Consider the following 55,380-nt stretch of genomic DNA (forward strand, 5'->3'; position numbering starts at 1 on the left):
AGGTTTGATCTCTGGCCCCAGTGAAGGGGAGAGGGGGGCGCATGTGGGAGCAACCAATAAATGAATGTGTCTCTTTCACATGGATGTTTCTCTCTCTCTCCCTCCCTTCCACCCCTCCACTCTCTCTAAAAATCAATGGAAAAAATATCCTTGGGTGAGGATTAATCAATAATAATAATAATCTTAAGAAAAGCAATTCTGACCTTAAGGAAGACAGCTTTTTACATTATTTTGCTGCTTAGCTCCAGATTTTTTCATATTTCTTTAACAGAGAATGAAAAAAGCCACAATTCATGAACACTTAAACCATGTGCTTGGCACCATTCTAAGATATATATATGTATGTGTGTGTGTGTGTGTGTGTGTGTATACTAGTCTATATGTAATTTTCACAATAATCTATGCAGGAGTCCTATTAATTTCCCCTTTTATAGAAAAGGCAACTAAGGCACAGAAAGGTCATAACTAGCTTGGTCACACAGCATGTAATGGCAGAAGAAAGAATCCAGGCAATTTGGCTACCCCAAAGTCTTTATTACTACCTCTTAATACAAAAACCTGCACAATCACAGATAGGTCATTAAAATGATTTTCCAAAAAAAATGGATTGATCTTCCTTCAAAGGTGTATTCACCTCCACCTTTAAAGCAGAGAGAATATCGGCAGCTCCTCCGCATCAGTCCCCATCTTCTGCCTCCAAACTTTCATCCCAGAGCGAGGCTCAGGGCACTCTGCCACAGCATGCTCCTCTACTCGGCTGGCCTGCTCTCCTTGCCAGGTGCTGGAACCCCATCCATTCTTCTGTAGAAGCCAGACCAAGCCCTTCCCAGGCCGAGTTCATAGTGGTCTCTTCCATCTCTGAATTCATGTAACAATCACTGTTCATAGACATACTCTTACAGATGACCTTCTCTACAAAGTTTATAGAAAGTGTCTATTTCCCCAAAGTAAATAGCACAGTGCCTTGCATGAAAGTGGTACTCAAAAATGACTGATTGACTAACTGATTGATAAAGAGAGGGTCCCCAGATTGTAGGGGGCCTGTGTGGCAGGCAAGCCAGACTGGCAGCAAGTAGGCATTTTAGTTCTTGATTTTATGTCTTTTATATGATTTTTTAAAAAAAATCTATGGATATTTTGAACATATCTGAAAAATACTCACTCAATAAATTATTAACGTGCCAAGCCATTGTGCTAGGTATTAAAAGCTAAATTCTCTTTCCTGACCTCTATACCCAGCTTGCCAGTTGCCTTCCAGGTATATCCACAAGTTCAAATCCAAGATTATCATCCTTATCCCTACAACATAGAAACAAATATTCCAAATTTGCCTCTCCTTAAAGTCTCAACATTTCTTGTCAATTACTTTTTCCATTAAAAAACATCTAAGTTAGATATTCATGTTATGAATGTAATGAGGAAACAGTACTAAGAGACCTGTTCTTTATTCTTTTGCCAACTTAATAATACCATCAGGGCAACTCTCTATGTTTCCATGCAGATCTTGTACTAACAGTGGGCAGCTGCAATTTTAATTATTATGTGCTAAGAGAGTTTACAATTACTTTCAGAACATTCTTTTTTAATTGAGGATTTTAAGTGGGACAAATGAAGCAAAGAACTGTTATATTTTTCACAGCCCTTGAGATATAAATCTTTATACAATGTAGAAGTATAATTAAATAAAATTCAAATTTAAAAAGCTAATAATTCATATTAATGATACATAGTAAAGATGTTTAAGTTTCTTCCACAATTTCAATCAGGAATTAATTAGCTCCTAAAATAAAATACATGGAAAATTAAGGACTCACTTGAATTCGAATGCAACAAATATTAACTAGAGTTTTAGTTCTTTGTAACTTCTATAAAAATTTCCCAAATGCATTGGTATAGACTATGTTAGGGATAGAGTCTATTTCCTATGTTAGCTTTTTAAAAGACAAATTTAAAGAAAAGCATGTTGGTTGCGCATTGTCCCATGCACAGAGAGGTTGCCAATTTGATTCCTGGTCAGGGCACATGCCCAGATTGCAGCTCAATCCCCAGTAGGGGATGTGCAGGAGGCAGCCACTGTTTCTATTTCCCCCTTTCCCTTTCTCTCTCCAAAATCAATATAAACATATTAAAAAAAAGGAAAGCATCTTGGCATTTGCTTCTGCTCTAAGTGGGTTCTTTACATTTTACTTTAATTACCTTGCAAAGTAATTGCTTATCTATAAATAAGTACTAAAATAAAAATTGGTAAATAAAAATGTAGTAAATATAGATTATCTGAAAGAATACTGCTAAGACATTTCTCCCACGCCATAACAGTGGTATAAAACATGAACATGACGTATGATAGGATCCACAATAAAGTAAGAAAATGTCTGTTCGTGACTTTTTCTTGAAGGGTAGCACACACCATCAGAATCCTGAAAAAGATAAACTTAAATTATTTAGTACACAACAGTATTCAAATAATAGTCAACATATTTAGCTAATACATTTTCTGTTAAAATGTCATGAAACATTAAATCTTTGACAATAAACTGGCAGTTAAGTACTTTTTAAGAAATATCGACAGTCTACTATGCTAACAATACATATGTTCATTACTACACAAACATGCATAATTTTTTACCTTAAGGAATTTGTAGTCTAAAAAGAAATCCCTCTTTTGAAAAAGTTCTTATAAAGTGCTAATATTGCTAAAATTTCCATTTTGCAATTTTCTTCTATCTTTGCTTTCTTTTAAAACATGGTCCATATGTACTAGGAGGGACTGTATTTCTTTTGTTTATCAATAAAAAGCACCTAGCCCAGCACAGTGAGTACTCAATAAACACTGAACTGATCGAATGAAGACACTTAGACGTGTCGGTAATATTTTGTATGCTACTAAAACTCAAGCATCCGATTCTGTGGCACAAAGACATTCACGGCATTCTTACTTATTTGACCTATAAGTCGTGGTTTGACAGAGAACTATGGTTTACTTCCCATGAGTCACAGATTTAGCTCTTACTAAGGACTATTATTAGACATGTACAACAGAAAGGAAGGTAGGGAGAAAAGTTCATACTGTTCTCCAAATAAAAGCACACCTTAAATTTAACAAAAAGCTAAATATCATCATCTTTTTTCATAGGCATAACATAGCCCTAACTGCTAACTCCAGTTGTAACAACCCTGTTAATAGCAAGTAATTAAATTCATTGGTAGTAAATTTCCTCTCCACTTACATATGCTGTAACTTTAAAGATGAAAGAGGTAATTTGTATTTCCTTGGTTTGAGGATGCTTTCGAACACTAAAATAAGGGAGAAAGATACATTTTAAATATAACGAGCATTGGCATAATGCATTTAGTATTCAGGTGTTCTTAATCATATGTAATATGGAAATATATAACATCCAACTAAAGTGATTTAAAGAGAGTGGCAGCTGCGGTTTCATTCAAGGGTGATACAAAGTCAACTGAGTTGGAATTGCAAAAATCTGAATTTAGAAGGTTGGGGCCAATCTGAGATTCAAACGACATGACTCCAAGGCCAGAGACAATTATTGGAAAAATGAGAATTGGTAAAAGATTGAAGCATAGAGAACTGGAAGGGTAGATAAATACACATTAACTACACAACTTAAACACAAATGCCAGTTCTGCCACTGATGTTATTTCACTTTGGTCAAGATTAATATTTCTTTTTTTTTTTTAAGATTAATATTTCTGAACCTTAATTTTCACATATGTAAATGAGGCATACTATGGTTCCTTTTAGGATTATAGGAGAATTAAGTAAGATAATGTATATGGAAGCTATTTGTTAAGTTATGTATTACTAAATTATGTAATATTAAAAGCAGCCCTGGCCAGTTTGGCTCAGTGGATGGAGCGTTGGCCTGTGGACTAAAGGGTCCTGAGTTCAGTTCTGGTCAAGGGCATATGCCTGGATTGTGGGCTCAATCCCCAGTGGGGGGCATGCTGGAGGCAGCTGATCCATGATTCTCTCTCATCATTGATGTTCCTCTCTCTCTCTCTCTCTCTCTCTCTCTCTCTCTCTCCCCCTCCCTCCCTCTCTCTTCCTCTCTGAAAACAATAAAAATATATAAAAAATAAATTTAAAAAAGCATTCCCTCTCAGTAACTGTCTTTCAGTTATACTCTCCACAAAACATTACCAATATATAGTCAGAAAGCAAATTGAGGATAGAGGAAATAAACTACAGATAGATATCTACATGTAAATATATATGGGTTATATTTATAATGCTTTATAATCTGCAAAATACCTTTATATAATTTACCTCATAAAGATCAGACAACTCAGTGAGGTAGGCATCACTTCATCAATTTTATAAACAACTAGAGGCCCTATGCATGAAATACGTGCAAGAGTAGGCCTTCCTTCCCCCTGCTGCCAGCACCAGCTTCCCTCTGGCACCTGGGGCCCAGGCTTCCCTCACGGTCCCAGCTTCGTCCGGAAGGTCATCTGGTCTAATTAGCATATTACTCTTTTATTATTATAGATAGTACTAGAAAAGTTAAATGATGTATTTAAGACATTCCAACTAAAAGTGGTATTTCTGGGAATAGAACCTAGTTGACACAGAGTCCAGTTCTCTTTTCCTACACCTCACCTGTTTATCCTGCCCTTACATACTCATCAAGGCTATTACTCAGATGTGATGGTAGGTTAAATTTAAAGGAGCTATCCCGCCTCTTCACTTTATCAGATGAAAGCACTGCTTCTCCTTTGCTACTTATGTAAAAGTAATGGGAGAAGAGAGAAAGGAGGAAGAGGGTGGACTTTGTGGGAGGGTGAGGGTGAGGATGTGTGTGTGTGTGTGTTTGAGCCTGTGCAGCTATTGGGAATGGCCAGACCTAAGACATTTCAGGGTTCAAGATTCTTAGGCTGTTTTCATTTCTAAAACATTTCATTCTGATTTAAACCCAGGATTCATGTAATTAAACTGATTTCCATATATTTATATGACATGGATTGAGGTAATTTTCTTTATTTACCTAATGCCCAAGATATACTTTTTAAAAGTTGAAGAGTACATTTAAAATTCTGGGCTATAACAATTACATATAAAACATGTGTATACACCTACACAACCAACCAGATCAAAATACAGAACCTATCTACAGTTACATCTAATTTTATTTTTAAAATTTTAAATATTGATCTGAAGGTGTTTATATGAATGTAAACATATATAAAAATTCACCAACCTGTATGTACATTGTGATTTGTTCACTTTAGTGTATGGAAATTACCCCTCGATTTAAAAAAATCTAAAAGAAACACCCTGTAAAAGTTTGTGCTTATCAAATAAACTTAGAGGAAAATTTAGTATTTGATACTTCATTTAACAACCACTTAACACATATTAACATGTACCATAAGTGTGTTTTTAAAAAGTCCACATTTCTTTTAAAAAAATAATTATTGATTTTAGAGAGGGGAAAGGAGAAGGGGGGGAGAGAGAGAGAAAAAAAACATCAATTTGTTGTTCCACTTATTTATGCACTCACTGGTTGATTCTTGTATGTGCCCTGACCAGGGATTGAACTCACAACCTTGGTGTATCAGGACAATGCTCTAACCAACTGAGCTACTTAGCCAGGACCTATAAGTGTATTATTTAAAAAAGAAACTATGATTTATACATTAAAAGTTGGTTCCTAACAGAAATAAATCAATTACTCCATTTTATTACCTCTAATCCTATATTGCTATTACTTTAAAATATCTCATAAGATAATTTTCTAATTTTATAGGTCAAGTACAGTAACATCCATCTGATGTCTCTTAAGAAAAAATAAAAGGGAATGTAAAGTGATATTAATTAGTGATTTCAGGTATGCCACTAATAATTGCATTGTATCAGGTGTTAGCAATCACTAACTCACTCTCCAGATAACAATGGTTTTGATGGATGCTGGGACATAATTTCCATATTGCTCTTTTCATTTTTTTAAATGGTGGGAGAGTTTTCTAAACATTCTTAATTAATTAATTTAATTTTATTATCTTTAAAATTTATCCTTATTGTTGGAAGTATTACAGATATCCCCCCCCCTTTTACTCCCACTGACCCCCTCCACCCTACTCCCTTCCCCTCCCCAGACTCCTCAGCATTATTGTCTGGCCATGGGCTATGCATATATGTATATAAGTTCAAGAGAGGAAGGGAGAGGGAGAGCGAGAAGAAGAGGGAGGAAGAGAGAAACCTCAATTTGTTGTTTCACTTAATTAAGCATTATATGTGCCCTGACCAGGGGTTGAACCTGCAAACTTGGCGTATTGGGATGATACTCTAATCAATTGAGCTACCAGGCCAGGACCCATATAGTTCTTTTAAAAAGTATGTAAGGGTCTAGAAGTAAAATAATAAATGAATGATTTCTTATTGATATCATTTGGGCTAATTTCTGAGGATCAGCCCTGTATTGGCTCTAATTGGGCTGGACTCCTTCCCCACCTCCCCCACCATGAGGACTTGTGTGCATCTCCCCTGCGCTGGGAATAGGCTGCCCTCCTCTTTGCTGGCTCTCATGGACTCCATTTGATTCAAGATTTCCCTGACTGCTGACACTGACAATTTCCTCTTTTGAATTTCTGGAGCATGTATAAAGTATAAAATGCTATGAACACTTGCCTATAATTAATTGAACATTTGATTATATAAAAATTTTACTTATAAAAGATTTTAAACAATTTACACTACTATTATTTAATGTTAGTTTGTTGTAATTTCCTTAAGGTCAAGGACTATCTGATGCTCCTTTTGTACTCTCTTTAGGTTCTAAAGACTCTGAAGCTTAGAGTTTGGCAGAGTTCTGTGCACAATATTAACACTTACTGGCTGCCTGATTAAGTGATTCCATGGACTCAATTTATATTTGTCTGTAAGATGTCATGAATTTTGGCTACTCATTTAATTAGTCTTTGAGGCATACTTTTTTTTAATTTAATTTTATTTTTTTAGCACCCAAAGAGTATAGAAGAGAATCGCAAATAAGAATCCAGGGAAGGGACTGTAGGAGAAAACAGAAGTTTCTTCAATGTTTAGGTTCTAAAGTTACTTCTATTTCAAATATTTCTAATAGAACTTTCTCCTCCACAGTGCATGGTAGTGAGGAATTCCACAGGTTCATGTGGCTGCTGAGAAACCACACACTGTGGTGGCAGTGGGGTGTGTGTATGTCGAGGTATAATGAGAAGTGTCCACAGGGAATGCTAGAAGTGGTCTTGCAAGTTTTCATGAGCTGCAAATGGTAAGAACAGAATGTTTGATGTAGGTATGTGTGTGCTTTTTCTGAAATTCTATTTCGAATATATCTCATCCAGCAACCTTTAATGACTTTTTCATAAAAATCAGAGATCACTTATAGAAATATTTTTGTTTTTAAAACCATGTCAGAAATTAACTAAAATAAAATAGCTAAATCGTGTAGTTTTTTGTATAGCTATATGACACATGAAGTAGATAAGAAAACTGAGGTGTTGAGTTTCAGTAAGTAACAATCAGGAGTTTGACAGAAGTAAATTCTGTTTTTTTTTCTGGTAAAGTAACTTTTATAGCTAAACTCTGGGGCCCTTTGTTTCACTTGTTCCTATCCCCTTTGCCTATAAAGATGATCCAATATCTTTATCAGTGAAAAACCCAACCAAAGAACTTTCATTTTATTTAAAATTAAAATATATATAGGTTAACGCCAGAGTTTGCTGCTTTGAACAACTACTTCAAAAGTGAAACCAAAAAACGGAAGGGACATCACCCAGAACCACAGGAACGCAGGCTGAGTGGAAGTCCTACAACTAGGAGGAAAGAGAAACGCATACGGACACTCAGAGGAGGCGCAGTGCTGAAGTCAAATTCTGAGGTGCGGGAGTGCGCGGAGCGGGCTGGCGGCGGAGGGCGCGGTTGTTGTTTTCAATCGGGAGGGAGTCGCAGACTCTGAGCACCAGATCCGGGCGAGTCTTTAGGGACCCAGACTCAAACGGGAGAAGCGGGACTGTCTGGCTTCGGTCAGAGCGAGTGCAGCTTTCTCTCCAAGCTTTGCAGCGGGTGCTGGGACTCAGAGAGGCAGAGCCCCTTGGGACAGGACTGAGAGCCGCCATAACTGCTCTCTCTGGCCCACCCTGTTGATCCTGTGCGACCCGCCCCGCCCAAGCCCTGCACAGAGGCATTTGCCGGATAGCCTCAGGCAAAGGCTAGATTAGCACCTCCCTAGAGGACAGAAGTTCTCTCACTGCTGACACAGCTGATTCTCATAGCCACTTGGCCTGGAGGTCAAACCCTCCCTGGAATTAGCTACAACAATCAAGATTTATCTATAAGACTGCGAACAAAGACCACTAGGGGGTGCACCAAGGAAGCATAACAAAATGCGGAGACAAAGAAACAGGACAAAATTGTCAATGGAAGAAATAGAGTTCAGAACCACACTTTTAAGGTCTCTCAAGAACTGTTTAGAAGCTGCCGATAAACTTAATGAGATCTACACGAAAACTAATAAGACCCTCGATCTTATATTGGGGAACCAACTAGAAATTAAGCACACACAGACTGAAATAACGAATATTATACAGACACCCGACAGCAGACCAGAGGAGTGCAAGAATCAAGTCAATGATTTGAAATGCGAGGAAGCAAAAAACATCCAACCGGAAAAGCAAAATGAAAAAAGAATCCAAAAATGCGAGGATAGTGTAAGGAGCCTCTGGGACAGCTTCAAGCGTACCAACATCAGAATTATAGGGGTGCCAGAAGATGAGAGAGACCAAGATATTGAAAACCTATTTGAAGAAATAATGACAGAAAACTTCCCCCACCTGGTGAAAGAAATGGACTTACAGGTCCAAGAAGCGCGGAGAACCCCAAACAAAAGGAATCCAAAGAGGACCACACCAAGACACATCATAATTAAAATGCCAAGAGCAAAAGATAAAGAGAGAATCTTAAAAACAGCAAGAGAAAGTAACTCAGTTACCTACAAGGGAATACCCATACGACTGTCAGCGGATTTCTCAACAGAAACTTTGCAGGCCAGAAGGGAGTGGCAAGAAATATTCAAAGTGATGAATACCAAGAACCTACAACCAAGATTACTTTATCCAACAAAGCTATCATTCAGAATTGAAGGTCAGATAAAGAGCTTCACAGATAAGGAAAAGCTAAAGGAGTTCATCACCACCAAACCAGGATTATATGAAATGCTGAAAGGTATCCTTTAAGAAGAGGAAGAGGAAGAAAAAGGTAAAGATACAAATTATGAACAACAAATATGCATCTATCAACAAGTGAATCTAAGAATCAAGTGAATAAATAATCTGATGAACAGAATAAACTGTTGATTATAATAGAATCAGGGACATAGAAAGGGAATGGACTGACTATTCTTGGGGGGGAAAGGGGTGTGGGAGATGTGGGAAGAGACTGGACAAAAATCGTGCACCTATGGATGAGGACAGTGGGTGGGGAGTGAGGGCGGAGGGTGGGGCGGGAATTGGGAGGAGGGGAGTTATGGGGGGGGAAAAAAAAGGAACAAATGTAATAATCTGAACAATAAAGATTTAATTAAAAAAAATAAAAAATAAAATTAAAATATAAATAAAAGATATAAAGTTTTTATCCGCATTTGATCTTCATAAAGAAAAACACACACCTAGAATACTTAAAACAAATTGGGATTTGGGATTAGTTTAAAAAGTAAAGATTACACTTCGATGAAAATTCTTCCAAAAATTACAAAGGTAAATTTTTAAACTATTAGTCAAGCAAATTCAAACATCCTGAGGGATCTTCTGTTCTCTTGAGATTTAATAGGAGGCCTGGGGTAAAGGAGGAGACCTGGAAGATGGCAGTTGCTAATGAGGAATGGAGCAGGTAACAGGTCTGAATGAGGAAACAAGAGGCAGGGGAAGAATGAGGGGACTGAGCACTAAAAGAGGGACAGGGAGCCCTAGCTAGTCTGTCTCAGTGGATAGAGCATCAGCCTGCAGACTCAAGGGTCCGGGGTTCAATTCCAGCTGAGGCAGCTGATCAATGATTCTCTCTCATCATTGGTGTTTCTCTCTCTCTCCCTCTTCCTTCCTCTTTGAAATCAATTAAAAAAATATATTTTTTTAAAAAGGGACAGAGAAATCAAGACATTTTCTAGCTTGGAAGAGGAGGAGGCTATGAGGAGGTTAGGGTGGTGCCATTTTTATTTACTTTGATTGCTAATAGGACCACAAACAGATGCTGGGTAATCCCACCATAGTTTAACAAATAATTTATTCTATTAACTAGAGGTTTACATATCGTAATCTAGCAACATTACCTTACTAGATCCTTATAGATAAGCTTTGTTGTTTCCAGATATGGATTAATCATATCCTCATATTGACAAAGGGCTCCACCAAGGCAAAGATGTTTGAAAAGACAAAACAGGAACTCTTCTCTATCTGGTTGGCTGAATATTTCATATTTTTCTGAGTCTTCCACTAGCAAAACCTATGTAAGATGAGAAATTCATCTTAATGTAACATAATTCAAGGTTCTAATTGTTATGTTTTTGCAAGTTTCAATTTATATCATCTTAGTCCTATTTTAATAACCAATCCTGAGGCAACTGGCGAGAGTGATCTGAGAGACTTGCGGCTGGTTTCCACCCCCATTTTATCCTTAGGTACTGACCTTCAATGAAAGAAATAAATCTAAATCTAAACCTTCTCTTCTACTTTATTTCTTTGTTCTAGTTTGTATCTTCAGTAATTGTTTTAGTGCTGTTGCAATTTAGTGTTGAGTCAAAGTAAATCTTATTTAGAAACAACTGGAGCACAAATAAAAGGAGAAGTTTCTCCATCGAATTAGGTCTATAGTCTTTGCTTCTATGGAGGCTAAACACAATGGTCATTTTCTATGTCCTCTCACCTTCCGGTGTTTGGGTCACTACTTTCCTTACCCCCACAGTTACTCCATTTTGAACTATTCAGGTAATTAGAGCCTCATAACCACCTCTCCCTTTCCTGCTCTCTTTCAGAAAATAGTTGGACTAGGTCTGATGTTGGGGATTTTTTTATACCATTGGGCATTACAGGCAACTGATTAATTTGTTGACTGTGGTGGACATGAACAAGGTGATGAATGTATGCTATAACATATATTTATTTTATTAAATTGTTTATATCCCAAATACTTTTTAAAGTACGGTAAATACCTAACAGTAAAATATAGATAAAATTAGATAAACATAATAAAAGATTTTAAAAATTCTTACCAAGAAATAAAATGGGAAGAGAAAACAAATACACATAAGAAACTCTAAATGGAGAAAAGCTATAAATATCATACATACTAGTACACTTACCACCACCATACAGATAAAAGAGGGGAACATAAGTTATACGACAATCACTGTCTAGTAGCAAGAAGTACACTTAATTAGGAAAACTGATTAAGCTTAACATTCTATTTAGCCCAATCTCAAATGAAAATTCATCACAATGTCATTATATGAGGCATTTTAAAAAATAATAAACTCTATGGTGCTGTCTATATAAAGTTTACTTATAATGACTTGATGAAAGCCAAAGTATATACAGTAAAAGATAGGTAAGGGGAAGTGGTCCGTAGTTCACTGCTCCCTGGGTGTGCCACTTGTACATCTCCCTTCTCTCCCTTCTTCCCCTTCTGTAAGGAATGATGTGCTACTAAAGCCCAAGGTTGTAGCTACTAAAACCCAAGGTTGATCTGGCTTAATACAAGGGTGACTAAAGCCTGTAAGAATGAACAGTTGAACTATATGGTGATGGAAGATGATTTGACTTTGGGTGGTAGGCACACAATGCAATCAATACACAGCTCATGTACCATAGAAAGGTACACTTGAAACCTATATAATCTTATTAACCAATGTCACCGATACATTTAATTTTTAAAAAGAATGAATTGTTAACACATTCCTTACAAGCACTCTCATATGTTGAGTTGACTAGGTTATGCAATTTAAAAATTACAATAATTAGAAATTTTTTTTGGAATGAATGTTAAACAATAACATTCCAGGGTTGATCTTCCTCTCCATTCACATGTAGATCTGTTTAGTGCTTTGGTATGCAACGGTTAAGGAGCCAACTTCCGAGCTGCAGTCAGAAAGGAGGTTATTATCATCAGTACTTATGTTACACAGTATTGCCAATAGAATCCTTATTGCTGTACAATGGAGGGCCCTTTCTATTTCGTGCTAAATCTGGAAGTTATTTATTTTTCAGCCAGAAAGCAACCAAATTAAAAGAACAGGGTGGCAAAGAACACAGGAGCAAAACATACAGGCAACTACCAGAAAAACACCGAGTCCCAGCACTTCCTGAATAAAGGTGCACTATTCATGGCATAACTAAGACAAGCCACAGCAGGCAGTTTTAAACAGAGGACTCTATTGGAAATCAAATCCTCTTTTTAAAAAAGTCCATTGCTGAGGTTCTCTGTAGAAGTGTTGGTAAAACTCTCCAAAATTAGGGGTAAGGGCCTTGAGACAAAAAAAGTTCAGTATGCGAACACAGATCAGTGACAGAGAGAAGAGCTGAGATTAATTGTACCCAAAAGGAGAGAAACCCAGACTAGACTAGACACTGTTTGAAAGATAATTTCCAATACATGGTAAAAAGGAGTAGAAATTATTATCAGATCCTCACTGCATAGTATTTATATTCTTATTATATACTAGTGGCTGGGTGCATGAAATTCATGCACGGGGGGTTGTCCCTCAGCCTGGCCTGCACCCTCTCCAATCTGGGACATCCCTCTTGCAATCCGGGACTGATGGCTCCTAACCGCTCACCTGCCTGCCTGCCTGCTTGATTGCCCCTAACCACTTTGCCCGCCAGCCTGCTCACCCAACAACTGCCCCCTCACCGGCCTTCTCACACCCAACTGCCCTGCCCTTGCTGGCCTGATCTCCCCCAGCTGCCCCCCTGCACCAGCCTGATTGCCCCCAACTGCCCCCCATGCCAGCCTGATTGCCCCCAAATAACCCCCCCGGCTGGCATGCTAACCCCCAACAGCCCCCCCCTCCCCCCGCCAGCCTGATCACCCCCAACTGCCCTCTCCTCCCGGCCTGATAGCCCCTAACTGCCTCTGCCTTGGTCCCGCCACCATGGCTTTGTCCAGAAGGAGGTCCGCAAGGTCTCTTGGTCTAATTAGCATATTAACATTTTATTAGTATAGAGGCCTGGTGCATGGGTGGGGCCAGCTGGTTTGCCCTGAAGGGGGTCCTAGATCAGGGTGAGGGTCCCCTTAGGGGCCTGACTGGCCTGGGCGAGGGGCTGGGGTGGTTTGCAGGCCTGCCACACCCCCATCGGGGTGGGGGTCCCTGCTAGGAGGTGTGGCTAGCCTAGTGAGGGGCCGATGGCCTATGGGGGCAAGGGTCCCTGCTGGGGGGGCATGGCCAGCCTGGGTGAGGAGCTGATGGCTGTTTTCAGGCTGGCCATACTCCCATCGGGGTGAGGGTCCCTGGGGGGGTGGGGGGCGTGGCCAGCCTGGGCGAGGGGCTGAGGGCCATTTGGGGGCAGTTTGCAGGCGGGCCAAGCCCCTGTCTTTGTCTGGAAGTTCTCCCAGTCTAATTAGCATATTACTCTTTTATTAGTATAGATAAATATACTTCACTTAAGACCAAACTATATGTAGTCTCATTCAATTGGATGAGTTTGCTTATTCTCAATTAGTTCATTTTATTTTCTTAAACTAAGAGCTCTCTTAAGTATTGTACTAGTAGAGCATGTACAGACCAGCTGGATGCCTCCTGGTCTCCTACAGACAGCAATAGATTGCTGTGTCTATTACGGTACATCAGTAGCTTCCCTAGTTCATTTCCATATGGACTTGCAACACATTACATTTGCACATTCTCATAATGTAGACTAAGAATAGTAATTATTAATTAATAATATCAAAAGCTTACTAAGTGCCAAGCATTGTGCTAAGCACTTTAAATGCATTATCTTTCATAATTCGTACATTATTCCCATTTTATAAAGAAACTGAGGCTTATAGACATTATCAATTATAAAGTGGCAGAGCCTGGATTTGAACCTGTCTATTTGATAACAAAGCCCTAATTTGTAACCACTTTGTAAATACTCTTTCTCAATAATTAAAATAGTATTTCAACCGCCTTTTATACTTTTTTAAAAGTGTATTTAAATGCTTTCTCCACTAATTTTTCTCAATGATTCCAGGAAGAAGGTAGAATGGACATTATAAAAAATTTATTGATTTTAGAGAGAGAGGAATGGAGAGGAGAGGGGAGAGAGAGAGAGGGAGGGAGGGAGGGAGGGGAGAGAGAAAGAGAGAGAGAGAGAGAGAGAGAGAGAGAGAGAGAGAGAGAGAGAGAGAGAGAGAGAGGTATTTGTTGTTCCCCTTATTTATGCATTCATTGGTTGATTCTTGTATGTGCCCTGACCCGAGCAACCTTAGCATATCAGGATGACACTCTAACAGAGCTACCTGCCCAAAGCCTAGAATGGACATTTTAATCTCTACAGGTAAGATCTTGAGGCCCAACATATTGAATGATTTACCTATGGTTATTATCTTGTACATAACTCAAAAATTAGGTAAAATCATCCATGTCTTCTAATTCCAGGTTCAATACCCCACACGAAAACAAAAATTAACTTAATCAAATGGCTTTTTAAAAAATCTCAGAGATGAGATAAAAATATTCTTTTACTCCAGCTATGTTTTTAAATACTCGTTTGGTATGTTAAGAGCCCCACATTGAAGAAAACCAACCATCTATTACATAGGTCAGGGTTTTGTTACCTTACACTACTGAACATAACTTTGTTGTGAGGGGCTGTCCTGTGTACTGTATGATGTTTCGCAGCATCCTTGGCCTCAGCCCATTAGATGCCAGAAGCAGCCAGTTGAGAACTACTGAAATACACAAGTAATTAAGTTGATGGTAAAAGTCTCATCCAAGAAACCTACCAATCATTATTCATTGCTAAGAGGCATTTTGTGGGTTTTGGACAGGCAAAAGTTTTTGACATGAAGCATTTTATGAAATAAAATTTTATTGTGAAATTAAACAGTTCTGTACTTACCTTTCGTAACTCATCAGAAATATGAAAGGGATCACAAAAAGAATCGAGACATTTAACAATATGTCCACTGTCTCGTACAATGTCTTCACTGTATAACCGTTTAAAAAATGACATTGAAAGCTGTGTGCAAGGAACATTTATGGCTTCAATTTTTTTCACCTCAGTTCCTGAAAAAAGGTATTTTAAAGACATATAAAAATTAGTTTAATATTTACAATTATTTCCAAAATAAGCATTACTATGCAGAGGTTCAAAGTAATGACATCAGGTATGTTTTGATACATTTAAAAGATACATTAGTTTAAGAATTTTATTATTTTACAGCTTTTCATTTTTATTAATCATTAATAGTTTATGCCCTAGCCGGATTGCTCAGTGGATAGCGCTTCAGCTTGCCAACTGAAGGGTCCTGGGTTCGATTCCGGTCAAGGGCACGTACCTTGGTTGCAGGCTCCTCCCCAGCCCGAGCCCTTGTCGGGGACATGTATAGGAAGCAACCAACCTATGTGTTTCTCTCACATCGATGTTTCTCTCTGTCTTTCCCTCTCTCTTCCACTTTAAAATCAATGGAAAAATATCCTCTGGTGAGGATTTAAAAAAATAAAATCATTTAAAGTTTGTAACAAAATCTCACCATTTCAGGCCTAGATGTAGGATATGTACATTAGAAAGTGCTTTAAAATAACTTTTTTTGTGTGTTGTAGGTTTTTAGATCAGTTTTAATGCACATATTATAATTGCCTATAAAAGCACAGGAATTACTTTATGACTTTGGATTTATATTATGCTTAATGCATATTACAAAATTTTAATTAATATAACTAATGGGTATTTCTAAAGTCATTGAGGATGTCTCAAAAATGTCCCTTTCCATTTAAAATTTTCTTCATTATGATCTCATTTACAGTGTTTATTGCAAAAAACAATTTTCCTTTATAAGGCATATAAACCAGGCCCCAGTCATCACAAGTTTGGGATTAGAGAAATGTGAAATCATGGTGCTTTGTCTTTTTCTCTTGTAGTTCTAGCTCTCCCCCGTCCCCTCTTATTTCCTGAATATGTCTTTCAGGGATGGATTTTCTGTTATTAGAAGTTCTATTGAATTACAGAAGTACATAAAGGTTAAAGTGAGTATTTTTATTATTTCCTTAATGAATTGTTCAATTCCCCTCTTTTATGCATCCACATGTACACATGCTCTCACTCAGATATAGAGGGGTGTTGGTCTTCTTTCTTCAAAGTTCTATGGAGATTGTAGACGGCGGCATGGTGGTTTTTGGTGTGTCCTCTCCTCATACATTTGCCAGATCTTTTTTTTCTTTTTAAATATATTTTATTGATTTTTTACAGAGAGGAAGGGAGAGAGAGAGTTAGAAACATCAATGAGAGAGAAACATCGATCAGCCGCCTCCTGCACATCTCCCACTGGGGATGTGCCCGCAACCCAGGCACATGCCCTTGACCGGAATCGAACCAGGGACCCTTCAGTCCGCAAGCCGACGCTCTATCCACTGAGCCAAACCGGCTCCGGCCATTTGCCAGATCTTTAACCCAAGAAGTCACTTGAGATTCAGAGGAGTAATAGTGGCAATTATTTGCACTTCCTCCCTATGGCTGTCCACCTAGAATCCTGCTAGGACCTGAGCTGGGCTAGTGTAAAGGCAAGAAGGATGCCCAGAGCCAATAACTAGATACTCAGTAATTTCTAAGGCAATGCTGCTAAGAAAAGCTCCTTTTGTTTTAGAGGCAAAGCCTTTGGGGGAATAAAGGGAAAAGCCCACAGAAAATGATAGAGTAGGTCATAGCAATATTAAAAGGTCAAAGGACAAGAGCAGTGGAGAACAAGACAGTCTTCAAAAATGGGTTGTTGGCCACAGAATGAGAGACAAACATTGGGCAACCTGCCATTTTAACAAATGTACCCGAGCTCTGGTCTGAGGAGTAACGGGTTTGGATGATGGGAGAAGGTAATTAAATATAAACTACTTAATCTGAGGCATAGAAATAGCATTTGTTAGGGACTGAATTGTGTCCCTCTAAAATTAATATGTTGAAACCCCAACCCCCAATGTAACAGTATTTGGACATTAGACCCTTGGAAAGTAATTAGGGTTAGATGAGGCGATGGGTAAGGTTAGGACTTCAACATATGGATTTTGAAGGGACATAATTCAGTCCATAGCATTCTGTCTCTGGACCCCAACATTCATGTCCTTCTCATATGCAAAATACATGTATTTTATTCCAACCGCACTAAAAGTTTTAATCATTCCAGCATGAACTCTAAAAGTCCAAAGTCTTATCTAAATATCATCTAAATCGGGTATGGGTGAAACTAGAGGTATGATTTATCCTGAGGCAAAATTCCTCTCCAGCTATGAACCTGTGAAACCAGACAAGTTATGCGCTTCTAAAAATACAATGGTGATACAGGCATAGGGATAGACATTTCCATTTTAAAAGTGAGAAATAGGAAAGAAGGGGGGAATGATGGTTCCAAGCAAGCCTAAAATTTATCAAGGCAAATTCCATTAGATTTTAAGCCCCAAGACTAATCCTTTTGGTTCAATGCACTGCCTTCCAGATCCACAGGGCAGTGGCTCCACCTTTGTGATTCCTCAAGGTGAAGTGTGTTGTTGAAACTGAGGGGGTGGCTCTGATGATCTCTGAATTGCATTCTCAGTTTTCTTTTATTGAGAAACTAGAGGCCCGATGCACGAAATTCATGCAAGAGTAGGCCTTCCTTCCCCTGGCTGCCGGCACCGGCTTCCCTCTGACACCTGGGACCCGGGCTTCCCTCAAAGCCCTGGCTTCGTCCAGAAGGTCGTCTGGTCTAATTAGCATATTACACTTTTATTATTATAGATAGAGCATGTTTGCAGCGAATGGCTCTATGGTATATTCCTGTAGGATCTAAGATGTTTGACAATCTTTATTTTGTCTTTTTTTTTTTTTCTGTTTCCTTTTGTTCAAACTGGCAGTATCTTTGCTAGTACAATCCCCATCTCATTTTCTGGCTTCTGTTGAAATGGCCAGTTAAGTCCATAAATTGAACCCGTGATCTCTTTATCAAATGGTAGCTCAGTCACACTCTTAGTGTTCTCTTTAGAACAGGCTTTCTCATTTTTTGCAATATGAATATGCTGAGAATTTTCCAAAACTTCAGGTCTGGTTCCTTTTTGCTTAACAATTACTTGTTCAATTCATTGCTCTCCTTTCATATCCTATATAATAAAAGGCTAATGTGCAAATAGACCAAACGGTGGAACAACCAAACAACTGGTTGCTATGATGTGCGCTGACCATCAGGGGGCATGTGCGGAACATGGCGGGCATTGGCTGTGGCGGGATGGTGGAGCAGGTGAGCGGGGGCACCAGGCCAAGGCACTGGTCACTGTCATCGGGGCAAGCCTCTGGTGGTTACTGAAAATTCTTTGCTCTTGCGCATCGCGGTCCTGCCCGGCACTCGCACCTACTGCCTGTGCTGGCCCTGCTTGTACCTGCTGCCAGTGCCAGAGCCACCGCTCACACCCACTGCCAGCACCGGCCCTGCTCACACCCGCAGCTGGTGCTGGAGCTGCCACTCACACCTGCTCCGGTGCCCTGCCCGGTGCTGGTCCTGATCACTCGGCACCATCAGCAGGTGTGAGCAGAGGCTGCCGGCCCTGATTGCCCCTGAGGGCCTCTCCACTTCCCCTTGCTCCTGAGGGGCGATCAAGGCAGCAGCCGCCACTCGCCCCGGCTGATGGTGCTGGCCCCAATCATTTCACGCTGTCAGCGGGTGTGAGCAGGGCCGGCGCCATCAGTGCGTGAGAACGGTGGCAGTGGGAGCGGGGCTGCCGGCAGACAAGGGACAGGGGCGGGGGGGGGGGGTGTAGCGGGAGGGTCCAGGGGCCACGGAGGATGGGCTGAGACCTGCCCCTGTGCCTCGTGGCCCACAGTTCCTTTCAAGGTGCACGAATTCGTGCACTGGGTCCCTAGTTTTACTATAAGCATTCTAGAGGAACTAAGTTGACACTTTGCTTAGAAGTTTCCTCAGTTAAATTTCAGTTTTATCACTTGTAAGTTCTACTATCCACAAAATACTAAAAAAGTTCAGCCAGCCGAAATCGGTTTGGCTCAGTGGATAGAGCGTCGGCCTGTGGACTGAAAGGTCCCAGGTTCGATTCTGGTCAAGGGCATGTACCTGGGTTGCGGGCACATCCCCAGTGGGAGATATGCAGGAGGCAGCTGATCGATGTTTCTCTCTCATCGATGTTTCTAACTCTCTCTATCTCTCTCCCTTCCTCTCTGTAAAAAAATCAATAAAATATAAAAAAAAAAAAAAAAGAAAAGAAAAGTTAAAAAAAAAAAAAAAAGTTCAGCCAAGTTCTCTGCCATTTCATGACAAGGATTGCTTTTCCACCAGTTTCCAACAACATGTTCCTCATTTCCATCTGAAACCTAAACAGAATCAACTCTAACATCTGTATTTCCAGCATGCACCTCAAAACTTGTCCAGCTTTTACCCATTTCCATTACACAGTTTCAAAGCCACTTCCACTTTTTTAGGTATTTGCTATAGCAGCACTCCACTTCCAAAGTCTGTATGAGTTAGATCAGGCTGCTATCACAAAATACCATAGACTGGGTGGTATAACAACAGACATTTATTTCTCACAGCTTGGAGGCTGAGTTGCCCAAGATCAAGGTGCTGGCTGATTTGATTCCAGATCCATAGGGCAGTGGCTCCACCTCTGTGATTCTCTCTTCTTGGTTTGCAGATGATTTTGTCCACACATTGCAGAGAGCTCTGTTATTTCCTCCTCCTTTTATAAGGGCACTAATTCCATTATGAGGATCCTTTCAGACCTCATATAAACCTAATTATATCCTAATGGCCTCATCTCCAAATACCACCACATTAAAGATTAAGGCTTCAGTATAAAAATTTTGGAGGGACACAATTCAGTCCATTGCACATGCTATCTGTTATGTAGGGATGTGGTTACACTATGTCTCTAGCATTTATAAGATATACTAGAGGCCTGGTGCATGAAATTCGTGCACTGGAGGGGTGGCCCTCAGCCCAGCCTGCACCCTCTCCAATCTGGGACCCCTCAGGGGATGATCCCTGTGGGACCGGGCCTAAACAGGCAGTCATACATCCCTCTCACGATCCAGGACTGCTGGTTCCCACCGCTCACCTGCCTGCCTGCCTGACTGCCCCTAACCGCTTCTGCCTGCCAGCCTGATCACCCCCTAACCACACCCCTGCCAGCCTGATCGACACCTAACTGTTCGCCTGCCAGCCCAATTGCCCCCAACTGCCCTCCCTTGCCAGCCCGATCGCCCCCACTGCCCTCGCCTGCTGGCCCGATCGCCCCCACTGCCCTCGCCTGCTGGCCCAATCACCCCCAACTGCCCTCCCCTGCTGGCCTGGTCACCCCTAACTGCCCTCCCCTGCAGGCCTGGTTGCCCCCAACTGCCCTCCCCTGCAGGCCTAGTATCCCCCAACGGCCCTCCCCTGCTGGTCTGGTTGCCTCCAACTGCCCTCCCCTGCTGGCCTGATTGCCCACAACTGCCCTCCCCTGCTGGCCTGATTGCCCACAACTGCCCTCCCCTGCTGGCCTGATTGCCCACAACTGCCCTCCCCTGCCAGCCATCTTGGACTACATGGGGGAGACCATCTTATGTGAGGGCGTGATGGTCAATTTGCATATCACATCTTTATTATATAGGATAATGCATCATTATGATCCTACAGAAAGTTAAAAATGTACTATTTTCCACCTGGCATTATAATACACTGTGTGTCTTGTATTTGTGTCCAAGTTGGCGCTTTTCTGGCAAACTGATTAATGTGGAAGCGGCAGAGATAGGAGAATGCAGTGGTCAAGGTTTTGGATTCTAGAGCCTGGATTTGAATCTCAACTCTATGCAGTCAGCTAGGAAAAACTGCGAACTACTTAGCTCATGCCTCTGATTCCTTATTTGTGAAATAAAAACATATAATAATAATACCTCTCTCGGAGTTGTTTTGAGAATGAATAATGTATATGATGCTCTTAGCTGAGCACATAGAAAGCATCCATTACATGTAAGTCAAAAAAGGGCAAACTGTGTCTAAATGAAGGGGCAATGGCAGCTGGCTGAGAGGATGAAACAGCACTCAATGGCAATCAAGCAGTGCAGCCAGCAGTGAAGGAGGTTCCATCTCACTTTCTTTAACATTGGTTCACTTCCTAGAAGAATGTTCTCTTTCACTTTAAAAAGCCGTTTCTTCGTTTATCAAGGCCCCCCGAGGAAAATCAGAGAGAAGACCGTATTTCAGAAGAAGAAAAGTAAGTAGGGGGAGATAAAAACAAGCTAATGGAAGAATACTAGCAATCCACTAGAAACGTCTGCTTCTGAAATGAGGGCTACCTCCTCTGCCCTGTTTTTCAGAGTACTTCTAATTGATTCTGTCAGGAGCATGTGGGTTTTAGAACCTCTTCTTTTGCAATGCCTTTTTTAAAATTTAGAAAAAAGTGAGTGTTTTGTGAAGTATGTACCCAACACGGGGGAAGGTTGAACATTTTTCGCAACGAACCTTATTTTTGTAAATGGATTGACTGGTTACTGTAAACATGCTTTATAAACACAGTGATACATGGCTCTAATTATTTCCTTTTGAAGATTTTGAATTGGTAAATACATTTGGTCAGATACTGTTTAACTTTGTAAGTAATCTGAAGATCATGCTGTACCAGCTTTTTACTCTATAAATTTTGCAGTAGTCCTTTAGCCAAAAGCAATAAAATGTGACCCACTAAGTCTAACATCATGAACTGTTTGTAATCTTGTTTTTGACTAATACCAAGAAAAGTTATTTTTGTGCAAGGCTAATAGAATTCCATAAAAATGCAATATAAGAATTCACTGAAACAACCCCATCCAATTTAAAATCAACTTGCTTGTTCTTGAGCACAAATTCACATTATCAACCAGATTTTCCTTCTAAATGGATTGTTAAGAGGCCTCAATCTAAAATTTAAAATATAGTGTTCATGTACAAACTGATGGTTGCCCAGATGAGAGGGGTTTAGGGGATAGGTGAAAAAGGAGAAGGGATTAAAAAGTACAGATTGCCAGTCATAAAAACAGTCATGGGGCTGTAAAGTACAGTATTAGGAATAGTCAATAATGCTGTAATAACTATATTTGGTGTCACATGGGTACTAGACTTATCAGGAGGATCACTTCATAAGTTATATAAATGTCTAATCACCTAAAACTAAAATAATATTGTATGTCAACTTTAATTTTAGAATTAAAAATAAAATAGATATTTTAAAAAATATATATTTCTCATGTTTTTGTTTTCAAAATAGTCTTCTATTAACACTCTTAGTCCCTGACCTGAGAGTTATTTAGAGGTTTGAATGTTGCTAAGTGTCTTGGTAATTTTCTTTAAAGATTTCTAGCTGTATTTCAATGTACCATGAAAACATTAGCTATATAAAGTTCTTTTGAGGATTTAAGACTTTTCCAAGATTTAACATATTATTGTTTTTAAATTAAGTTTATTATCGCTACAGAATTATATTTTATTTTTAAAATATATTTTTATCATTGATTTCCAGAGGAAGGGAGAAGGAGAGACAGAAATTGCAATGATGAGAATCATTAATTGGCTGCATCTTGCATGCACCCCACTGGGGATCGAGCCCACAACCCGGGCATGTGCCCTGACCAGTAATAGAACCACTGAGCCATGTCGGCCAGGCTGGTATTATTATTTTTCAACAAATGATCCATAGCCCGGCCGGTGTGGCTCAGGGGTTGAGCGTTGACCTATGAACCAGGAGGTCACGATTTGATTCCTGGTCAGGGGACATGCCTGGGTTGCGGGCTCGATCCCCTTTGTGGGGCATGCAGGAGGCAAAAGATCAATGATTCTCTTTCATCATTGATGTTTCTATCTTTCTCTCCCTCTCCCTTCCACTCTGGAAAAAAAGAATGATCTTATATATAAAAGAATTGATCCAGAGTGGCTAGTTCCCACCAGAAATCCATTACCCTGCCCCAAATGAGATTTTGCCTAAGCATCCTCAAACCAGTGGCATCTTACCTGACCCTTTCTTCCTGTGTACAATTGACCATTTCCCTCCTTTTGCTCCCAATGCTTTGGTAGCCCCAGTGATAGATTATTGCACATATTTTTCCACGTCAAATTTTTGAGTACAGGTTTTCTTTTGTTCATCTTAATGTTCCCTGTATCTGGCAGAGTCCATGGAAAGTGCAAAATAAATACTTTCCAAATTAATGAAAAGAGAAAAACTGCTCTTATGTGCCAAGCCAGGAAAAAATGCACGTCAGGCCTGGCACAGCTTTCATACTTGACTTGATGTTACCAAACAATGACCATTCACAATATGTATTTTAATAAAAATTCCTGGGACAAAATTTTGTTATGACAGTAAAATAGTCATCTGAAAATATAAAAACAAATTTTATTTACCTAATGTAATCCACTGTCCAGAATCTGAAAGTAACTTCAAATTGGGAATAACATTTGGGTCTTTGAAAAAAGCCTAAAATACAAATTTGAGGAAACAAGTTAGATACTTTACTATAAACAATAATAAGAATTAACTTCTAAAATAACTACAGTAAAATCTCACTTAATTCAATTGGGGAAAGACAATTTTAAATCAATAAAATGTCTAAGTAATAAATGCTTTATAAAGAAGTGAAGTTTTGTTACCTTCAAGTTGGAACAGTTTGAACAACACTATGTCAAAGTATAGACATCTTTGACACTTAATTTAATAAATAGAAAAAAATGATTTACAGTGAAAAGGAGGAGGCTATATAATGTTTGAAATTTGGTTTTCCTTCTATCTTGCTTTCCCAATTAATTGTCTTGGTAATCACCACCACCCCTCCCCAACTAGATCTAAATCTAAAAGTGATTGTCAATTTAAATCTATGCATGGAGCACCATAAGTAAGTCATAGATTTGACGTCCTAAAAAAGAAAGTTTTCCATATGACAAAGGAAAATAAAGTAGTTGAATTTTAATTTCAAGCACCAGCAGCTGACTCTGGCTAAAAGTTCAGAAGAGAAACTTCATCAGGCAGTCCACATAATTTTCAGGGTGTGGAGAGAATCAGCTAGAGGCTGGGCCCTGGGAACAACCCATCGCCCTCTGTAGAACTGCCTGATGAAGAAACAGTCATCCTTGTTGCAACCCCATCAAGCACTAAAGGAAGCTTTCACCATCCCTTCTCCTCACTAAGGCCGCTCCTGCCAGGACTGCCCTGCCTGAGACCTGGACGCCTCTGCCACCACTGTTGCCAGTGAAATGGATTCTCTGTGCACCTCTTTCCTTAAGTTGCTCACTTTGAAATCTCAGGTCTTCACTGATAAGTCTGATTGGTAAACCTGGACCCCAGGTTTGTGCTTGGAATGCAAAGGAGGCAAATGTTTTGGGTTCCGTTCCACTTTGTACTTCCTAAAAGTAAAATGACCTCCAAATCACATGTATGTTCAGAAGGTACTGGACAGTCAGTAAAAATAATGTTATCTGTGATACGCAATAAAAGAAAAACAATAGATTGGGAGAAAAATATTTGCAACAAATATGATTTTTAAAAAAAATCTTTGGCTGACATCCCCAATGGTTAAGATTTTCTTAAAAGGAGATGATTGCCTGGCCAGCATGGCTCAGTGGTTGAGCACTGACCTATGAACCAGGAGGTCACAATTTGATTCCCTGTCAGGGCACATGCCCAGGTTGCAGGCTCAATCCCCAGTGTGGGGAGCGCAGGAGGCAGCCAATCAATGATTCTCTCATCACTAATGTTTCTAATTCGCTCTCCCTCTCCCTTCCTGTCTGAAATCAATAAAAATATATTAAAAAAATAATAAATTAAAAAAAAAGGGGGGGGCTTTTTAAACCTGCCCAAAGGGCCTTGGCCTGTGTAGCTCAGTTGGTTGGAGCTTCACCCTGTAGACCAAAAGGTTATGGGATCCCTGGTCCGGGTGTGTGCAGGAGGCAACTGGTCAACGTTTCTCTCTCTCATCGCTGTTTCTCTGTTCCTCTCTGTCTCTCTCAAAACAGTAAGTATATAAAAATTAAAGCTTTAGCCAGTTTGGCTCAGTGGATAGAGCATCGGCCTGCGGAAGGCAGGGTCCCTGGTTTGATTCCAGTCAAGGGCACATACCTTGGTTGCAGGCTCATCCCTGGCTCTGGCCCTTATCGGGGCTCATGCAGGCAGCAACCAATTGATGTTTCTCTCACATCGATGTTTCTCTCTCTCTTTCCTTCTCCCACTCTCCCTAAAAATCAATGGAAATAAATATCCTTGGGTGAGGATTAAAAACAAAATTAAAATATCCCTGGCTGGTGTGGCTCAATTGGTTGGGCTTCCTCCTGAGCACCAAAAGGTCAGGGCACATGTCCAGTTTTGGGCTTGATCCCCGGTAGGGGGTGTGCAGGAGGCAGCCAATTGATGTTTTGCTATCACATCAATGTTTCTCTCTCTCTCTCTCTCTCTCTCTAAAAAACAAAAACAAAAAACTATAAAAAACTAAACATGGACAAAGGCTATAAAAGTCATATAAACATACAAATAGCCAATAAATTTACAAAAATATGCTCAACTTAAAGAATAGAGAAATGAAAATAAAAACTAAGAGACATCACTTTTACCCATTACACTGGCAAGATTTAAAGACTGGTAACTGTGGCAGAAGTACCAGGAACTATGTACTCGCACACACTGCTGGTGGAAGTATGAATTTTTATAACCTTTTGAGAAGGAACTGGATATTAATCTTGAACATTAAAAACATGCATATCTTATGATCCAACAAATTCCACTTTGGGGTATGTGTCCTGCATAAATAAAATCACCGATAGATTAAGATTTATGTATAAAATTTTTTATAGTATTGTTTGTAGTGTCAAAACCTAGAAACAGGTTCAATGTCCATCAATATAAGGAAGGTGGAATAACATACAGTACAGTTACACTAGGCGGCATGCAGTTACTGGAGAGCGAGCTCATGTTAGAATGGAAGCTCCAGAGGAGTAGGAGCCTTGTCTTTCTTACTAACTGCTATATTCCCAGGGTCTAAAGTGGGGCCTGGCAAAGAGCAGTCACTCGATAAACATCTGCTGCATTGACTCTGAAGGAAAACCATGAGCGTTTTGAGTAGAAAAAGAATAGTTTAAGAATATGTATGATAAAAAACAAAAAACAAACAAAAAAACAAGATAAAGTCTCTATTTATATGAAAATAAAGAAAAGTATGGAAGAACATATACCAAAACATTAATAGTCACCTCAGAAGTGGTGGTTGTAGTGTTGTGCGGGAGCGGGGGCGGGGGGGGGGTAGTGCAGAGAAGGTAGGGGATAGAGATTGTTGACTCTATGAATTGTTCTTAGAGCTTAGATTGCTGCAATAAATATTTCTCTTATTTCAACATTCCTTTCAAGCCATCACACTTTTCCTAAATAGCTTCTTGTTTCCCTTCTCTACCAGTTATTCTTCTGTATCTGGCTGCTGCTCCACTACTCAACTAATGGACTCAACTTGACTTCCCAATTCCAAAATCAAATGGACACAGTCGCTGCCATGAGTATTATGAAGTGCGGGGTGTTATAAAAGTACATAATAGGCAGACTAATCTAATAATGTTGGGAAGAAAGGTTAATACAGAAAGAACATTTAGGTTTAGATGAGAAAGGTGAGTAGCAGGTTAGTTGCTAAATGTTTAACAACTGATATCCCTTCCTCTGCCAAAACCCTGATTTGTAGCATCTGCTGATTTCCATGGTGGATTCCATGACCCAATAGTTTAGCAATCAGCAAAGATTATTTAAAATTTAGCAGTCAAGCTGTCCTGATATGGTTCTAGCAAGACACTGGAGATTATATATATATAATTTAAGGTGGAAAAAATGGCAAGTTTAAACTCCATAATGTGAGAAAGGAGGGAGCATCACATTCAAGGAAATGAGGTTCAGTGTGACCAGAGTCCAAGGGGCAATGGCCAGATGAGGCCGGGGACTTACACTAGGCCAAGCGCATCAAGCCCACAACAAATATTTTTGCGGCCCAGCCAATGTAACAGTATGAAAGGGACATTTTAATAAAAATTTCGTAACTTAATTTTTACAATATCCTGTTATACATAATTATTAATAACCAACTACGTTGGCTAATGACTGATTACTATAATCGTGTTGCATTAATTTCCCTTACGTGCCTTACGCTAAGGCGCACCATTTCTCTCCACTAATACTAGCAGAGAATATTTTAGCAGCGGATCGCCACGTCATTAGTCTTGGACTGACTTGGTGTGTGAAACAGGAAATATTTTGCTTTCAGAGAACAAGAAAAATTGGTTCATTTGCGTTACACTTATTAATTTGTGCAGTTATTCAGTGTCTGGTAAGTTAATGTTCAAGAAAAATATTAATTTTTATTTAAATGTTCTATTATTTTATGTTAACGATTACTCATTTATTTCAGCCCTTTGTATTCAGCATGTCTCTATCAAAATAAACCTACGTTTCTATGAAAATCGAAGCTTTTGCTTTTTTTGCGGCCCACATACACTTAAACCTTGTTTATTTGGTCTGTGTTAGCCTTTGAATTTGACATGCTTGCACTAGACCTTGTAGATAAGGTTAAAATTTTTTTTAAAAACAGTATTTTCTTTCTTTTTTAAAAAATTCTCACCTGAGGATATTTTTCCATTGATTTTTAGAGAGTGGAAGACAGAGGGAAAGACAGAAATATTGATGTGAGAGAAACACATTGACTGGTTGCCTCCTGCACGAGCCTGGGTGAGGGAGGAGCCTGCAACCATGCCCTTACCGGAATCTGGAATCGAACCTGGGACCCTTCGGTCTGCAGGCCGATGCTCTCTCCACTGAGCCAAACTGTTTAGGGCCAGGTCAAAAATTTTGATGTTGATCTAAGATCTAGGTTGACCAGTATTTTGAGTTAAGGTCAGGAGGAAGACACTGAAGGATTTAAGCAGAGGAAAGGTGATTAGAGTCATTAAGAGTTAATTTTGGGTGTAGTATAGAGAATAAATTGAAGGGCTATGGAGACTAGTTGGGAGAGAGGATTATGCTGTAACTCAGAATATCTAATATTCACATCAGTCAAGCCCATAGCAAGTAGGGAGGTAGAGAAGTGAATGGATTCAAAGCATATTGAGGAGGAACAAAGGGAGCCAGAGGAATCAAAGGTGACTCCTGGGAATTTTGTATGAAAACACCAGGCAGGATGCCTGTCATTTAATGAGAAAGGGACCAGGTGTGAAGATGAATAGTCAACAAGTGTTTGTGAATGTCTGTCTACATTATGACAAGCAAAACAAAGTCCCTGTCCCCGTGGAGTTTACATTAGGTGGTGGAGGATAAAGGCAAACATGTTACAGGTATCATACATGCCCAGTTACAGAATAAGTTTTCCCCAAAGTTATTCCTCAGAAAAAAAGGAAGTTTTGCCTTATCAAGTTTCAAAGTAGTGTTTGCACATCTATTTTAGTATATATGACGTACATGTTTGAAAAGAAACGGGCTACACCCTGGCCAGTGTGGTTCAGTTGGTTGGGGGTGTACGGGAGGCAGCTTACCGATGTTGCCATCCTGGGCACCAGGTGGTTGGCCTTTCAATTCCCAGTCAGGGGCACATGCCGGGTTACAGGCTTGGTCCCCGGTGGGGTGTGTACAGGAGGCAGCTTATAGGTGCTGCACCATTGATGTTTCTCTCTCTAAAAATCAATGGACAAGTCCTTTTTTTGTGTTAATTCTCACCCGAGGACATTTTTTTTCCATTGATTTTTAGAGAGAGTGGAAGGGAGAGAGGGAGGGGCAGAGAGAGAGAGAGACATCAATGTGAGAGACACACATCAATTAGTTGCCTCCTGCACGTGCCCCCACTGGGCCTGGGATGGAACCTGCAACCCAGGTACATGCTCGTGACTGGGAATTGAACCCATGACCCTTTAGTGCACAGGCTGATTCTCTAACCACTAAGCCCACTGGCCAGCGTATGAATTCATTAAAAAAAAAAAAAAAGTAACAAGCTGGAATGAATCTCAATCAATACTGGTTTTGAATGCTTTTTAGACATCTTCTGAACAAATCTCTAAAGCAGGGAATTTAATTAAGATTTAGTCATTTTTCGGGAGGGGTACTAACTTCCAAATTACATTTAAGTTTTTATAAATGGAAGTAGGCTAAATGGCCTGCAATGAATTGATGTGGAGCTAATGGAAGCAAGTCTTCATAAAGGCTCCTTAAAGAAAGCAATATGATAGTTGTCATCGGGATTAAAATTACACACCTAACGAATAAAAAAACCCAAAACATACCTTAATGTATGCAAATATATTTCGGGTTTGTTAGAGAATTTCCAGTGAGGCATTAGAAGGGATTCTCTGTATCTCAAATAACTTTAGGAAAGCTGATGAGTTTTGGAAAATTATTAGATGACTCATAAACTAATTAGAGTGATAACAAAGATACCGATGATAAAATGCATGTGAAGATTTGAATAAACTTGTGTCATAGAATGTGAGTTTGAAAAATACTTCTAAAATTAATATATTATTTCCTATATAATTCCTTTAAAAAAATATATTTGATTTTTACAGAGAGGAAGGGAGATAGAGGTAGAAACATCAATTAGAGAGAAACATCGATCAGCTGTCTCCTGCACACTCCCTACTGGAGATCAAGCCCGAAACCAAGGTACATGCCCTTGACCAGAAGCAAACCCAGGACCCTTCAGTCCACAGGCTGACGCTCTACCCACTGAACCAAACCAGTTAGGGCTCTATATAATTCTTAATGTATGTCTACTGTATGCCACACATGTGAAATATAACATTTCATATTTTTATCTATATGACACTGCTGGTTTCTAATCCAATGTCAATTCTCTCCTCTCCCTTAAGAAATCACAATTTGTTTAGTCATGTAGGTGCTCAGCTAAAAGTCTGCACTTCTAGTCTCTGTGGCTGTAACCATGAGATGTATGCAGTCTGGTCATGAAATGTAAGCAGACATGTTGTGCATGTCTTCGGGAGAGCCCTGTAAATTAAGGAGCGTCCTTGCAGTTTCTGTGAAAGATTCCCCTCCCATTATCCCCAGCCCCATGATGAGGATGCCAACACTGTATACTGAGCCCGGTGCTCTCTTAAGACTCAAAGTGAGACCTTATATCCACCCATCTAGGATATGGCCACTTTGATACACCTCAAACTTAGCACGCCTAAAACTGAATTCATTTTGTTTGTTTGCATCATCTGACACTCCAGTCAACCAAATGGGAAACTTAGTGCCTTACTCTGAATATTTTATCAGTCCTTGTGTATTGCCTTTTTCATAAACATCTCTTCAAGCCATGATGGTGTTTTGTTGTTGTTTTTAACTTGGTGCTATTGTCTTAATTGAGAACATCATCATAATTGAGAAGCACTTTCCAATTTGGTCTCATTGCTTCCAGACTCAGTCCTAACAATGTACCCTCCACATTCTACCACACTGACCTCAGTATTTTACATTTTATTGTCTTGCTAAAAACCTTTCAGTTACTCCTCATTAGCTAGCTAAAGCTCAAACTCCTTTGCATGGCTCAAGAGGTCTTCTAAAATATTGCCCCACCCATCTGTCTAACACTGTTTCCTCACTTTGTCCACGTGACAAACTTCTCCACTTCTTTCAAGTGACTTCTGTAAACCCTCCTCTGACCACTGCAGTCAGAAAGTCACTTTCTCGTTTGTGCCACCACAGTACCTGTGCACACGCTTTGTTTGCTATCACTGTTCACTCTGCAATGAGATCTTTGGTGTTCCCCTTGCCTTAACTATCTTGTTCATCAGCACAGACCTAGGAACTAAAAGAATGTTTGCTGGATGAATGTTCCCTTCCTTCTTTCCACCCATTTACTACCTCACAAATGAACTTTGGAACAGAATTCATTTTTAAACTGAAAAGAAAAATCCAGGATCTGGAATTCTAGTTTAACAATACCCTTTGTTCAGCTATGAGGTTTTGTAGTAGAAATGACATGGATGTTTAAGTCTGAAGGCCTGGATTCTGCCATTTGCTGGGCATTGTTGCACAAATTATCTAACTATTCTGAGCTTTAGTTTCCTAAGCTATAAAATGGGGATCAAAACACCAAATTTACCAGATTGTTGAAAAGGTTAGTGACAAATGTGTAAAAAGTGATGAAAGCTAATCTGGCAAACAGTAGTCACTATTGCTATAGAAAAACACTTTGGCCCTAGCCCAGTGATGGCGAACCTTTTGAGCTCGGCGTGTCAGCATTTTGAAAAACGCTAACTTAACTCTGGTGCTATGTCACATATAGAAATTTTTTGATATTTGCAACCATAGTAAAACAAAGACTTATATTTTTGATATTTATTTTATATTAGAGGCTCAGTGCACGAATTCATGCACATTGAAAGGAAATTAATTAGAAGGTGGCCGGCAGGGCAGGACTGGGCTAAATGGGCCAGACACGCCCTGGAGCCAACCTCCCTAGGTCCCTCCCTAGCCGGCAGCACCTGGGGTGACCGGGGCTCGAAGGGCATCTGCGGAGTGAGCGGGGTCCCTCCATCAGGTGGGGTCCCTCGGCCTGGCCTGTGGGGGTCGGGACAAAACTGGCAGTCTGACATTCCCCGAGGGGTCCCAGAATGAGAGAGGGCACTCTACAAAGTTGCTGTCGCTCGGCAGCTCCTATGTTGAGCATCTGTCCCCTGGTGGTCAGTGTGCGTCATAGCTAACGGTCAGATGGTTGCTTAGGCCTTTATATATAGAGATATTTAAATGCCATTTAACAAAGAAAAATCAACCAAAAAAATGAGTTCGCGTGTCACCTCTGACACGCATCATAGGTTCGCCATCACTGCCCTAGCCGGTTTGTCTCAGTGGATAGACCAGCAAACCAAAGGGTCCCGGGTTCGATTCCTCAGGCCGGGCCCCAGGGCCCATGCAGGAGCCAACCAATTGAAGTGCTTCTCACACATAGATATATCTTTCTGTCTTCCCCTCTTTCTAAAAATCAATGGAAAAATATCCTTAGGTAAGGATTAACAAAAAAAAAAGAAAAAAACACTTTGTAAAGTAGTATACAAATATTAACAATACGAGCCAGGCATTTATGAAATATTTTTCTATATTATTTTCTTTAATCTTCATAACAATTCTATCAGCAACTCAACATTATTTTAATACTAGGGGCCCGGTGCACGAAATTTGTGCACTGGGTGTGTGTGTGTGTGGGGGGGGGGAGTGTCCCTCAGCCTAGCTGCCCCCTCTCACATACTGGGAAGCCCTCAGGCGTTGACCCCCATCACCCTCCAATCGCAGGATCGGCCCCTTGCCCAGGCCTGACGCCTCTGGCCTAGGCATCCCGCCCGGGCAGCGGGGACCTGCAGTGGCAGCGGGGGGGGTGCCACGATCGTGCGGGCTCTGCCCCTGCCCCTGCAGGAAGCCTCTGGCTGAGCGGCCCCGCGATCGTGGGCTTCACTTTAGGCCCAGGCAAGGGACCCCTAGCTCCTGGGACTGCCAGCTTCGACCGTGCCCAGCTCCCATCGCTGGCTCCACCCCTACTTCCTGCTATCACTGGCCAGGGCAGAAAAGGCACCTGATTCTCCAATCATGGCTGGGGGGCAGGGCAAAGGCGGCCCCAGGGCCGCCTTTGCCCTGCCCCCCAGCTCTTAGCTCCCCCCTGGGTTTCCGATCACTGTCAGTGGCAGGGGGCTTCTTCCTGCTTTCCCTTTCACCTCCCTGCATTGTGCCTACATATGCAAATTAACCGCCATCTTGTTGGCAGTTAACTGCCAATCTTAGTTGGCAGTTAATTTGCATATAGCCCTGATTAGCCAATGAAAAGGGTATCGTCGTACGCCAATTACCATTTTTCTCTTTTATTAGTATAGATTAAAAAAATACTTTCAAGCATATGATCATTTTGCAGAAAAATGGAGGCTGAGGAAGGTTAAGTAACTTGCCCTATGTTGTATAGCTTATTAAGTGGCAGTCAGAATCTGACTAGAGGACAAATCGAAAGAATCTAGATTTATAGGGCTTAAGTTATACAATTTTAGGGGCTTTAAGAATACAAAAACACCTATTTTTGAAAAATTTCAAAAGCATATGACCATGTGACCATATTTGTAGTCTCTTGGAGTTCCTTGGAAAGGGTTTCTGCAACTGAGGAGCTTGAGCCAGTGAGGGGCCCTGAAGATTCAAATCCCCTCCTGGGTCATGCTCTTAGCCACAATGCTTTATTTCCTCCAAGTTAGTTACACAAGTAACAATGATGATTGTATGAGTACATCTCTTTTAATTGGAATCTCTATATATCATTGGTTCTCAACCTTCTGGCCCTTTAAATACAGTTCCTCATGTTGTGACCCAACCATAAAATTATTGTCGTTGCTACTTCATAACTGTAATGTTGCTACTGTTATGAATCATAATGTAAATATCTGATATGCAGGATGGTCTTAGGCGACCCCTGTGAAAGGGTCATTCGACTGCCAAAGGGGTCGCGACCCACAGGTTGAGAACTGCTGCTATATATAAAAGCCTAAGCGACTGTTATCACAGGACGACTGGCTGGTAGCTATGATGCACACTGACCACCAGGGGGCAGACATTCAATGCCAGAGCTGCCCCCTGGTGGTCAGTGCGCTCCCACAGCCAACCTCAGGTGGCTGGCCAAGCTCCTGCGGTCCCTCCCCCCGGCTGGCCAGCCCCCGATAGGCCCAGATAGGACTGGGCAAGATGGCCCCCATCGGCCTCGGTTGCTGGCCAGGCTGAGGGACCCCACCTGTGCACAAATTCGTGTACTGGGCCTCTAGTATGGAAATAATAGCGTCTACCTCATAGGAAAAATAAATTAGGGTTAACAAACATGAAGAAAAAAAATCGCCTGGTTTTAAGAAAATTGGCTGTGCTTTATGAATGAGTCTTGAATCTATTGAGGAATTGTGTCTAATATACAACCCATATGAATGCTACACTCTCCTCCATGAAATTTTTCCCAACACAAATGCCCTTCCCCATGGAGTGGTCTTTTTTCCTTGCCTAAGATACCTGATATATCCTCCATTATAGCAATTATTTTATTGCATTGTAGAGAGTATTTTACATTTCTAGCTTCCAAACTGTATATGTTTTGCAAGCTGGGATCAAATCTTTTTAACACCCCTGAGCAGGGACATAGTAAGTATTCAATAAATACTTACTGAATAAGTGACTTACATTAAAAATTTTGTGCCCTAGCTGGTTTGGCTCAGTGGATAGAGCGTCAGCCTGTGGATTGAAGGGTCCCAGGTTTGATTCCGGTCATGGGCACATGCCTGGATTGCAGGCTCAATCCCCAGTAAGGGGTGTGTAGGAGGCAGCCAATCAATGATTCTCTCTCATCATTGATGTTTTTCTCCCTCTCCCTTCCTCTCTGAAGTCAATAAAAATATATTTAAAATTTTTTTTATAACACTCTCAAATTCAGTGAATTAAATTCTGATTTTTTTTTTAAATTATTGAGAGCCAGTACTGGTATAAATGAAAAATATAAAACTATTAAAATCTAACCATGAATATTTGAGACACAGCATTCATGTCATCATCAGTAGCCTTATATTAGCATATTATGTTAACATTATAACACTATTTTAGGGAAAGAGAAATAGACATTTAACCCACTTACCCTCTGTTAAGGGTTGAATTTGTGTGCCCACCAAAACTCATGTCCTTCCTAGAACCTCAGAAAGCGATCTTAGTTGGAAACAGGGTTGTTGCAGATGTAATTAGTGTAGGGTGTTCTTATAAAAAGAGACACAGACACAGACACATGAAGACAGACGGCTAAGGGATGCTGACGTGGGTAGAGATGAAAGCTGTGCAGTGGCAAGCCAAGGCGTGCCAAGGATGGCTGGCCACCACTGGAAGCGAGGAAGAGGGAAGGAAGCATTCTTCTCTACAGATTTCAGAGGGAGCATCACTCTGCCGACACCTTGATTTTGGACTTTGGCTCCTAAAACTGCGAGATAATATATTTCTGTTGTATTGAGCCACTTATTTTGTGAGACTTTGGTGCAACAGTCCTGGGAACCTAACATACCCTCACAGTCAATACACCGATGTACTCAGTAGGCTACTATTTCCTTCGCTCTCTCTGGGAGGATCGGATTTTTGTTTACTGACAGTCTTGCCACAGGCCCGTGGAATCCCTGAAAGCCAGGCTCCTGTCGGTCTTGTTGGGTCTTGTATCCCCAGCACCTGACAACATTTCTAGCACATGGTGGGCCCTCAGGAAGTGCTGGTGGATGACTGAATAAATCAGTGCCCGAAGGACAAGAACAGCAAAGATCGTATCACAGACCATGACCGTTTTTTTCCATTTGACTGAGGAAAAAACCCAAGAATTAAAAATAATGTGACTTAATTTTAACGGACACACCAGAACTTGTTTCAAGTGAGCTTTGGCCTTTTCAAACCACTTATTTCTAGTAGCTAACAACTTTTATTTTATTATTATTATTTTTTTGCTTCCTCATTTGGGACTGCTCTTCGAGCCTGTTTTCTCAAAGACAGATTGGGTTTGCCCAAACAAAAGTAATTTGAAGCTAAGCCTAGTGATGAAAGCTGGGGATAAAGCTGGGTTAATAAATACTCAAAACTGAGATGTGCCTATTAAAAACAGAGGCCGACTTTCCAAAATTGAGCTAATAATGTATGGTGATGGGAAAAGTAGAAGTTCCTTTAAAAACTTATCACTTGCTATTCTCCAACTCCAAGAAACAACGTCCCTGCGCGGTGGAGCGTTCATACAATCTACGCCCAAGTGGGGGACTGAACTCCGGCAGGGACCCCGGAAGCTCTCCAGCCCCCATACCAACCATGACGAAGTCGTCCTTCCGGTAGGCCCGGAACACCTGGTCAAACCCGAACGCCTGGGCCGCGACTCTGCCCAGCATGGACCTGGAGCACAGGAGGGGAAAGTCAGCTTGGGGCCGGCACCTCCGAAGGCACAGCGGCCAGTCCCACCCCCGGAGTCCGCCCCTGCGCGTGTCACCGGCCCTCGGGGTCCCGTTCAAGATGGGGCCGCCCCGCCCCGTCCGCCCCGACACCCCGACGCCGGCCCGCGTCTCCACAGCCGCGAAGGCCCAGGGGCGCTCCTCCTCACCCCCCGGCCCCTCACCACTGGCGGAGCCGGCTGGGGGTCTCCTGCGTGCTCAGAGACGCGAAGGTTTTCTGGGGCAGAAATCTGAAGCAGTAGCCGCCCAAATCGCCCGGCTCCCCGGCCGCCATCGTGGTCCCCGCGGCGCCGAAGTGGGCGCCGTTTCCATAGAGACGCGGAGGCCGACGCCGTGGGGGCGGGGCGGGGGCGGGGCCACGCGTCTTCCCCGGCCGGGCCCTCGGTCCCAGCTCCGGGCGGGCAGGGCCCCAGCACTCACACTCCTCCACCCACCGGCCTAGCGGCTGTGATCACTAGAAAAACTGCCAATGCATTCTTGTAGGAATGAGCTCCTGATAATAAAAACTGTGCGTGGGTTGCATTCCTAGTCTCAAAGGTGGTGGTAATCTTGGATTTATAGTTATCTAAGTGTGATGACTCAAACATTTCTGGAGAAAAATTATTCTGAGTTAATTAGGTTTATCTATTTTGGAAGACAAATGCCTATGACGGCGTGACCACCTACCGGGGAAACTATGGCTTTACCATCTGGCTTTTTGTAAAGGGACATCGGAAGGCTAAAGCAATGTTGACATACACACCACAGTGCAATAGGCTCTTTAATAGACACACAATTCTTATTTTGTGTTGAAAAATGACCTTTTGTATCTATCATTCTTGTTCTGTCTAGTTGCGGTGGATCTGGCTTCGGAATGTGGGGATCGTTTTTTCCCACCTCTTTGCTAATCCGCTTTCCTTTCCCCCTAGTCTTCAAGGACTGATCTTGATTATCCCTGTCCACAGCAGCAGGAGAGAGAAACACACACACTGAGAATATATATATATATATATATTTCACGTTGATTAGTACTCCATTGTATTACTAAACCAGTTTATCCTTTTGGGTTGTTTACACTCTGAGGGTATTCTAGAAGCAGTCACACACATTGGGTGCTTGCCTTTTTTTTTTTTTACATCTTCATCTGAGGATATGTTTTGAGAGAGGGAGGAAGGTAGAGAGAGAGGGAGGGAGAACGAGAGAGGAGAGAAACATCGATGGGTTGCCTCCAGTACGCACCCCAACTGGGAATCAAACCCGAAACCTAGGTGTATGTATGCCCTGACGGGGACTAGAACCCACAACCTTTTGGGAAGAGGCTCCAACCAACTAAGCGGTGGGGCCAGAGCAGGGCGCATGTCTTTTGCTGGGATGATGCACTCATTCCCCTTGGGAATATATCCGCGCTTGGAAGTGCTTAGCCATAGGGCACACTGGCTTTACTGGATACTGCCAGAAGTTTTCTAACGTAGATCAACTTACACGCCAACGAGCAATGTGAGATTTCCAGTTGTTCTGCATTTTTGCAAACAGCCCATGCTGGTGAGGTTGTATTAATTTCTCATTGTGATGTTTAAGTTTGCGTTTCCTTGATAGTTACTGTTGTCTGTTGTCTAGCACTTTTTTATATGCATAGTGATGGGTTGGGTATCTTCTTCAGGGAAGTGCTTAGTCAAGTGTTTTGCCCATGAAAGGTTGTCAGTCTTTTCTTATTTAAGGGAAGTTTATAATTTAAGTCCAGTGTGTCCCTCCAAACATTCATACACACTATAAAGGCAGTGTTTGTTAAAATACATTTAATTTTCAAAATGTAATAGAATCTACAGCCATCAGCTGCTAAAGGTGTATACATTTTTTTTGGGGGGGGGGGACACCCTATATGTGTTGCAAATATTTTCCTTTTTGTCTGTAGCTTGTTCGTAGCTTTGATGATCAGAAATTCTTAATTTTAATGAAGCACAATTAAGTTTATTTTATGTGCCATGTTTGCTTTTTTGCCGACATAGACTCATGGAAATAGTCTCACATTTATTAGTATGTCCATGATTCAGCTCAAAAATAATTTTTTAAGCTCATTTTAATTTTTTCTACATGGTTTCCCATTTAACCTAGCTCTGTAAGCAGACTGAAGATTTCTAATCCATTGAATTGAAATGGCCCTTAAAAAAAAATCTGGTGACTATTTCTGCTTAATACTTTATAAAAGCATTTTCCACAGGACCTAACCACATAGTAATTTTTTTCCAGGTTTTTCCAACTTTATTGAGATATAATTGATATACTGCACATACTTAAAATGTACAATGTGATGAAGTTTGATATATGTGCTCTTTGTGTTTTATTTTAAATCCCAAAATAAAAATATAGTTATTTTCATTTTGGGTTTAAGATACTAATTTAAGTTTAGGAACTTCTTTGCTTATTTTTTTCCATTATTCAAAAGTAAATCATTTTATTGTGTTGATGAAATTCATCATCTTTTTTTCAACCTTATAATCAGTGATTATATTTTGAGTGCATAGTCTTAAAGTTCAGTGTTTACTTGGAAATTGATAGTTTTCTAATTGTTAGTTGTCACTTAAATATACATGAATGGTATATATTCTGTCTATACAACCTTTATTAATTCAAGCTTGACAATGTTTTTTTTTTTTTTTTTTAGTATCTCCCAATGATCTCTAAATTTAAAAAAAATCACAGAAACAACACGTTTAATAGAGAAAAAAACAACAAAGAAGCAAAAAGAGTACAAATACCCATAATTACAGAGATTAATTTTTTTCTAGTTTTCAGAGAAATAAAGAATATTTTTCACAGGGAGATTTACCAGATAAAGATGTCTTCAGTCTAAATTTCACTTTAACAAACTTTGGCCAGACAAGTATATATGGGGAGAAAACAACCTTTCATATTTACAAAGCAGTTCTCATATTGTGTTTAATTTCACATAAGTTTGTGGTTTCTTTTATCTTTATTGATTTTTATGATCAGTTTTGGTATTTTCATAATATACCTATGTTTAATAGCACGGAAATGAAGTCAGATCAGAAACCCAATTCTAGCTCTACTGGGTTGCCTCATCTGTAAATTGAAGATAAAATTTTTTTTACCTCCTGAGGTTATCATGAAGATTAAATTAGTTACTTGGTATGAAGTGATTACCACAATGAATGACACTAAAACTTGCAATGTATGGCAGTCATTAATATTAATGGCTATTTTCATATGGGCTTCTAATAGCAGAATCTCAATATATAGTTTGTGTTTATAGGAAATAAGGTTTGAGTTGACATATCTCAATTTATGGTTATTCTCTAGAGCAGCGATTTTCAACTGGGGTGCTGCAAGAATTTTTAAGACATGTCATACCTGACTATTTAGTAAGGGGCACTGACCTATTTCCCCTTAGATTGTCAAATTAAAAAATGACAACAGCCAACAAAACAATAGCCATCTGGTGTGAATGAATCAAAATTTTACCTACTTTTTTTTGTCAGATTGGCAAAAAATTTATTTTTTGGTGTGCCACAGAAATTTAGTAATTAGTTTATGTGTGCCATGAGATGGAAAAGGTTGAAAATCGCTGCTCTAGAGACATTGAGTTAGAAACAATTGTTCTAATAATGAATTCTCAGAAAGAGAAACTAAACAAACAATACCGCTTACCATTGCAACAAAAAAATTAAGATACTTAGGAATAAACTTAACCAAGGAGGCAAAAGATCTGTCCTCGGAAAATTACAGGACATTGAAAACAGAGATAGAGGAAGATATAAACAAGTGGAAGAATATACCATGTTCATGGATTGATAGAATCAACATCATTAAAATGTCCATACTACCCAAAGCAATCTACAGATTCAATGCAATCTCTATTAAAATACCAATGGCATATTTCACAGAGCTAGAACAAATACTACAAAAATTTACATGGAATCAAAAAAGACCCCCAAATAGCTGCAGTAATTTTGAGAAAGAAAAACAAAGGAGGAATCACAATACCAGATTACAAAGCCAACGTAATCAAAACAGCCTGGTACTGGCACAAGAACAGGCATATAGACCAATGGAACAGGTCAGAGAACCCAGAAATCAACCCAAGCCCAAGCCATTATGCTCAATTATTATTTGACAAAGGAGGTAAGAGCATACAATGGAGTCAAAAGAGTCTCTTCAATAAAGGGTTTGGGAAAATTGGACAGATACATGCAAAAAAAAAAAAAAAAAAAGAAACTAGACCACCAACTTACACCATACACAAGAATAAACTCAAAATGGATAAAAGATCTAAATGTAAGTCATGAAACCATAAAAATCCTAAGAGAAACCATAGGCAGCAAAATCTCAGACATCTCTCGTAGTAATATATTTACAGATACATCTCCTAAGGCAGAGGAAACAAAGGAGAAAATAAACAATGGGATTACATCAAAACAAAAAGCTTCTACACAGCAAAGAAGCCATCAACAACATGAAGAGAACCCACTGTACAGGAGAACATATTTGGCAATGATACATCCGATAAAGGGTCAATATCCAAAATATATAAGGAACTCATACAACTTAACAAAAGGAAGACAATTAAAAAATGGGCAAAGGATCTAAATAGACACTTCTCCAAAGAGGGCATACAGATGGCCAAGAGACATATGAAAAGATGCTCAGTGTCACTGATCATCAAAAAGATGCCAATTAAAATGACAATGAGGTATCACCTCACACCTGTCAGAATGGCTATCATCAACAAATCAACAAATGACAAGTGCTGGCCAGGATGTGGAGAAAAGGGAACTCTTGCACACTGCTGGTGGGAATGCAGACTGGTGCAGCCGTTATGGAAAACAGTATGAAGTTTCCTCAGAAAAATTAACGATGGAACTACGATTTGACCCAGTGATCCCACTTTTAGGAATATATCCTAAGAAACCTGAAGCACCAATCAGAAAGAACATATGCACCCCTATGTTCATAGCAGCTCAAATTTACCATAGCTAAGATCTGGAAACAGCCCAAACGCCCATCAGTAGATGAGTAGATAAAAAAGCTGTGGTACATTTATACCATGGAATACTAGGCAGCAGTAAAAAGAAGAATCTCTTACCCTTTGAGACAGCATGGAGGGACCTGGAGAGTATCATGCTAAGTGAAATAAGTCAGTCAGAGAAAGACAAATATCCCATGATTGCACTCATATGTGAAATCTAAGTAACAAAATAAACTGATGAACGGAGTGGATCCAGAGGCATAGAAGCATGGAACAGAGTGTGGAATCTCAGAGGGAAGGCGGGGGAGGGTGGGAGGTAATCAACCGAAGATCTTGTATGCTATATGCATAACCCATGGCACAGATATGGGTGCTGAAGGCCTGCAGTGGGCTGGAGGGGGTCAGTTGGGGGAAAATGTAATATTTTAACAATAAAAAATTATAAAAAAAGATTGTTTTCTCTACGAACCTCAGTTTAGCATCTTTAAAACACACACACGACTGACTGCCTCATTAGATTGTAAATTGGCACAAGATAAATGTATTAATTATTCGTGTTGGCTCCTCTTCATTTCATTTAACTGTAAAATTTTACCAAGTGAAACATCTTTTTGTCATTAGCTGTTATTATTCCTTCAGGTTTTACATTCCATTCTTCTGGCCAATGAGCATATACCCTACATACTAGGCATTATGGGAATTACAAAATGTATAAAATATTGATTCTGCCTACAAAGCCCTTACAAATCAGTTGGAATTTATTGAACAATTTTTGTCACCTTCTTATTTCATGTATTTAAACTTTGCTTGCTCCTTTTCATCTATCTAAAATTTAATACTACTGTTCTCACTGACCATGTACTTGCTCTCTAGTCACTGTTCAAAGTTGCCAAGCTACTAGCTTTTATCTGATTAATTTAGAATACACACATATTTGACCTAAAGTAAATCTGATAAAAACATTCAATAAAATGAAGAGGGAGCTAATTGTAATATCAAATTATATCCATGTTCCAAAGCAGCCCTTTCTGTGGTTCTACTTGGTGTAAATTTTCTATGGTTTTAGTGATTTGGAAAAGATTTACCAAACAGACTTAGAAACCAAGAACAATATTGGGTTGATTCTGGTGGTTGTATGTTCCTGATAAATAATGATAGATTTTTTTTTTCCAATTAGAAATCATCGCACCTCGGATAAACCTCATTGGCTATGATACTGTCATTGCGCAAAGCTGATAATGATAGATTTTTGACTTTTATAGAAGAATGAAACAGTGACTATGATCATAGCTATTTGAAACTTGAAAAATGTCATTCATCAATAAGTTGTTTTATTTAGATCAGTATTCAAAGTCAGCTCCTAATAAAAATTTCACTTCATCTGTGGCTAAATGAAAAATAAGAGTGATGTACTTTTTTTAAAATTAAAACTTTATTAAAGAACTTTATTTTAAAATTATTCTCACCTTTTGGTAATTAAAATAGCCTTTCTTTAGGAAATAACAATAATTAAATACAAAAAGAGGGTTTTTTTTTGTTTTTTGTTTTGTTTTTTATGTGGCAAAAAGTTTACAAACCTGTGTGTTGCTAGAGTAGAACCTTGCTACTCAAAATGCGGTTGATGAACCAACAGCATTATCACTTGGGAACTTAGAGAAATGCAGTGTCTCTGGTCTCACCCCAGGCCTACTGAATCAGAAACTGCACGGTAACAAGATTCCTCAGACGATTCACATACACATTAATGAGAAGTGGGTCTATACAATAGTCATTGATTGTACCTACTAGTCCCACCCTCCTTTCAAGCTGCACTCTGCCTCCATCGGCCTATTGCTCAATTTAGAAACCTGGAACTTATCTTTGATCCCATCCACTTCCTAGCCCAGTGATGGCGAACCTATGACACGCGTGTCAGAGGTGACACGCGAACTCATTTTTTTGGTTGATTTTTCTTTGTTAAATGGCATTTAAATATATAAAATAAATATTAAAAATGTAAGTCTTTGTTTTACTATGGTTGCAAATATCAAAAAATTTCTATATGTGACACGGCACCAGAGTTAAGTTAGGGTTTTTCAAAATGCTGACACGCCGAGCTCAAAAGGTTCGCCATCACTGTCCTAGCCTCTCCTATATCAAATTCATCATTAAATGTTATAACCTTCTACATATGTATACAATCTGTCCACCCCTCTCCAGGTTCCCCCGCTGCCACTTGCGTCCAAGCCACTATCTTTTGGCTTGGATAACTGTAAGTAAAACTTCCTAACTGGTCCCTCTCTTCCACTCTTGTACTCCTGACATCCATTCTGCATACAGCAGCCAGATTGAGCTTTTAAAAACGATAAATCAGATTCTGAAACTACACTGTTGAGAATTCTTTAATGAGTTTTCATTGCACGAAGGTCAAATCCAAACTCCTGATACTCTACATTCTCCCTTTCCAGCCTCATTTCCTATCTCCCGCCCATGTTCCTTGTTCAGGGATCACTGGTCTGGAAAGAGCCAAACTCTTTTCTTGCTCAGAGCCTTGGTAGAAAGTATGTTGTCTGCCTGGAAGACCTTCCTCCCCTCCACATTTAGCCCAGCTACTTTTTGTGCAACCTGTAGGTTTCAGATTAGAGATCTTCCTGACTACCCAATCAATAATGGCTTTCCTGGTTATTCTCTCATAACACATACTTGTCCCTCAGAGCAGTACAACAATGCGCAATTATTTAAATATTTGTGTTTTTCTGTAGTTAATGTTTATCTCCACTAGCCCGTAAAATTCAAGAGATCGGAGATTGATAATTCTATTTAACATTGCATTCTTAGTGATTGTTTACATAGGAGGAAATTTTAAAAAAATTTATTGAGTAAATAAATCAATGATTCTGATTTTACTGATCTATGTTATGTATTATGTGTGAAAAAGACAATTTGATGAGGTTAACTAGTTATATTTTTGTTGTAAGCATTAAGTTTAGCCAGAGGCACACTTGCTTGTCTGGGTATATTTAATTTCAAACCATTTGAGCTATTAAGGATTGAGAAGCGTATTTACCCATAACATTTTATAGATTTAATTTGTAGGTAGTGTGGCACTGTGGCTAAAGCATAGATTTTAAGGTGAATCAAGCCAATCTGCTCGTCACTCTGTCATTTGCTAATTGTGTGAAGGTAACTTGGCAAGCTACCTTCTCTAAGCCTCAGTTTTCTCAACTGGGTTGTTGCAAGAATTTATTGAGGAAATATACGTATGTGCTTATCACAGTTCCTGGTATGTGCTGATTAAAGAATATTATTATTATTTGCTTATTGACCTTGACTACGTTCAGTAGAGCAGCAGCCTGTCCATCATCATGTCACATTTCTGCTGGCAGTTAAAAGGCCTTGTGGTAAAGGAAAGGGTTAAATCTGACCGCCTCCTTTTTCTGGAAGTTGTCTCTCAAGGGGATGGTGTGGAGGGGGGCTGGGTGGGGTGGAGTTATGGCCCCAGGAAGATATAAACAAGTAGGAGCTGGAACACGTCTCTGTTCTGTGACAGAGCTGCTGTCTCTGACATGAACTTCAAGCTTTTTATGGCTGTTGGGAAAGCAGTCCCTTTGCCTTCCTTGTCCTGTTTGATTTCTACACAAATGTTTTTTATTGCAAAATCCTGGTTACACTTGTTTAAATGAAGTTTATGAAATGGTATCAAGCAAGGGACCCCAGTTTCCAATTCAGATCAGTCCACCCTGCCTTCAGCACTGAGTGGGAGATAAGGCTGGCGGGGGAGGGGGGCGGGGGCTATGACCTATCGCCTTCCAGGGAGAAGCTGGAGACAAGCTGGCGTTGAATCTTAGGGAAATTGGTGCACAGAAATAAGGCTCTAAGCTCAAGTGGGGGAGGGTGTGGCTCTTGATGATTATTTATACGTTTTTCTTTATGGGTAACCCCATACCTGAACCTATACTTAGTCCAAGAACTGACTGTGTTGGATTGCTTGCAGGAAAGGACCTCTAATGCTGTTTTGTATTAAAATGGAATTCTGGTCGAAGATCCTCCATATTGAGAGGATTAACTTGAAACGCAGGCAGATAGGGCAGGGGTCCAGTGGGAAGCAAAGGCAGGTGGAACACAGGCAGGGCCAGACACAGCAGTTTGAGCTGGCCTAATCACAGAAACCAACCAAGCAGAAATAATAAAATATTTCTGGACTCAAAGCGGGAGGCATGGGAAACCAAGGGAGGGCCTGCAGTCACAAGGTGTAAAAATGCATAGAAACAGAGAAAGTTCAGCATAGGAACAGAGAAAGAACACATAGAAACAGGGAAGTTCAGGTCAGTTGCTAGGCAAAAAAACAATTGAGGGAATCAATCCGGCGACGACAGGGATGAATACAGAAGTAGGCTTGTAGCAAGTATATGCCCCTGGACACAAGGCTTTCATGGGCAGCCCATGACTGAGTCCCCCTCCCCTTGTGGGGAGTCTGAATCTGCTTGTAATACATTTTCCACACTTTTGCTTAAATCTTCTGTTCCTCAGAGCTCACTCATCACCCGGGAAAACACCTCAGCTCACCGTCCCAGTTATCAATATTAACTGGGAGTGGGACGCCCTTCGCCCAGCAGCCACGTCTTTACACCTTCACTGCTTTTCCTCATCTTCTCAGATGCTCTGGCTCACTGTGCTTCTGGTTTGGAAATAGGACTACACTCGGGAGGCTCAGTCTGTGACTGCTTCTTGGTGCCCCTTCATAAGTGTAATATCTAACTTCTCAGGCGGTTAGACTCTTTCCAGGCCACAGGGGAGTCCTTCCATTGTGTGTTGCAATGTCGGGGCGTGTTGGGAGGAGGGGGAGGGGTCTCCAGTCAGGCAGGTCTCTTTATAGATCCCAGGTGACACATTCTGGAGATTTTAAAAAATGTATATATTTTTTTGAGAGGGATAGACTATTGTTGATGTGTCATGGGATTGTTATGCTTGTAATAAATGGCTCCTCAGAAAGCACAGTCATTTTGATAAACCAGCTCATCAGGTCCTATAGACATACGCTTCAATAATTATTAAAACAGATGATATGGTGAGGGTTTCAAAGATGTGCAAATGTGTATATAGTCTTTCTTGACTATAGGATCAAGCCATTTTCATGTCCATGTATTTAAAAAAATATTTTCTTTTATTTTTTACTAAGGGCCTGGTGCACAAAATTCATGCAGGGGGGGGGGGCATTCCCTCAGCCTGGCCTGCACCCTCTCCAATCTGGGATCGCTGGCCCCTAACCACTCACCTGCCCGCCTGCCTAATTGCCCCTAACCACTCTGCCTGCCGGCCTTCTCATCCCCAACTGCCTCCTGCCCCCGCTGGCCTGATGGCCCCCAACTGCCCTCCCCGGCCAGCCTCATGGTCCCCAACTGCCCTCCCCTGCCAGCCTCATAGCCCCCAACTGCCCTCCCTGACTGGTCTCCTGGAAAATCTCCCAGTTTAATTAGCATATTACCCTTTTATTAGTATAGATTTTTTAAAATATGTTTTATTGATTTCAGAGAGAGAAAGAGAGAGGGAGAAAGGGATAGACGCATCAATGATGAGAGAGAATCATCCATGGGCTGCCTCCTTCACACCTGCTGGGGATCGAGGCTGAAACCTAGGCATGTGCCCTGACAGGGATTTGAACCGTAACCCCCTGGTTCAAGGATCAATGCTTAATCACTGAGCCACACCAGCCAAGCATGTCCATGTATTTTTTTTTAATCTTTGTAGTTCCCTGTGAATATTTTAAAATGATTTCATTTGAATAAGGTCTGAATAAGAAAGCATATGGAGCTGAACGTATGGCATTTTGATTTTTTCCCCCTGCTCCTTCCCTCTCCCTCTATCATGCACAGAGAGTCACTCTGTATAGCAGTGGTTCTCAACCTTCCTGATGCCGCGACCCTTTAATACAGTTCCTCATGTTGTGGTGACCCCCAACCATAAAATTATTTTCGTTGCTACTTCATAACTGTAATTTTGCTACTGTTATGAATCATAATGCAAATATCTGATATGCAGGATGTGTTTTTATTGTTACAAATTGAACATAATTAAAGCATAGTGATTCATCACAAAAACAATATGTAATTATATATATGTTTTCCGATGGTCTTAGGCGACCCCTGTGAAAGGGTCATTCGACCCCCAAAGGGGTCGCGACCCACAGGTTGAGAACCGCTGCTGTAGAGTCTCAGGTGTGTCCATGTCCCAATGCTTCAAATGAATAAGCATACCTCCTCCCATTCAGCCAGTCAACTGAGGTGGTGGGCTGTGAGGATTAGTGAACATGTTTAGACCAGTCTCCTGCACATAGAAAACAATCAAGTGTTAGCCATTGTTATTATTTATTGGGTGCCCATTATTTAAAAAAGGGTCTCTATGCTTATTAGCTACAGAGTAATATTCTAAAAGTTTACAATATAGTAGGGGGGGACAGGACATGTATATTATAGTCAGAGTGATTATTGAAAAAGCAATATGAGTACAGCATAGGGAATACAGTCAATAATATTGCAATAACAGTGTATGGTGCCAGGTGGGCACTGGAAATATCAGGGGGGAACACTTTGTAAAGTATGTGATTGTCTAACTACTATGTTGTACACCTGAAACCAATACAAAATAATATTGAAAGTAAACCGTAACTGAAAAAAGTGCAATCTGATCGGATCCTGTGATATTAACATCTTCAAATTCATAACAAGCCACTAGTAGTGATCTGCTTCTGCCTACCTTTATAGGCCCAGCTTGTCCCATCTTGAACCCCTTTTTCCTTTGTCCTCTAAACACTAGCTATATTGGATTCTTTCATTTTCTAGAAAGAATGTAAGCTAAATGGAGGGGGTGGAGGGAAAAAATTTTTTTGTTTTGCTTAGTGATGGAACTCTACCCAGACCTGAGATGATGTCCAGCACACAGGAAGAGATCAATATATTTATATTTGCTGCATAAATGTCAACGTTAGCATTTGCAGCTTTCTTTTACTTAAATGCAACCCACTCCTTATGCTACCACTTCCTTTCGCTGAGCTATTCTATTTTTTATTTTGCATTTGCTATCACTTCTTTAGAGTCAGTCCCTGATGCCTTTGTTTTAATTAAATTCTGTTCTACATGCTCTTTTACTACTGTAAACTCTTTAACTTCCAATTATATAGTATGAAGAGGATTATAGCTGTTTTATTCATTCTGTATCCCCAGGTCCTAGTTGATTACCTGTATCCCAGGAAAGGTCTCAATTTACTAAAAATAAGAAATAGTTCTAATGGAAGGTAAATGAAAATAAATGCCATCGTACCATAAGAGGAATATAGTTAGAGGGCTTGAAATTTAGAGGAGAAAAATATTATTTACAATGACAAGAATCAGGCAATATTTAATAGAGGATATAGTATTTCAGCTAGGATTAACGAATGGGTAGGATTTGGAGGTGGTGACAAATGTTATCCTTGATAAAAATAGCCTGAGTCAGTGCATAGAAGTGCATTTGCTATGTGTGCCATCCGGAACCCCTTGCAGAAATGAGGTACTCATTTCCCTACCGGATGGAATTGTGGTCTGTAGATGGTTTACATCTCTTGAGTCTCTCTCCAGGGAATGCTCACAACCAAAAAAAGCTCTTTATCCAAGTTTACACTTATTGTCAGGGCAGCCACAATCCAATGATCAGACAATGCTGCCCCCCTGACCTCAATTTGGGACATCTCACCCAAGCTTCAGTTCCTTCTAACTGACTGGACTCTGTGTAACTGCCTCCTAGTTCCAACACCTCTGCTTAGTCCTACTTCCTTTACTGCTTTATAGGGTACATGACTCAATAAATCTCTTATAGATAAATGTCTGCCTCAAAGTCTGTTTTCTATGGAACTTGATTTATGATAAGCAGACATGGCGAGACTTGCATAAAAGAATTAATTGATCTAGAAAAGAGATATATTTTTTTCTTATAAAGCATTTGAATCTTCAATAAAATTATTATCTGGAAGCATCAACATGTAAATCAGGTGAAAGGGAAGTTTCTGTGCTTGTAGTGAGAGTGAGTGCTGAGGTCCTTACCTGTTTGGCTCCCTTGTTCTGTGCCAAAATGGTTCTCAGAGGGTTTCACACATGTCCTAGGTCTCATCCGAGTACAGTTTGAACCAGTAGGAAAATCAGAATCCATGAAATAGGGCAGGAAATAAATAGGGTCAGGCCATTGAGTGCATTGAATGCCAGGACAGGAAATCTGGACATATTTTGGAGTTAAGGTTAGGAGAGTAGGGGCAGTACTGATAGTATTTAATTAAAGGCCTAACATCATCAGGGCTGCATTGAGGTAAATGACTAAATACCTAGAAAAAAATCAAATCTACTCACACCATAGAACAATTTCCAGGTGAATTAAAGACACACACATAATAAAATCCTAAACTTACTATAAAAATATGTAAATATTTATAGAAATTTGGGGTTGTCCCTCAAAGCATGACACCATAGGAGTTATCTGGAGACATTTTTTTTTAGACATGACATTCAAGAGAGAAAAAAATTGACAGATTCAGATGAAAATAAAAACATCTGCACATGTAAAACACCATAACCAAACAAAGAAGCCAAATGACAATTGGAAAATGTACTTTGAAATGAATAAAATAGATTAAGGATTGCTATTGTGAATACAGGAAAGGCTCATAAAAATCAATTTAAAAATAGAAAGTTGGGTAAAGTACATGAACATCCAATTCACAAAAGAAAAAACATTAAAAAATCAACCAAATGAAAAACACCCTCACCCCACCAGTATTTCTAATTATCAAAAAAATAAGTGCAAATTAAAATAATGATGTTCTTTTTCTTCACTTAGCAACTTGGCAAAGTATGGCAGATACTGTTGGTTGCCTACCCAGGCTTCTTCTTTAGTAAGAGAGTTATGAATTTTCAGATTAGATAGAGGTCAATATTCTCAATGAAGGCAGTTCTAGTCCCTGGATGAGGGGTACATCTGAAGTTCATGTAGGCTGGAGAAATAGAAGGCAAGTCAGCTGGAAGCCTTTTATTTTTATTTTTATTTTTTTTAAATATGTTTTATTGATTTTCTACAGAGAGGAAGGGAGAGGGACAGAGAGTTAGAAACATCGATCAGCCGCCTCCTGCACGCCCCCCACTGGGGATGTGCCCGCAACTAAGGCACATGCCCTTGACCGGAATCGAACCCGTGACCCTTGAGTCCGCAGGCCAACGCTCTGTCCACTGAGCCAAACCGGTTCTGGCATGGAAGCCTTTTAGAGAAGACTTTTCTCCCTGGACTGTCATATGAAATTTCTCTAGTGTGTTCACTTTTCCACTTTCAAAAACAACTATACCATCCCTTCTCCTCTAACCTCTAAATTATACATTCCCATTCCCATCTTAGCTGGTGACCTTGCCTCATATTTGGATGTGAAAAATAGAAGCAATTAGAGCCAATCCCTTCATTTTCACACCATCGACTTTGCCAGACATCAAACCTTTCACCTAGATTCCCCCTCCTCTACTTCTTCAAGAACTTACCTTCTGCATTTATTTTCCTTTCACCTGCATTAGATCATTTTTTTATTCTCTGTAAGAAACGTATTTTATTTTGTTTTTTTCCAAAGAATTTTTTTATTGTTTAAAGTATTACAAATAGTAGCACATATGTCTCCTTTTTTCCCCCCAATTGACCTGCCCCCAGCCTCCCCTACCCCGCCACATGTCCTCACCACCGCCCCCCCCCCCAGTGTCTTTTGTTCATTGGTTATGCTTATATGCATTCATACAAGTCCTTCAGTTGATCTCTTACCACCCCCCCTCCCCCGCCCCTGCATCTTTCTACTTGATTCTCTACTTAATTTTCGTTACGTGATCATTCACACAAACACATCCATGGTTACCTCCCATCCTAAAAACAAAACAAAGAATAACAAATCCATAAAAACTTCTTTGGGCTCCATATCACCTTCTGTTTATCCCATTTATTATTCCCCTTCACAGCAAAACATCGTGAAGACTTGTTTAGTCACCATCTGATTTCACATGTTCTCCTCCTTCTGCTCCAGTAAAACTTCTCTCTGCATCAATCCACTAAGACCGCTCTTGTCAAGGTCAAAAGCAAGCGCCCATGTTTCTAAATCTTATTGTTTCTTCTTTATTTTCCTTTGACTTGACCTTTTAGGAGTTTTGTACTGGTGCCTCTCCCACTCCTTATAAGGATACCAGTTCTTCTGGACTAGAGCTCCACCTTTATGACCTCATTTATCCTTAATTACTTCCTTAAGGGCTCTATCTCCACATACAATCACATGGGGGGGGGGGGGATGGGGGGGGGAGGACACACAATTTCATACCTAACAAGTTTTTTTAGTTTTAAATACCATCTACTTGCCATGTTTTTTTGTTTTTAAATCCCTGGCTCTAACCTCTTTCTGAAACTCCGGACTTGTATCTCCAAATGTCTCCTTAACATCGGGCATGGATATGGAACAGGCACCTCCATGTAACACCGCCCAAAGAGGCCGCCTCCCACTCCTGCTTCTTCCACCACTTTCTAGTCTTTCCCCTCCTAGTAAGCAGCCTTTCCATCTTCTTTGCAGTTTAAGTCTCAAATATGAGAATTACCCAAGATTTTGCATCTTTCCCTTATCTCCCACGGCTAATCTACCAGCAGCTGCCATCAGCTCTACTTCTAAAACCTATTTCAAACCCATCCATTTTTCTTAGTCTCTCCCACTCCCACTCCCACTCCATTTTTTCACTTGGACTACAGGTAGTCTCCTAACTGATCTTTCTGATTCTACTTTCGCTTCATTATAATCCATTCTTATAGCAACTGATCTTGTTAAATGACCTGATAGCTGCATGATCTTGTTAAAAGATCTTTTCATTCCTCTGCTTAAAACCTTTCAAAGGATCATAGAACTAAATATATATAAAAAAATAGAGAAATGACTTGACTAGACACTTCACTAAAGGCATTAAACGATGACAAATAAGAACATGAAACATGCTCAGCATCACTAGATATTAGGAAAATGCCAATTAAAACAGCAATGAGATCTCATCAGTCCTCTGCTTAAACCCCCGCAGTAAATGTTAGACCTAAATATAAAATAACAACAACAATAACCAACAAAAAGGCAAATAGTTTGAATGAACACCTCGCCAAAGATGTAAATGGATGGCAAATAAACAAATGAAACATGCTCAGTATCACTGGTTATTAGGAAAATGCCAGCTAAAACCACAATGACATCTTGTCATTGCTTTGCTGAAAACCAGTTCAAGCTGTCATCATTTCTCACCTGCACTAGAAATAGTCTTCTAACTGATCTCCCTGCTTCCACCTTTGTTTCATTGTAATCCATTCTCCTCATAGCACCTGCATAATCTTGGCAAAAGATCTTGTCACTCCTCTGTTTAAAGCCCTTTAATGGATCATAGATCTAAATGTAAGTGCATAGGCAGTTCATGGGAAAAGATGGCCTTTTCAACAAATTTAGCTAGGACAATTAAATATCCGTATACCGCCCCGCCCCCCCCCCCCCCCCCCCCCCGCAAATCCACCCCACTTTGAATCATGCTTTCCCCCCCAAATATAAAACTAATTCAAAATGAAGCATACTAAATATGACAGCTAAAATTATGAAACTCTTGAAAGAAAACGTAGAAGAAAATATTTAACTTTGGGTTAGGTAAAGATTTCTTAGGACACAAAAAGTGGGAACCATAAAAGAAAAAAATTGATCAATTGGACTACATCAAAATTAAAAATTTTTTCTTCAAAAGACATCACACACAGCCTGGCTGGCATGGCTCAATAGTTGAGCTTCGACCTATGAACTGGGAGGTCACGTTTCGAGTCTAGTCAGGGCACATGCCCAGGTTGCAGGCTTGATCCCCAGTAGGAGGCATGCAGGAGGCAGCTGATCAATGCTTCTCTTTCATCATTGATTTTCTCTTTCACTCTCCCTCTTCCTTCCTCTCTGAAATCAATACTAAAAAATATCTGTGTGTGTGTGTGTGTGTGTGTGTGTATATATATATATATATATATATATATATATATATATATATATATATATATATATATATAAAAGAGACATCACACAGACTTGTATTTGAATGTTCACAGCAGTTTATTCATAACAGGTCCAAACTGAAAACAACACAAATTGGTAGATAAATAAATTGTGACACATCCATCCAATAGAATACTACTCAGTAATAAAAGAGGACAAACTACAGAAACATGCAACATGAACAAATCTCCATGCTAAGTGAAAGAAGCCAGACATAAAAACTGCATATTGAATGTAGGTCTGGCTTCATGGTTGTGCAATATGTGCAGTCACACAGGGACTTGTGGTTGATTTGTGCTCTGTTTTTGCTGCTGTGAAATTCTTAATCATTTTTAAAGAAGGAGATCCACATTTTTTTGTTTTTCTCTGGGCCCTGCATATTGTGTAGCTGTCTTGACTGTATGATTCCACTGAAAAGACATTCTAGAGAAGTTAAACTTCTCGTGGCAGTTCAGTGGTTGTTAGGGGAGAGGAGATTGATTACAAAAAGGCAGGAAGAAACTTTCATTACTTATTTAATTTTTAAGCCTCATCTAAGGATATGTTGTTGTTTTTTTAAGAGAGAGAGAGAAACATTAATCGGTTACCTCCCATATGTGCCCCAACTAGGGATCAAACCTACAACGTAAGTATGTGCCCTGCCTGGGAATCAAACCCAAGACCCTTTGGTGCACAGAACAATACTCCAGTCAACTGAACCTCCTGGCCAGGGCAGAAGGAAACTTTTTAAAGTACTTAAAATGTTTTACATCATAGATCGTGGCATTGATTACACAACCATATACACTTACTACAATTAATGAAATTATAGACTTAAAATTGGGGAAATTTTATTGTATATAAATTATACCTTACTAAAACTGATCCACACACATATACATTTATAGGCGATAATCTCCAATGGCTTCCCTTCACATTTGGAACAGAACTCCACACGCTTCTCTTCTCTAGTAGAGACCCAGGCCTTCCTAATCTCTGCAACCTCATCTCCCTTCCCCACTATATCTTCTCACTGTTTCTCACATGGGCTGAGCTTGTTTCTGCTTTAGGACTTTGCCCTAGCTTTCTATTTTTCTGGAATTCTCTCACCCTAATCTTTCTATAGATGGCTGTTGTCATAAGATCTCAATAAGACCTCCTCAGTGAAGCCTTCTCTGACTATCCAATGGAAAGTAGTCTCAGATACAATCACATCACCTTGTTTCTATCCTTTACATAGCACTTGTCAGCCCTGGCATTTTCATTTTCTCTTTATTATTTACTTACTAGAGGCCCAGTGCACAAAAATTTGTGCACTCGGGGGGGATAGAGGGTCCCTCAGCCCGGCCTGTGCCCTCTCGCAGTCTGGGACCCCTCAGGGGATGACCACCTGCTGGCTTAGGCCCGCTCTCCAGGGGATTGGGCCTAAGATGGCAATCAGACATCCCGCTGGCAGCCCGGCAGCCCTCAGGGGATGTCCACTTGCCAGCGGGGAGCAGGCCTAAACTGCAGTCGGACATCCTTAGCACTGCTGAGGAGGCAGGGAGGCTCCCACCACCATCGCTGTACTGGCAGCCATCAGCCTGGCTTGTGGCTGAGCAGAGCTCCTCCCATGTGAGAGCACCCTCATCACCAGAGGGCAGCTCCTGCATTGAGCGTCTGCCCCCTGGTGGTCAGTGTGTGTCATAGTGATCAGTCATTTCCAGTCCTTCTGCTGTTAGGGTCAGTTTCCATATTACCCATTTACTATATAGGATAGAGGCCTGGTGCATGGGTAGGGGCCGACTGGTTTGCCCTGAAGGGTGTCCCGGATCAGAGTGGGGGTCCTGCTTGGGTTCCTGGCCAGCCTGGATGAGGGGATGATGGCTGTTTGCAGCTGGTCACACCCCCTTCAGGGTGGGGGTCCCACTTGGGTGTCTGGCCAGCCTGGATGAGGGGATGATGGCTGTTTGCAGCTGGTCACACCCCCTTCAGGGTGGGGGTCCCCACTGGGGTGCCTGGCCAGTCTGGATGAGGGGCTGAGGGCTGTTTTCAGGCTGGTGGGTGACTGAAGCTCCCAGCCTCTCCTTTTTTCTTTTTCTTTTATTCTGGGATTAATTTAGCTTCTATAGCTGTCACTGGAGCTGAGAGCAGGCTCCAGCTCTGAGGCCGTTGCCGGTTGAAAGCAGGTACCTGGGTTTGTTTAGATTCTATAATTGAAACTCTGTTGCCATCACTGGTGCT

General features: G+C 40.4%; 1 protein-coding gene, 1 long non-coding RNA gene and 1 pseudogene across 3 annotated transcripts; all 3 read right to left on the reverse strand.

The window, feature by feature from the left end:
- Positions 1-585: 585 nt before the first annotated feature.
- Positions 586-36,499, reverse strand: CFAP300 (cilia and flagella associated protein 300). Its single transcript, XM_059708051.1, has 7 exons — positions 36,307-36,499; positions 36,005-36,086; positions 23,570-23,642; positions 15,088-15,254; positions 10,320-10,492; positions 3,228-3,294; positions 586-2,417 (listed from the first exon to the last, which is right to left on the reverse strand). Exons 1-7 carry the CDS (start codon positions 36,414-36,416, stop codon positions 2,289-2,291), a joined length of 801 nt encoding a protein of 266 aa, XP_059564034.1. The 5' UTR covers positions 36,417-36,499; the 3' UTR covers positions 586-2,288.
- A 5,674-nt stretch (positions 36,500-42,173) lies between these two features.
- Positions 42,174-42,339, reverse strand: LOC132242495 (U4 spliceosomal RNA; annotated as a pseudogene).
- Positions 42,340-46,578: 4,239 nt separating this feature from the next.
- On the reverse strand, positions 46,579-51,283 carry LOC132242038 (uncharacterized). 2 transcript variants are annotated; one of them, XR_009454543.1, is made up of 3 exons: positions 51,060-51,283; positions 50,633-50,681; positions 46,579-47,408 (listed from the first exon to the last, which is right to left on the reverse strand). It is a non-coding gene; the product is annotated as an uncharacterized LOC132242038 (long non-coding RNA). The 2 variants fall into 2 exon arrangements; XR_009454542.1 differs by lacking the exon at positions 46,579-47,408 and adding an exon at positions 49,783-50,100.
- Positions 51,284-55,380: the final 4,097 nt, after the last annotated feature.

This window comes from Myotis daubentonii, chromosome 9, assembly GCF_963259705.1.
Source record: "Myotis daubentonii chromosome 9, mMyoDau2.1, whole genome shotgun sequence".
Lineage (NCBI taxonomy): Eukaryota > Metazoa > Chordata > Mammalia > Chiroptera > Vespertilionidae > Myotis > Myotis daubentonii.

What these genes read in the sequence shown, in the direction of transcription:
- CFAP300 (XM_059708051.1), bottom strand. Translation starts at nt 36,416, where the DNA reads ATGGCGGCCGGGGAGCCGGGCGATTTGGGCGGCTACTGCTTCAGATTT. An exon ending in ATCTATAAGGATCTAGTAAG is followed by an intron (nt 3,295 to 10,319) that starts GTAATGTTGCTA and finishes CCCTTATTTTAG; the next exon opens with TGTTCGAAAGCATCCTCAAA. An exon ending in TCTTTAAAGTTACAGCATAT is followed by an intron (nt 2,418 to 3,227) that starts GTAAGTGGAGAG and finishes TATCTTTTTCAG; the next exon opens with GATTCTGATGGTGTGTGCTA.